The 72,089-nt window shown below is 38.7% G+C and overlaps 1 long non-coding RNA gene across 1 annotated transcript; it reads right to left on the bottom strand.

The window, feature by feature from the left end:
* Positions 1 to 36,948: 36,948 nt before the first annotated feature.
* Positions 36,949 to 47,964, bottom strand: LOC115432501 (uncharacterized). Its single transcript, XR_003937217.1, has 3 exons — positions 47,833 to 47,964; positions 42,780 to 42,791; positions 36,949 to 36,959 (listed from the first exon to the last, which is right to left on the bottom strand). It is a non-coding gene; the product is annotated as an uncharacterized LOC115432501 (long non-coding RNA).
* Positions 47,965 to 72,089: the final 24,125 nt, after the last annotated feature.

The raw sequence follows: 72,089 nt of genomic DNA, 5'->3' as shown, positions 1-72,089 counted from the left end.
ATAATGATGGATATGTTAGTCATGAGAATAACATTGCAGAATGCATTTAATTCTTGTATTGTCTTTAGGTATTCAGGCATGCATTATAAACATGTCAATTACTGAATTTTTTTCTGACTATGATTGTTTCCTTGTTTGATCAGCTCTACATGATGTGAAATTATGATTGCAAATGCAAAAAAACATCAACTTTCAGGAGTGTCATCTAGGAGCATTTTTGTGTCCGCACCAGTGTCAAAATCAAATCTACTCCCTTGGTTTGTCATGAAAATAGGATATGAGTACCCAGATTTCTCTGTATGTCATGTAAACAGTATATCCCAAACATGATCAAACCCAGATAAGCCACATATCAAGGATACCAGAAAACATTGTAAACACAGTCAATGATTTTTTAATGACACAACAAATATTCAGTTATTTTAAAATTATAGCCCGTGCTGAATAACTAACAACACAGCCTATATAGAAGGAAATGGGCAGATTAAAATAACAGGCTCGGAGGGAAAAAAATGACAAATCACTTAAACTCACTGAGATGTTGAGAACTAATATTATGCTAATATTATCACAAGACCTCTGTGCCTGCTGAAACAGGCTAAGTAATTTGTGGTGAACTTTTTACTTTGCAAATTACAGAAAACAGATTTGTAAGGGATTAAGATCATAGACCTCAGTAGGCCTCAGCAATTAGTCCAAATTACCAGAGGTCCACAGGTGACACAAGCCCAGTGAGAATAAGGCTTTAGAAAACAATGGCTACACCTTTCTCCAGGACAGAAATTGAATATTAAATAGCCTACAGTGCTGCGCAGTACTGTACAGTTTTGCCCTTCACTCCTTAGTCTTACATTGAATATGAAAAGTTACCAGTTAACTTATTCCTTTTGATTTTTTTGATGTAGTTTTCTAAAAGATGCTACATACACCACTGCACCTCTGAATAAATCAATGCTTGTATTTCAGTCAATGCAAAAAAAAAAAAAAAACAAACTAAGGGCTGGATCTACTAAGGTCCCAATTTACATGTACTAATTTGCGTGTGCAATCTAGAATTTTGTGTGTGGGGTTGAACCGTGGTTTGTGGGTGATTTACTAAGATTGCTTGCACAAATTACAACAGGTGCAAAGTCTTGGACATCACCCTATTTAAATGAGGGTCTTGCATTTGCTACTGGAGAGAATACACTGGAAAAACTGCTCTGGGATACCCCAGCATTAATGAATGCTGTAATGATCCAGACACATGGAAATGTCATGTTGGAGGAGTTTTGTCATAGAAGGTATTGCATTCATTCATTAAATTATTTTTCATTTTAGAGGTGGGGGGCTGTGGGGGTTGTTAGATTGACTGTCAGGTGCACATATATATTTTTTTTTTTTTTGGGTGGGGGGGTATATGTCTCAATTATTTTTTCTTCCGTTATTATAAAAATGTTCACACAAGGGTGAAAAATGCATTCTCGTTTCATCATTTCAAGCCCACCCATGTGTGCGCAATTACACATCCAACCCGTTTGCACCTCTCTTTGAGACGTGTTAAATATAGACGCAGTTTCTATGAGCAAAATTGCTTTCAGATTTGATAAATCACTTTGCGTGTGCTAAATTAATATATTTACATTTTCTCCTCCCAGCACACGCTGGGATTTGTAAAAGCCCCATATTGCATACTCATTATGCCAAATGTACTAACTGGATACAGAAGCACTATTTTGCACCTTTGAAAGATGCAACCCTTAGTGTGCACTGTTAGTAATCAGTTTGTACATTTTTTTTGTGTACACACGTTTCTATACACGCAAACCTTTTATAGATCCAGGCCTAAATGTATTAATGTATAAAATTAAAGAAACATACATGTCTGTACATTCATTCATTCTTTATCTGAACCCACTTTATCCTAGGGTCACAGGGGTCGCTGGAGCCTATCCCAGCTACTTATGGGTAAGGGTGGGGCACACCCTGGACAAGTCACCAGTACATCGCAGGGCTGACATATAGAGACAAACAATCACTCTCACACCTATGGGCAATTTAGATTATGTACCCAGACAGAACCCATGCAGAGAACATGCAAACTCCACACAGAAAGGTCCCACCCGCATCGACTGGTGTTGGAATTGAACCCAAGACCTTCTTGCTGTGAGGCATGTATACTATCCACTGCACCATCGTGCAGCATGTATGAAGAAAAAACAAAAAAAACCCTAATTTATTATTTTTTGGTGCTAAACACCCAGCTAGGTTTCCTGTTCTTTAAATATTCACAGATATACATACTGTTAATACTGTTAATATTGTTAATATTGTCAATATTGCGTCAAATCATATTTTATGTATAGTTTTATTTTATTCTACTTTTGTTCTCCTCTTATTTTACTTTTGTTAAATTTTACATTCTATTTTCTTATTTTATTTTTTAGTTTTCTTTTGTGACTTTATTTTCTAGTGTATTGTTTTCTTTATTCATATTGTAGTACTGACTGGAGTAGCGCTTCTAATTTAATTGAACACACAACAATAAAGGCTCATTCATTCATTTTCTGAACCCGCTTTATCCTCACTAGGGTCACGGGGGTCGCTTGGAGCCTATCCCAGCTACATAGGGGCGAAGGCAGGGTACACCCTGGACAAGTCGCCAGTTCATCGCAGGGCTGAACATATAGAGACAAACAATCACTCTCACATTCACACAATAAAGGCTATTCTATTCTATTCTATGTTTCCTGCTCTTTTAGCCTTATTATAAGTGTGCACAGTGGGTATTTCCAGTTGATCATGACTAAGTTCTTATTGAAGTTAGCAAGTCCTTCATAGTTTCAGAGTCTGAATAAATACCACAGCACATTCAGAAAAAGAAATAGAATGATGTACCTAAAATGTTGGCATATTCCTGGTGCAGGACAGTGTAGGAAATGAGATGAGGCTGCATGGGGAAAAACAAAGCTACTGGTGGAAGAAATTTGGCAAAGTATGACTCTGGGCTCCATGCTGCTGCCTCTGCTCTGGAGCTAAGTTGGCTGGTGTGAAAGGAAGGACAGCCAAATCCCCTAACCCAGAACAAATACATCCAGCTAACTACATCACACTACAAAAAGTATCAATTTGATACTAGTAATTTAATATTGAATTCAAGCTAAGAGATGACAGAAATGTTGTGGTTTTACAATATGCATCGAAAGCCTGACTCTAAATGTGTGGAAATCATGTTTATTTCTTAGTTACTTTCACTTTTGGTACTTTTTTGTACACTTTCAGGAATGGAGCCATTGTATAAACACCTTGTGGCAGCTGTGGCATTTTTTTTTTTTTTACTTAACACCATGGTTAAATTACATAGTTGGCATCACATTTCCTTAACCAAACATGACGTCTTTGCTGGTGCATAAAGCATCCAGATGAATTCTTCCAGGTAAATTCAGTGATGCTGTAAGAAGAAAATAACAGATAAACATATCTAAGGATTAGACTCTGAAATATGTCTGTTTTATGCATGTTGTGTCACATTTTAGAAGCGTGATTCTTCTGTTTATTAACTGGAATTTATTCTTCGGTATTTCCTCTGTAATTTTGGTATGGTGTGGGTAAATAATTATAGTTTTGTTTGGTTGCTGGCATGATTAAAGCTGAGGTAATAATCTTATTATTTAATCCTCTTATTACATAATCAGTATTTCTAAAGCATTTGGACAAGACAGTTGTTTAATTACAGATTTCATTAAAGGAGCAATTTGAAACGCTTCTGCTTTAATAATTATTTTAGGTCTTTCTGGAATATTTTAGAGTGATTATATTGTATTGAAGAGATACCTGCCAAATGTTCAGCCAAGCTTTGCCAGTCTGTTAAAAAGTTACTTTTTACGACTGACATTTGCATCAAAATGCTAATTGGAAGACTAAAACAGTATGTAAGGATCTTTTTAAGTATGTGTTAAACAGTAATTTTGAAAAATAGGATGTGGATTGAATATAATTTCTGGGCAAATATTGCAACATTCAAGTTATGGACACCTCCACAGCAGAAGTATCCCATAATGTAATGCAGCTGGCAACAACAAACTCTGACACAAGGTAATAACAGCTATGTAGCTGGTAGTAATATTACATAGATGCTACTAAAGTTTATAGTATTACACATATTTTCACACAGTCCATAGAATCACATAAGTTACACTACAGTTCAGTTACACAGAATTAGGCAGCTGTAATACTTGTTACACAGGTCACATACCTTGAATGTCACACCTTAATTAGAGATGTGTAAAGATACATTCTACTATGTATTTATGTGAAAACAAAAACCCAATCCTGCACATTAATATGGATTTTGTCTATGTAGTCCATAATACAGGCCTTTGTCCCTGATATTTATGTGCAATGAGCTGTAAATGCAGCAGTGAACAAAAAACTGTTAATGGTGTTCATATTTTATGCCTATTTTAATTTTATTCTACTTTCAGTTCTATTCTTGTTTTACTTTTTGTAAAATTTTACATTCTATTTTCCTATTTTACTTTTTGCAATTTTATATTTGCTCTATTCTTATTCCTGACATATTAATTTTGTTATTCATATTGTAGCACTGGCTGGAGTTGCACTCCTAATTTCATGGCACACACAATAACAATAAAGGCTATTCTGATTTTGATTATGAAGTGCAAATATGGATGAAGATTTTCTAAAGTAACTAAAAGAAGAAGAAAAGTCAAAGAACATAAGTAATAAAAATTAGAAATAAAAAGGAGAGGCAGCAACATCACTGCTTTCCGATGCAAGTAATAGAATGAGGTTTAATGCTGAACTCCCATTTCTTTAAAATTGATGTCATGTATATTCAGTAGCGATGCTTATCTATGATGCTACTTTTCTGATTATTATTATTATTATTATTATTATTATTATTATTATTATTATTATTATTATTATTATTATTATTATTACTGTATTTGCAAAGTTTATCATTCATGGCAGTTCTGACCTTGGACATATATATATACATATGTTTAGTGCAGGTACTGATAACACAACCCATACAGAAGAAAACTTTATTTATGGTTTATGATTTAAGGTTTTACTGTCTGTTTTGTAAATAAAGACTGAACAAAGAGAGCTATACTGTAAATTATAGACCTATTTTATAGGTTCTTCTTGAACGATAAAACTTCACTCTATTCAAGAAATTGCAGGTCTAGCGTTGATGCAATGGAAACTGGGGGATTTTCTGCTGTTGATGGTTGAAGTACATGATGGAATTTCAAAACTTCAAATCATCCAATTTAAGCTAAGTTACAGTGTTTACAAATTACATTTGTACTTATTTCCATGCTGTGGTGATACGCCACTGTTAAATGAATACAGAGGAAACCCTGTTGTGTAACTTAAACTAATGAGTTTATGGTGTTGAAAACTGTACAGTTATACTACTTGATCATCAAAACATTGACACCATTTATTCTTAGTTAACATGTTTAGTTCAGGAGAAAATTATACAAAATGCATCATTAGGTTATGTCGGAATGCAAACAGCAAACAAGTGTGAATATATAATTCTATCATTTTTACATATCAAGTGTAAATCAGTGTTGTAAATCATGGTCTATTATACAGAAGACTGAAAAGACAATAGAGTATCTAAATAGTTTGCATCATCTCCATTCTTTATACTAATAGTTCTGCTGCTATTTTTAAAGGCTCTATTTATTTCTCCCATTACAGCAGTTAAAATCACTGTAGCGTGCAACACATTTTTATCAAACAGATGGAGAAGTTGATTGACGGAGAGATGCCGTTAAATTTGTAGCTTGCCATTAAACTTCATATCACCTTATTTTGCAGCATTTTCGGCTCATCAGCACCTCTTTAAGGGAAGCAACACATTTGCCATTTTTCATATGTGATTAATTAATTTAAAACAAACGTGCAAAAAGTGGCTAAATTGAGTCTGCTGTAGTTTTACTCATAGTTTCCCAAAGTGTATTCACCTCCAGGGCTTTCACCAAACAGTTTTTTGACAAAATACACAAATTGAGGCCACTATGGGAAGGTTAGATCAGCCCTAAAACTGTAATTTAAGAAAGTTTATTGGCTTATAATTTATCAACATTATAGGTGTTAACTGCAGAGCCACTGGCAAGTGTCCTATTTTCGTTATAGCCCAAAGTGCCCAGTGTGACATTTTTATGAAAGCATGTTGACAGTGCCAAAGACTCAAAGATCAAATTAGAAAATCTGTGAGAAATAGCTTAAATCTGAAACACCACGTTTCATGTTGGGGTTGAAGACATCCTGCAGACCAAAACCATTATCAGTGTAAAAACTCAGACTGTGGTAAATTAATATAACACTTGCTCAAACAATTGTGGTAGAAAATTCATTGAGGATATAATACTGAGCCTTAAAGTGTCAGGAAGTAGATTTAACTTCCTCATTTAAAAGTTAGACATGTCCCTGATTTTGTTGGTTTTATTAAATAAAATTCAAATAGAAGAGGGAATTTAATGAAATTACAATTAAAAAGTTGGTTTTCCTCTGTATTTCCATTCATTTTTGATGAGATATTTATATTGTTCCCGAAGATCAAATGAGACAGATGTTGATAAGTAAACTGTAAACAATAACAAATAACACATCTTGAAAATTGTAAAAAAAAAAAAAAAAAAAAAAAAAAAAAATTACCAAGACTTCAGAAAATCTGAGACATTTTAAATCTAAATTATTTTTATGAAATATTTAATTAATCTAATTACGTTGTGGACGAATATGGTAATGAGGCTGAATGTACAGTATTTGTGATCTTGCAACTGTACAGTCACTGCATTTAGGGTCTGTTCACACGGAGATGAGTGTAGGAGTATACACAAAATTCTTTTATTATATGGGTTTTTCATCCATGCAGAACTGGTGTTTTGAGAGCCTGAATATGCTAACTTTTGAAATTAGGTCCCAGAGTGAACTAATCTCAAAACACCACCCCTGAATTTCTGTGTTTACAACCCATTCGCATCTTTTCTGAAACAACTGCACCTCTCCCTTAACCCTCACGCACTAACAACTATGCTCACATACCTTTTATGCACATGTTCCATGCTCCTCTCTGTGTGGAGTTTGCATGTTCTCCCCATGTCTGCATGGTTTCTCTCCAGGTACTCCAGCTTCCTCCCACCAGCCAAAGACATGCACTGATAGGTTAATCAGTTTAATCTAAATTGCCCATAGGTATGAATGTGAGAGTGATTGTTTGTCTCTATATGTCAGCCCTGTGATGAACTGGTGACATGCCCAGGGTGTACCTCGCCTTCGCCCATAAGTAGCTTGGATAGGCTCCGGTGACCCCTGTGACCCTGGTGAAGATAAAGCAGGTTCAGAAAATGAATGAATGAATAAATGTTTCTCAATATCAAGAGAGACTTGCGTTCTAGGAAGTCCATTTGTGCTTGTGAACTTTCTTCCCTGGCTCTGCTGTATTTACACCATTGGCTTCCTGATGTATTTCCACAATCAGTACATTTGTACAACTATTGACTTGTAATTTTAATCTTATACATTTTGCATATTCTTCAAAACTGGATAAAAAATTTTGTTGAATCCCATCATGATAAAAAAAAAAAAAAAAAAAGTATTTTCTCACTATTCTGCCTCTCATGCGTGTTCCAACATTGCATCACATCATTTACTCAGTAAAACATTTCTGAGGTAAGTTGTCACTCAAGCCTCCGTTGCCCTGTTGAGTAGCATGAAATATATCTTAGGATATTTTCCAGCCAAGTCCACATGAGCCACCAACCAGTGTATCCTTGGTTTAAGTTAGAAGACAAGAACATCATCCAGGAATTCCAGCTGATCTTGGTGTGTGCGAACTTTTAGATGGCACAGTATTTGGGGCCCAACTGATGACATTTCATAAGATCACAAGAACAGAAGAACAGACAAGAATGCGTTTTGAGATGCCTTTGTGAATTCTTCAGGGCCTGTTGGACCCACTGAAACCATCCTCGCACCTTTGCAGGGTGTATATAGATGAAGAAGTTTTCCAGCACATATATAAATCGATGATACAACCCCATGTAGAGTACTCTGTACCTGTATGGTCACCTCACTTGTGGAAGCTCGCAGGTGCTATCGAAGGGGTACAGAGAAGGGCTACCAAGCAAGTACCTGGCTTTGTCATATGAAGAGTGCCTGAGGAAACTCAAGATCCCTACATTTGTGTATAGGAGACTGCAAAGAGATTTAATCAACACTTTCAAGTTCATCCACAAGAAGTACAATACAGATGCCCATCTCCCACACTTACAATAGATATAAGGATTTGAGGAATAATAAGAATAATGTCAGATTGAATCACAGGCAGTTTTTCTTAAGCGACAGAGTGGCTTCCTGGTGGAATGACCTACCCAAAGATGTGGTGAATGCCCCAAGTGTGAATGTTTTCAAAGTCTGATTCAACAACCATATGGAGGATCACCCAGTTCTCTATGATTACAGAGCACAGACAACCCACTTCTGCACAAAATGGCTATAAAAGAGTGACATTGAAGCAGCGGCTCAAATTGGAATGCATATACCTACCTCCTCTATTCTATTCTATTCTATTCTATTCTATTCTACATGATGGCATGAACAGAGAAGGGGTGTCAGTAGCAAAACAAAGAAACAGACTGTCAAAAAATCTGAAACACAGCTGAAAACTAGGAGTATAACGATGGAATTAATGGTAGCTAATGTATTTTGAGCTTTAAAATCTATATTCTAGGAACGTGTGAAACTGGGATTAAATTGTTAATATACATCCAAGTAGCCAATGGCCCTACTTTTTACAGTGGACATTACACAGAGTGATATAGACAGACAATGACAGTCTGTCTCCACAGCAGTTTCAGACACACATAAATGCTTTGTAACGATCCTCAGAGGAAACAGACACGCAAAGATACACAAGCAGAGAAACAGAAACATTGACTTTTTCACAGCTACACCTCCCCTGCCTCACACACACCTGTGCACTTGTACACAACCAGTTGCAATGTGTGTTTTTCTCCCCGGCGTTCTTCAGGTCTAATTAAAGAGCAAGCTGCTCACCAGAGGAGTTGATGACACATAAGGGTGTTTAATTAATATTGGAAAGAAGCTACACACCGTGGAAGCATTAGGGGATGGGACAGGCTGCCGAAGACACAGGAGAGGGAGCAAAGAGAAAGTTAAGTCTAAGATATTAAACAGGCGAATAAGAAGGAAGGGAAATCAGATTCAATTCATCTCCAAAAACTAAATGTAGATAGTGTGGTACACTATAGATTCCAATTAGCTTTACAGGGATCAGACTGAGCATAAAGCAGATTTTAGGACTTGTATAACAACATGCAGATGATGGTGATTTGTGAAGTTGTTATTTTAGACTAAAACATATTTTGGATTTATGTAGAAAACAAAGATAATACTACTTTTCAATTTTTTTTTTATTTTTATTAGTTTAGTTTATTTCGAATATGCAACAAAACAAAATAATCTTACTTAGCCCTTAGGAATAAAAGAGATAGTACGAAATCATCAAGAAAAAAAAAACTTATACATATACATGAAAGCAAAGCATGACTTCATTTGCACATTCGTAAAGGAGTGGGAGGAAGTATAACATATTTAAACCCTCCATGTTACAAGTGAAACAGCACAGAAACACCTGTATGGAGTGGTGGTAGTCTCATATCTCCACACCTGAGGCTATATTATTGTTGGAGACACATCTAGCACCATCACTATCATTTTGTAATAGAGGAAAAAAAACCTCTCTAGCTTGTTTAGCTAAAATGCATTTCTTAGGACAAATTAGGGTAGCAAAATTGTGTTGGGGAGAAGCTGTGTTATAAGAACAGAATTTGCACATGTAGGTGAGTGAGTGTTAAAATGAAAAAAGACGCCTTGGCCAGAACTTACCATTTACAATAACACATACCTTGCTGAAGAAAATGCAAATACTGTGAGTCAGACTTAAGTAAGCAAAGTCTGGCACAACACTATGTGAGGAAGAGGCGGCACATTTTTACCAGCCCTTCTTAAAGCAAAGGTGTTGTTACAAAATGGTCGCAATTCTGGGTCGATCAACAGCTCATGTCATTCCTTATATGAAATACAGGTTGTCCATAAAGTCTTTTAAACAAATTTATCACAAAAGCAAATGAATAGACAAATCTGTGGAAATTATTCCAAAATTAAACGTAAAAATTTAAGGGTTTTTTTTGCCTCATTAAATAGACCTCTTGCCTTTCTTGCCATGTTGGCTGTAACATGGCCTCATCAGTGGTGGCAGTGACATCAGTGATCTTTTGCTGCAAGTCGTTGATGTCCCGTATCTTTCTTTGATACATGATATCTTTAACATAACCCCATAGAAAGAAATCTAGGGGAATGATATCTGGTGAACGAATTGGCCAGAGAATTGGGCCATCCCCTCCAACACAGTCCTTGTCTCCATAAATTTCTTGTGCCATGCATGAATTGACGATCATGGATGTTTTCCATACTAAATCCTGTAGTTTCGCTGAGTCTAAATGTCCAATTTTGTTTCAATAAACAATAATAGACATTGTGCCTTTTCTTGAGGAGTAGCCATTTTTAGGGGTTTATTTAACAGAACCTACTTCATCTTGGAAACTGTTACAACCGCTGAGTACATAGAACAAATCTGATTAACATATCTCATCAGTTGCTTTTGTTGTAAGTTTTTTTAAATTGTAAAGAGACTTTGTGGACACCCTGTACTACACTGAGCTGAAAAAGACTGTGAATGCACTGTAACAGTAATTTAAATTTATTATATTTCCTATTAAGGTCACAATGGATCAAATACTGAAGAACTTGATGCTTATTACTTAAATGTTGTTTCAGTCTTAGACTTGGAATTTTTTGCTCAAATAATCTAATCATCACTAACATCCAAAAGATCATTTCTATGTGTTTGTCTTGGTTGCAGTGTATATTGCTCATGTATGAAGAGGTCTACCACAAAGCCAACCATATAACAGACAAAGCATGGCTCCATTAACATATGCACAAAATATGAAGTTGATTTGTTTAATTAAGATATATTTATTTAGGTATTTATTATGCTATGTATTGAAACATAAGGATATCTGATCCTGATGGTCTGGTCATTATGATTTTCAAGGCAACACATAGTTGATATAAGTCATTGACAAAAAAGAATAACTTTTCTTTACACTTCTGTCAGTTGAACATAGTTGTGAGCAGTGGTTAAATTGTTTTTTTGAGGGGGGGAACCCTTGTGTAGCCTACAGTCAATGGCCGTCTTATTTCATGAGCATCTACATTATATTGCTCTCACATTCCCCATAACTTATGTAATACGTTTTTGGGGTTTTTTTGGGTGGTGGTGGTGGGGTTAATCTGTAGGCTGTGTGATTGAATAATTATCTAAGCAATGAGGATGTTAATACTTTTCAGTTTATTATTTCTTTCATTTTATCATGCAACAATAACAAGTTATTTATTTGCGCATTACAAAGCTGCATGAAGAGGATAAAATGCAGTAAAGCAGATACATTAAACAGTAATCTATGCCTCATACAGTTCAAGATTATCAAAATACAGTGTATGGTCAATGCAACATGCAAAATTGAACTAAAATTAGCATGGGTAAAATAGTTTGCAATTCACTCCTATTTGGATTCAAACCCCAGTCTCCTGCACTGCAGTTCAAAGGATTACCTACTGAGCTACTCAACCATTAACATAAATAGTAGTAATTGTACCGAATGAGTTATCCGCTGATATATGTATCAATATAATGTGGTGGTAGGTTATTTTGTCATGGTCATTTTAAAAGGAGCTGACAAATTGAAAAAGTGTGGGGAACCCTGCTGTAGGTTCTAGAATTCTAGGATCCATTTAGAAAACATCATGGTTTAGATGAGCGGCGCATTGATGTTGACATATTGAGATACTAAAATCACAGAATGTGTTTCGACGTCTGACAATCCCATGTAGTTGATTTTGGTGTGTCTTTGGGTCGTCTTGCACTTATTCAACTTCATAGTTTATTTTGTTTATCAGGAGAGGAAATTGAATAACAGAAAAGGTAGAGGGTTGTTTTACATTCAGGGAGAGGGTGCTGAGCTCCGGTGCAGTTCTTTGTGGACGTAAGGAGGCAGAGCTGAGCTCTGTTGCACTCCGGCCCAATTTAACCTATGTGAAGGGAGGCGCTACGCGCCGTATATATACGCAGGTGCAACTACTCTCTTTTTTTCGCTCTTCCTCATCAGCAGCAGCGTTGGCTGTGTGGTGTTTCTTTTTAAAATCCAGTGTAACACTGGTGGCTGGTCGGCGAAGCTGAGAAGGTAAGCCGCTTTCAATCCGCCATTGGTCGGTTGCGCGAAAGCGCTTAAGTACCTCCTCATTTATTATTTTACCATTCATTGTAATGCGACTGACATCTTGAGCAGCGTGTGGAAGCGTGTTTCCCTGTTGGCGTTTAATCGGGTGTATGTACACCAGTAGGTCGCCGTTGTCAGTCTGTCGGTGTAGTTTTGTCCTTTGTTGCCTGGCTCCCGGAGCTAATTATGTTCTTTTTATGCTGCAGTGTGGTGAAGCCGGGTTTTAAAAAAAATTCCATTCTACACATAACGTGACTGTGGAGCCGGCGGACATCCCCAGAGTCCACCACCGCATTTTCCCTCACCCTCCGAAGCACTGCTGTTCTGGCCGTTTGGATTGACTTTTATAATTTTATTTTAATCCCACATCCGTGGCCTCCGTGCAGAGCAACACGGATGCGTCATTCCCCTCTTTCGGCGTTCCTTTCTTTTCATTTAGTTCAATTGCTTCCGTTGTGTTAAGTTTGTTTGTTTGTTTGTTTGTTTGTGTTATACTGAATTGGTTCCGTTGAATCTTGAGTTACATTGTCTTTGTTTTGTTTTGTGCTAGTGTATTATTGGGTTGTGTTTATTATAATTGTATGTATTCCATTTGTTATATTGTGTTTCATTGAATTTTGGTTTATTGTGTTTCTCTTTCTTTGTATGGTTAATTTGTTTATTATACTGCATTTTTCTGTTTAGTAACTTTTGTTAAGTTTTGGGTTAGTTGAATTTCTAGTATATATTTTTTTTCCTTTTTGTTTAGTGTTTTTTTATTCTTAGTTTGCCATTGTGTTTTGTTTAATTTTGTGTATTATAGTTTGATTAATTGTTTTTTTTTTTGTCTCTACTTTAGTTGAGGGGTTGGGGGCAGCACGTGGCCTTTTTTAAATTGTTTTCTCTTTTCTTTTGAACAGGTGCCGTGGGCCTAGGGCGGCAGTGTGATCCCTGGTGGTGGATTTTTCTTCACAAGCTTCCAGTTTTTGTTGGTGTGCAGTTCACGGGTGTTGGTTTGCAGTCCCCTTTTTATATTTTGTTGGATCCCTGCCATAGTGGTAAGCCCCGGCCCTGTTCACCTGTATGGGCCACGTGCTAAGCTTTTTAAGTACTAGTTTTTTTTAGTAGCAGTCTTTTAATAATATTTTGTTCAATAATTGTTTTAAATCGAAACCGTCTATGCCCCTGTCGTATTTTTGAAACTTGAACCTGTGAGCCCTCTTACTAATTTCCTGGGGTGCAATTCCCCAGGTGGCGTTGTCACCTGACTTCCTTGCACTCTCTCTCTCGCCACATATGGTTGTGAGTTATTTTAGTGAACAATAGTTTTTATATTTTAGAAGATGACTCCACTTTTGTGGAAGTGGAGGTTGTATTAAGCAGTAGCATTTTTACACTTAACATCCATCCATCCATCCATCCATCCATTGTCTGCCGCTTATCTTGGGCCGGGTCGTGGGGGCAACAGTCTAAGCAGGGATGCCCAGACTTCCCTCTCCCCGGACACCTCCTCCAGCTCTTCCGGGGGGACCCCGAGGCGTTCCCAGGCCATCCGAGAGCCATAGTCTCTCCAACGTGTCCTAGGCCTCCTCCCAGCAGAACATGCCCGGAACACCTCCCCAGCGAGGCATCCAGGAGGCTTCCAAAACATATGCCCGAGCCACCCCAGCTGGCCTCTCGATGTGAAGGAGCAGTGGCTCTACTCCAAGCTCCTCCCTGGTGATTGAGCTCCTCACCCTATCCCTAAGGGTGTACCCAGCCACCCTTGATCTTGTCCTTTTGGTCATGACCCAAAGCTCATGACCATAGGTGAGGGTAGGAACATAGATTGACCGGTAAATCAAGAGCTTCGCCTTTTGGCTCAGCTCCTTCTTCACCACAACCGACCGATACAGCGACCACATCACTGCAGATGCTGCGCCGATCCGTCTGTCAATCTAACGCTCCATCCTTCCCTCATTCATGAACAAGACCCCAAGATACTTGAACTCCTCCACTTGGGGCAAAGAATCTCCACTGATACTTAACATCAAACAACTAAAACTCAGATACAATGTTGAATTTGACCTGAATGTCTGTTTCGTTTACTCCAAGAGGGAATTTCCAGCATAACTGACTGCAGCACAAGTAGAAAATATACAGTAAGTGAGAAAAATGAAGAAAGCAAGTCCAGAGAGTGAGCGATGGAAGCAACAAGAGGGGAGGCGGAAGAGAGATTGAATTAAAGGAAAAAGAAGAGTAAAAAGAAAGGATGCAGCTAAAAGAATGAAAGCAAGAAAGGGAGAAAGAGAGGGAGTGTAAAATCACTCATGACCAGCAGAGCAGCAGAGGAAAGTATGTGGTGTGGCAAATGAATTGTTCTGCAGGAAGCATTTTCATTTGTGTGCACACACAGCACAAAGTGACTGGAGGGGAGCTGGATGTGTCCGCGGTGCTGCTGGGTGTGTACACTATGTGTGTAAATATGTGTGTGATGGACCCATCTGCTGTGGTTGCATTAAGCTCTGGATGAAGGGGGTGACCTAACATTTCTAAAAACCACTGAAAAGCTGCTCTAATCGCAAAGAACAACAGAGTTATTTATTCATTGTTTCTCCAGAAAAGCAGCATTGAGAATTAGTCACTCACTGGATATTTACCTTATAAGTCAACTTTTAAAAAGCCTGTGATACAAGAAAATGAAAATGTAGAAATGCGGGACCACAAGGAAAATGAGATAGTGTCTGCTGTTGTAGAAAAAAATCACTTTCAAATGTTTCCACACTTGGTGCATATATTTTGGGCACATTTCATTGCAGTGTTTTCTAACTTGTGTCAGTGATAAATACATATACATATACTCAGATGGTAAGTAACAATTTTAAAGGTAAGAGTTTGGCTGTTGGCTTTTCTCCTAAAAAAAACTAGGGGAAATTGATGTCACTTTTATATCAATACAGTAAATACAAAGCAGCTGGCAAAGAAATAGCCTCAAATAGCCTTTCCCAACGTGATGTTTTAATGCTTTGGTTCTTGTACAAAGCAAATAGTTGCTTTCCCATTTCTAGTCTATAAGGAAATTAACTGGCTGCTGGCAACAGCCATATTTAAATACAATGCACTACTATTGATTCTTTAAATGCAAGCCTTTGCAAAAGCTGAATACAAGCCAAGCTGCTGAAATTTGCCTTTAAGTAGGTGTAAAGGGCACTAAACCTTTCACACTGCTGACCTACACAATAGCTTTTTATTTTACATTGGAATCATGTGAGAGGAGGAGGGGCAGGTGTGTGTGCCAGGAGCAAATGTTATTTTCCCGTTTGCCTTTCCAGCGTCTTACAGAAAAACAAAGCCATATACTCTCTCATCTTCAACATGTTCTCATATCTAAACAACAGATAACCGACAACAAAAAATTTATCAATAAAATCTTCTGACGGTACAAAAATTTGCAAGAAAATAAGAACTATTTTTGCTACATAAACTATTCACTTTGTTCTTAAAATAACAATCAATCTATCATTAATTAGAGACTTTTTAGTGACCTTGACCTTTGAAATTTTTTGCAAAAGCTACTCAATTCATCCCTGAGTCCAAATGAATGTTTGCAAAAGTTTCTTCAAAGTCTTCATGACATTTTTTAAAGTGTGCCATCATGTTTGACCACCAAGATCCTTTCAGTTCATACTTGAAGAAAGCACATATTAAAAGAATTATGCTGCCTTCAAGTGCTATCAGGAAGATGATCATTTCCACTACTGAATTCGAAATCAAAAGTGTGCTGTGTTCAAGTGCTTTTGTTGTCAAAGCGAAATGAAGAATGGCTGACACACAATTTATTGTGACCTGCTACTTGGGTAAAAGAGTTTTAGATGGATTAATTCATCTGCTAGAGCATTTTTATTTTATTTGTGCATATTGTGTATGCTATAAATGTGCAAAATCATCAGCTAACAGCAGTAGAATGTTAATAAAAGCATTGTTTATCATTCCCAATGAAGTTTTTCACTTTTCATCTTGGCAGTTTATGGATCAAACATTTTTCCCGGTCCTCCAGTGGAAAATATGACATGAGGGGGCATTCATGTGCAATTTTCAAGTTTGTAACTAGAATTTACCATAATTCCCATTGCACATGAAGGCAGCATAATATGCAAAGCTGCTGCTGTGGCCATTCCCCAGTGGACACTTGCAGCACTGCAGTAAATAAGAGAGCCCCTGTGACCCAAAAACCACGATAATAAAAATTATATATTTAGAAATAACACATCCATAACTTGATGCTGAGTGAACATTTGTGACAAATTTTGCACTATTCTGTCAAGCCATTCCTGTTTCCAATATAATGGGAATCAACCATCTGATGGACAGACACACCTCTGTGTAGAGATGTTCCTTGAAATGAGAGATGGAATGGAAAAAATTAAATGAAACAATGATACTAAGTTGGGTATATAGTTTGTACATACAAGGGATGCTTTTAATTTGTAAATCAGGGGTCTCAGAACACAGAGAAATGTTGTTTCAGCAGGTCAGTGGAGGAAAAAAACTAAACAAAATCATCAAAAAAATCTACAATAGACAACACTTAACCTATTAGATGTTAAAACCAAACTTTGACAAACAAATGCCTTTAATAGTATAATCATTGAAAACAGTCAATCCAAATCTACAGGACGAGGCATGTAGTAACAGTTATTTAGTGCTAGCTTCTACCTGTTGTTTACCTTCCGTCTTTGGATTGGTTCCAAAACCACAGAGAGCAAATAAGTAAAAAATCTTAACTAACCAATGAGTTCTATCAATCTCCCCTGGTCCATTTCTATATAACAGTATCACATTTACGGAACACAACAAACAGTGCTGTCCATGGCTCTTCAGGAATCAAAAGAATGGACCCCACGGAAAAAACAAGTAATTTTGCCACTTACATTCAAGTGGAAAAGAAAAGAACTAATCAGGTAAAATCAGATAAAATTCCTTCCCTGATCTAATTAGACCGTGGTTTGGTGATTCCTCTTTAACCCCAATGATGACATTGCCCCTGAATGAACGCACTAAGAAACATACCTTTTGCATATGCATTAAACAAAAGGTCATGTGTGTGGAGATGGCCACCTAATGGTCAGGCTGGTAAAAGGGTTCAGTTTCAATGGAGAAGCTGTGGTCAAAAATCATAAGAAAAATAATTCTTGGGGCTTTTCTTTCATGGTTAACACCAGTAGTCTAGGATCCAATGGAATCTGAGAGTTTATGTTTCATTTGCTCCTCCTCCTGTTCAACCATATTTGCACCCAGTCAACCACAACTATTTATCTAGGATGGTGGTTTACAAAGGAACACCTCAGAGACACTTTTGTAAAAATGGCTAACATCAATGTGGGACTGTCGTATTTTGTCAGTATAAAAACTGGACAGTATATTTTCTGTAAAACGAGAACAGACAACTGCAAGTCTTCTTGTTAAAAAATGTCATAAAGTTCATTGCTGAACAGTTGCAAGTCTGTCATTAGCATTATGTTCATGATGCTAATGGATATCCAAAAGGAAAGTGTTGAGAGTCAAACGGAAGTCTGATTTGAAAAGTTTTCTGGTCATGCAAGTCTGTAACTCCCCAAAAATTGCCACCAATCTACAACTACATCTTAAGAAGTGGAGTGGTGTAGTGGTGGTGTTCTGGGTTCAATTCTCAGAGCCACTCAGTGGTCTGCACCACATGAGGTTTCTATAGTTTCCCCCGCCATTAAAAACTGGTACATATAGCTTAATTTTCAGTACCCCTGACCACAGTACTGATGAAGATCTGGAGTTGGTCCCCAAGTACTTTCAATGGCAGCTCAATGCTCCCAATGTGTACGCTACATGCTAATGTGAAGTCCTCATGCTAATGCCCCATACTGTGTGTGTATTAGGAAAGGTAAAATGCAGAGACCACATTTTTCTACAGGAACAATAAAGCAAGTCAACCTCAATCTTATGTTGTTCCATAACTGGTTTTGTATGTGTCAGAACAAACATGGAAAGAATCTCATTAGATCAAAATGCTGTGGTTTCTCTGTTGGAACTGCAGGATCATAATGCGTGATGAGAAATGGAGAAACTGCCTGTCACACAGCTGACTGGCTCAGAGATTTTCCAAAAAATCAATATTTTCTGTTTATTTCTACATTATGTATTAAGATGTACCAAGTGCGATTGTTGCTGTCAGCGTGTATTCCAATAATCTTACATACAACACAATAATAACCTCACAGAGGTTGAAAACTTCACAGGTGGAAGACTGAATGACAATCACTTCATTCATGTACTTTACAAACATAGAGTTTCAGGGTGTTGAATAAAATGTCACATTATTCTGGTCTCAGATTTAAAAGAAAAAAAAAACATGATCTCTCCAGCAGTAAACTATGTGACTTGTAGGCTCTGTAAGGTAAGCTGTAGGACTTAAGTGACAACTATTCACATCTTGGGACCAAAATGCAGGAAAATCACACATCCTCTCAATCTCAACTCTTTACTTACTGACTCAACCCATGCATTGAGCTCATCCTAGTATTCAAGGAGGAGTGGACTATGGGAGAATGAACCTAGCATACACTTTTTCATAGTGATGGAAACCAAAGGACCCAAGGGGAACCCACACAGCACATGGAGAACATGGAAAATCAACACAGGAAGAACATAGTTCAAATGGGAATCAGACTTGAATCTCTCTGGTTTTGAGTCAAATAAAAAGGCAAAATCTCAGCCGCTGGAGGGTAGGGATGCATGTGGCACAGCACCAATATTTGTTGAACAGAATTTGTGATGATCTATATTATAAAATCCAAGTGGCCTCTGTGTGTGTGCATGTGTGTGTGTGTCCAGGGTTTCACACAAACTCCAGAAAGAGCTGACTGCTGCAGTTTGGCACACTTATGTATTTTTGGTCGAGGAACAGACTAGCGAAAAGGACGAGTTGATAGGACCAACATTTTGGGAGGTATTAGTAATTTTGGAATACAGTAGCCTACAATAATGTTGCTATGGCCAGAACACTTTGGCGGTGACTGCTGGACAAACACAGTACAGCATGCATGCATACACACAGCATAAAAACTCCCACATCTTATATCTGTGGATCCCCATGGTCAACGCACTAGTTTGTGTTAAAAGTGAAGTGTTTATGTTTACATTTTATCTCCATCCTCCTTATTTTAGTACTTACTCAAACCCTTTTTGTATCCCTAATCCAGTCATCTTTGTTATGTCCCCATATGATGCAAATGACACTATAAGGGTGCCTTGTTTGGCAAAAACTTACACCCTAACGAAGCATCAGTATGTGACGAGTTGATAGAGTGAATGTGTCAGAGTGTAACATCACAAAATAACACAGATTTCTCATTATAGCGTTGCTTAATTTTACTATCATTCAGTGTTTTTGTAACAACACAATGCAGTTAATCACCTTTTTGCAATAGCAGTGTCAGATGATGTAGATGGGTCTAATGGGAACACACAAGCAGAGAACAAGTGTTTACATCAGCAGCATGTTGTACCTGTCTGCCCTCAGGCCTGATGGGTTCAGAATCTACTGCTGATGATTAAATACTGAGACAGTTGGAAATCACTGAAGCATTTCTCATCGATATAAAACATAAACAGGTGAGTGCTGTCTGTATGTCTCTCAGGTTTCAATGCATTTAATGTGCAGCTACAGGAACGGCCTGTTTGTAGTGGTAATTTTGTTTATACCTTTAAGCACTTTCTTTGCCATGTTGCTGGAGCAAATCTCAGTGGAATATTAGTGACAGAAATCATGTTAAACTTTTTGTCTTTGGATTAACTGTGTGCCAGGCCCTGAACTATATTCAATACACATTTGTTGTTTCCTCCCAGAGGGCTTTTACGGAAGACAAAAAAAAAAAAAAAAAAAATCAATGCTATTCTTGGTAATGGGTGCAAATAAAACACCCTTGCATTCTGTTTAAGGTGCTTACATTGCACATACAATACTCATACTTCACACACTAGCAGAACACACACATCCCGGTACTTCAAAGTTTCTCATGCGACAACTGTCTTCTCAGAAACACACAAAAATACACAGACACTCACACACTGTTGGCGGCAGTGCCAGGAGGCTTCGAGTCGCTCCATCCTCCTGTATAGCTTTATTTGTTTTGTCATGAAAGCAAATTTTTGAAAATTGACACTTGCCGTAACGAGCATCTGTTTTCACCATCTGTGGGCTATGCAAATTAAGCCAATGAATATTCAGACAGGACTCGGTTTAGAACCACAAGTCCGCAGGCTCGTTTACAGTTGGTGGAAGAGAATCATGTGGACCAGCGAGACAACAAAGGGGGAAAAAAGAATGAGTAAATCTTCCTCTCCTTGCATTCCACCTCCCCATCTTTCTTCTCCCAGTTTAAGCGAGCATATGCTGAATGAAAGCTCTGCTAATTTGGAACAATTTATGAGCCAACAGAACGTGTCTGCTTTCTTCATCCACTCCCTGGGACATTTGATCACCCGTCCCGTATGTGCCGTGGTCTGCTTCTTCCCCATCATCTTCCATTTATGTCTTCACTCTGACTTTCTTCCTCCTCCACTTTACACCTTCGTTTTCTCATTTTCCCAGTGCTCTCTAATGTTTCACTTCTTTTTTAACTCTTCTCCATTTCCACCATTTTCTTCACCTCTTCGTTTCCCTTTCCCTCCCACTTCATTTCCATTCCTCCACCACTTTTCTCCCCCCTCTCTTCGCTTTCTCCCCACAGCGAGGACATTCCATGAATAATTCAAAAGCATTGCTGGATGATAATGGGAAATTAGAGGTGAGACCGTGCGTGGCTTGGGTGTGTGTGTGAGATTAGTTGATTCATTCCAGCCAGGAGGCAACTGTAAGGAGCTCTTTATCCATATAAATTATGTCAATAAAGTGACACTTCTGCTTAAAGTTGCAAAGTGAAGACGAGTGACAGCCGATTTAGTCATCTCAGGATGATGGAGTAATGATTACCATTCGGTTGTTATGTCAACATTATCGCTGCCTGCCATTACAGCTATCAGTCAATGAGGTTTCTGGGAAAATTCAGACAGAAAAGCAAAAAAGCTTTAGCTTTAGATTTACAGGAAAGGCCAACTTGAGGCTGCAGTTATACTTCTAAAACTAAATAATTTATACAGTGTCATGAGGGACATCAATAATTATGTTTCTGTACTTTGCAAACACAGTTTCAAGTACTAGAAATTAATTCAAATATAGAGATAGATCTTCTATTAGATACTGAGGTAAGACTTTATTTGGATTGTCAACCTACACAGAGTATGAAGAGTATTTCAACAGTTAATGAGTTGATATTCATCAAGCTAACTGATGAATAAATGAAACTTGCGCTAATACTGTAGGATGTTTTTGTTTATAAATATGAACATCATACAGAATGTAAAGTTTCAATCTGTTAGACTTAGAAAAACCTAAACTGTTTGTGAAGTCATAAGATAAGATAAGATAAGATAAGACTTTACTGATCCTACCATAGGGAAATTTCACAGTTGACAGCAGCAACATACAACAAATCAGTGCAAAAGACAGGTAGAAAAAAACCTACAAGTGAGAGTGAAAATATAAAGAAAAATGACAAATTTGGTATTTATATTAATAAATATTTAAAGAAATAGAGAATTTAGAATTAAACATTCTTAAAATTTAAATGGTATTTACATATTTACATTATTTACACTGTGGTTACACATGTACATGGTGTGATATGGGGGTGGGGGGGTTACTGTGAACTGTAGTAAATTCTGATGGCTGTGGGGAGGAATGACCTGCGGAAGCGCTCCTTGCACAGGGGATGTAAAAGTCTGGTGCTGAAGGAGCTGCTCAGGGCCTCTACAGTGTGGTGCATGACATCACTTCTTACTTCCAGGTCCACCTCAGTCTGTAAAACACATCCAGTTATCATCCTACCATATTGCATGTGATAAAGAACTGCGAAGGTGGATGAAGGTGGTAGGGGAAGTTACAAGTCTTTAAGGGGACAAAAACTGAAGTTAGCTGCTAGCTAACATTAGCAGGTTAGCCGATGACCCTGATATAGAATAAGGGTTTTATGGTGTTGCACATCTTCACAATACATATTTTGTTGTTCATCCCTTTTATCTGTACTGTCCAGTTCAGGGGAAGGTAAACACGACAATTTATGTCAGTACACACAGCTGAGAAGAGTGATGCACTGCAGTAAACAGATCAGGAGCTGAGGCAGTATTTAAGACACCCATGATCTACTGCAAGTAAAACACTGATTATGGAAAACTGCACTAAGCACAGTGTCTGATTTAAATAAACGCAACACCTTCCGAACCCTGAATGGTGGCTCATTTCAGAAAGAAGTTATAGTAAAGAAGCATGCATACAGGCTCTATCGGTAATGAATCTGAAAAAAAGTTATGTGGCACCATGATGTCAGACCTAACAACAGCATTATGTAAATTAAATAGAATACTCATTATTATCTTTTCATTGGCGTATAATCACCTAAATATAAGAGCACCTGTGTTTTCATTAGTTTCAAATAAGCTGTTAATATCTACTGAGGGAAAAGGTTCCATCCACCAAAGGGCAAAAAAACTGTAGCTCATAAGTGACGCCTATAGATTAGTATCTTAGTGTAATACCACTGATGGCCACTAGATGCTGCTCCAAAAAGCCATAGCTCCCATTGACTCACATCAAAATTCTCCTTAAAAAATCTACATTTATTTCAAGTTCTTTAAGCCTATTATTTTTCTAGGAGTCATTCTGATCTCATTGGGACTGGTTTTCCCTTTTATAAAGTCATCAATAAGATTTTAGAGCAAATAGAAGGCTTTGGTGTCTGCTATGTCTGGTTTTGATGGACAGTTCAATTGCCTGCCAGTGTTTGGAGTTTTTGCTTTCTTCAGACTCCTCAACACTAGCTGTACTGAGGAAGTTACATACTAAAATAGTCACAACATTTTTCACATTAATGTTTTATAAGATTACTGTTTTACTGTGTCACTAAGCTACAGTATGCTTTAGTTTACCTCTCACACTCCACCCTTTTGTCCAAATACATGTCTGGCCTCAAGAACACAACAGTGTTAATGGTGCCAATGCCCAAAGTGCAAGCTCTGGGTTTTAATAGAATTTCAGAAACTACTGGGTGAAATCATGGTGGCTTCATCCACTTCTTATACTGTAAACTGTCATTGTCCTCTATACACTTCCTGTTCTCTTCTTCAGTTTATGCCAGCTGGCATCCAGTGTTAAGGTGTGTTACTGTTACCTACTATGTCTGAGTGGGGACCAGAGGCATTTATCCCGATCACTCAAAAGCCATTTTCTGCAACTATTGGAGGGATACTCGGTTGCATTCTGCAATTTTGCCACTATATATCACTGAATATTACACACCTAACCAAAGGATACAATTGGAATCTTACAGGTGCTCTGTAAAATCTCAGTACATGGTTTATTCAAATAAAGTGATATCATTAATCTTTCAATTTTTCAAGGAAACACATTTTCCCATAAGAACAGATGTCAAAGTAAATACATAACATTATTTAAACACTGTTGTTTTTAGACAGCTGAAACTAAACACCACTTATCATGGACTTGACTTTCTGTGCTTTATGTTGTTGCCTCAGTATCCAGAACATGTTGAATGAATAGAGGCAATTGAGCATTTTGTTTAATTGTGCATACCACCACCCTGCAGTTCTGACCCAAAAATGACAAGAGAGATCTATTTCTGTTAGATTCTGAACTGAAGGCTTTTTTCAGTGATTGCTGTGAAGAGTGGCTGCTGAGCTGTTTTGTTTAATTGTGCATACAGGTCCTGTCTCTTTACTCCCCTGCTCCTGCATTATCCCTGTCCCCAGAGGTGACAAGAGAAAGTATCTCTATCTCTCTTTGCTCTCTGAATGGAATATAAGTTTGCTTCTATTGGCTGCTTTTGAGTGCTGCTGCTGCAGGCAAGCTCATTGTCGCTCCTTCAGGGCTTCATTTAACTAACTTACAGTCTAAGCTGCACAAATCCCTCCAGCTGGAGGTGAACAGCAACGCAAGCAGCTGTCAACTGCAAACTGGCCTTGGTCTGGCTGAATCCCAGGGCAGCACAGTGCTGACAGAGAGGGACTGTCACAGGAGAACTGACCAGAGGGGCATTGTTGCAATGAAAGGTATCTGCTCCGCTATTCTCTGCTTCTGTGACTGAAGATAGAAGAGTAGTGGGCATACAGAGGAAAATTGTGTTTTTAATCACATTTGCATGCTGATATCAACACCTTTTCATTTATTAACTTCTAATGATTATAGTAACCTTGGGAGGATGATCTTTTTCAATAGAATATTTTTCTATAATTATAGATCATTAAAACTGTAAAAGCCAGAAATCAGAGGAAAAAGTACCAGAAACTGAAAAAACACCTCTTCGCTATGATGTTTCGCTACCTTATAGTTATTGTATTTACAGCTGTCAATCAAATATTTCACCCCCTACCTCTGTGAAAACAATCCAATAATCCACTTAATCCAATAAAATCCAACAGACTCTCTATGAATACAAAATTGTGTTATCTCAAGCACTTCTATTAACTTGACACAGGGCATTTGTCACCTGAAAGTCTAAGCCAAGGTTTCCGGGGGTTTTTTTTGTTTTTTGTTTTTTGTTTTTTACATTTGATCAAGGGGTCAAAATCGTTTGCGAGTAGAAAAGTTTTGCTTCTCCAAAACTTTTGCTTGCAAGTTCAAGTGAACATGATTGGCGGGATCTACAGGAGCAGAAAGGGTGGATTTCTATTGGTAGCTTGATTTTGACACGCAAAACTTCTCTACTCACAAACGATTTTACCCAGAAGTAAGTACCATTTGAACTTGCAACCAAAATTTTTTGATTTGCAAAAGATTTAGAGGTGTAAAACCTTTGGACTTGCAAACAAAACCTTTAAAATGACAAAATATTTTAGCCTGCAAGCTGAAGTTTCAGATTTGAAATGAAAGAAAGTGATAACACAATCGATTTTGTTAAGCTTGAAAATTTTGAAACCTTCATTTTTATTTTCAAATCTTGATATTTTGTTTGCTTTTTTTCCCCTTTGCTTGCATAATAAAGATACAAAATTATCTTCATAACAGTACCATGTGATGTGCCACCTCCCATACGCTTTTAAGTACTCGGTATTGTATTAAATGGACATCTGCAGCTGTCAACAGATTAACAGGAAGTTGTGCACATAAAAAATGTACGCATATGCTGTCAACACATGAGGAAAGCATTTCTGACACATTGCTAAAGTCTATCGTGTATCTCTTTCCTGCTCCATATATTTTCTTTCAGCTGTCTGCTGTTTTGACACTAACCCCACAGAGGTCAAACACAGATTCAGCTGCTGTCTTCATATGACGACATCACACTGAAGCAGGTTAGACAGAGACATCTGTCAGGATACAAGGCATTAGCTTCAGGGTAGGATCACACACAAGCGCACATATACACACAGAGAGACACACACTGATACACACTTGTCCTCAGAGGTTCATCTTCAGGTAATGGAATGAGAACATTACTTCCTGCTCCACAGTTTCAGTCAGAGCCTCATCCATTCTGGCATACAGACACTCACACACTGTTTCTCACTGTCCCTCTCTCACATCCACTTTGTGTCCTCAGGGGAATAGAGTTCCTGTGTACAACACCCATAACAACCTCCTAGACGAGCCCCGCAGGCTTCCATATCTAATTTTGGCCCGTAAAGCTGCAGACTGGGAGCCCGGACTCACCACAGGCCCGTTTGCTGCACTCATAAAGAAACATGGCAGAACTACCTCATCACCAGTCGACACAGACTGGCCCATCTCTTACTGAACCTGCAGTACTGCCATAAACACAGCCTCATTCAGCATCACAGGTGAGGGGATTTATCATCCACTCTTACTATCCACTCCGTATTAAAGTGTAAGACATTAGAGTATTTAGGAGGATTTAATTGCAGATTTGGGTTGTAATATTCATACTTATGTTAATAGTTATCATATAATCACACAAAAATGTATTTTCCTTAACTTTGAGTGAACTGTCTATCTACAGAGGGAGTGGGCTCACTGAGTCAGCCATGTTTCTTCAGTAGCTCCAAACCAACTTCCTTTAGTAGTTGGCATGTAGTTTTAAAGTATATAGCTATCACATGATACTACCTGAGTGTGAACCAGACATAATATCCCTTGAACTAAAAAGCCCAGAACAGACAAACCAAACAAATATGTAATATAGCTGCACTGCAGTCTGTAAATGTACTAAAATGTCATTAAACATGACACACTCAAACTTTAACATTATTAAGATATTTAGTATTGAGAAAAACGGTTGTTACCAGAATGGTGTACTGCAGGGGTGGCCTACCCTGGTCCTGAAGAGCCACTATCCTGTATGTTTTAGATGTTTCTGTCTTCCAGCTCACCTGACGGTTGTTATCAGGCTTCTGCAGAGCATGATGATAGGCTTATCATTTGAATCAGGTGTGTTGGAAGAGGGATACATCTAAAACATGCAGGATAGTGGCTCTCCAGGACCAGGGTTAGCCACCCCTGGTGTAGTGGATAGTACTAGCGCCTCACTGCAAGAAGGTCCATGGGTTCAACTCCAACACCAGTTGACAGGGGTGGGACCTTTCTGTGTGGAATTTGCATGGTTTCTCTCTCCAGTACTCCGACTTCATCCCACCATCTAAAGACATGCACTGATAGGTTAATTTGTTAATCTAAATTGCCCATAGGTGTGAATATGAGAGTGAGCAGTTGTTTGTCTCTATATGTCAGCCCTGTGATGAACTGGCTTCGCCCATAGCTGGGATAGGCTCCAGCATCCCTGCCACCCTCTCATGGACAAAGCAGTTCAGAAGATGATTGAAGGAATGGTTGTTACCATTAACTGGATATAAGTGGATTTGGAAGCAGACACAGCCAGCCTTTGGTTTGTGAACTATCATTCTGAAGCCTCTTATTTGGCATTTTGGTCAGTGCCTACCTGTTTGAATATTTTTCAAATAAAGTACAGCTATCTGTCACAATAAAATATGTCTTACTAAAGGAATGAAAGTTGAAGTGAGGTGTTGGTTAAAATTAGCTTACCAACACAGTCAAATGGTAAACAGAAAAAAAAAAAAAAAAAAGGCATTGTACATTTTAAAGCAGGAGGAACTGAAATCAGGGAGAATCAGTTGCTTGTCTAGACCATTGAAATTCCCTGTTTTGGGATCAATAAAGTCTAATCTAAAAAAGTAGATCCATACAAAACAAATGACAGTGTGTAAAAAAAAAAAAATTTAATGACTTTAATGTTAAAAAAGTTCAACTTAAATCTATGTGAGCGAAGGCTTTTTGGAGCGAGACCCTGGTGGCCAATAGTGGCATTACACTTAATACCAGTAGTAATACTAGTGTAACCTCAGCTTCACTTTCAAGCTATTGTTGTTGGTCCATTGCATGTGGTCTTTGGAACAGCACCCATCTGTAAGTTTACAAAACTGTATGCCTTAAAAAATAAATATGTGTTGTGGAAATTAACTAGAGACTAAAACCATTACCAAACTGTAAGCATGTTCATTTTTGCTGTATGGTTGGCTGGTCCAACATAGGGTTCTACAGGGACTGATTCAATTTTGAGGAACTACATGTTTTGTCACTTTGTTTTTCATCACCCAGACATGGCTACTGAGTTGTTACATATGTAAGGTGGCATTATATTAGCAGTTTAACCATCACTACTATCGTGTTGTATTTCTTATCTGCTTATTTCCCATTTTCTCATTTTTTTATAGCTGCAGTGACCCAGTTTAGAGCTTCATCTGATCTGTTTTTATCAATAATCGATGAAAAAGAAAGACAAATTACTCCTATCATGTTGAGATTCTCATTTTTTTTATGCCAGTTTTTGTAAGCTGGGAAAAAGTGTCTTTTTCGGCCCCATGTCTTATTAAATATCTGACTGAATGACACAGAAATACAAACGATATAAAACGATAAGCTCTCAAAGTGTCACTCAGACTGACTGCATACATAAAAAACTGACTTGTGAGGGAGAGGAGCCCGCACACCAAGATAACATTTATTCCCTGGTTCTACAATCATTACAATTCAGATTACCCTGTGCTGACAGCCGTTCAGAACTCATGTAGCACAGCGTTCAAAGTGCTCCATCACTGACCTCTGAGCTCACTGTGGGGACGAGTGACAGAGACCGGCAAATACTGAATACAGTCATTTTTCATCTCTTTCACAGTCATAAGTAAAACATAAAACGTCACATGAGAATATTTCTCCCACCCAAAAAAAGGCTTGAATATTTATACATCACCCATCAAAGAGGAACTTCTTAAAATGTGCCTGTAATTAATCTAATAAACTAAACATGATTAGAGTGGACAGTAGAGTAAGGCTTTTTTCCAGAGAAAAGTATTGGCATGGGCCCAGGTTATTATTATTAATCATGTTAAATCTTTAAAGCTTTTAAATTAATATAGATGAGAAGAACATCGTGAAACTGCAGCCGGTTGCTGCCAGCCCTGACAGGATGAAATGGAATGACAAAAAGAAAAAGAAAAAAAGAACAGAAAGGAAAGGAAAGGAAAGGAAAAAAGTCTCCATCTTGACATCTAAGACTACGTTCAGACTGCAGGCAAATGTGGCCCAAATCAAATTTTTTTTGCCCACATGTGACCTTTATCTGATCTGTTAAAGTCAAATCAGATTTTTTTTAAATCCCACCCAGGCCACATTCATATGTAGTCCTAAATTCGATACGTATCTGATATTTTGTAATGCAACTTCAGTCTGAATGGCCAGGTCGTGTTCATCCGACCTTTACATCATTGAAATGCAACAAACGTCACAGTTTTGCATCCCAGGAGGAGGAGCAGTGGGAAAACTATATTTACTTCTGTATACACAGGGCCAGATCTACTACTAAGATCCCAATTTTTCTGTATGTGGCAAGAGAGAGTGCAGGGAAAGTCGGGTGACAACGCCACCTGGGGAATTGCACCCCAGGAAATTAGTAAGAGAGGCTCACAGGTTCAAATTTGAAAAATACCACAGGGGCATAGACAGTTTCAATTTAAAACAGTTTATTAAACAAGATATTATATTATTAAAAAGACTACTACTATTAAAAAGCTAGCACGTGGCCCATAAAGGTGAACAGGGCCGGGGCTTACCACTACGGCAGGGATCCAACAAAATATAAAAAGGGTACCGCAAACCAACACCCGTGAAACTGCACACCAAAGAAAACTGGAAGCTGTGAAGAAAAATCCACCACCAGGAATCACGCTGCCGCCCTAGGCCCACGGCACCTGTTCAAAAGAAAAAGAGAAAACAAAACAAAAAAAGGCCTCGTGCTGCCCCCAACCCCTCAACTAAAATAAAGAACACAATTAATCAAACTATAATACACAGAACTAAACAAAACACAATGACGAACTAAGAATAAACAAAACACTAAACACAAAGAAAAAAATATATACTAAAAATTCAATTAAACAGAGACTTAACTATAAGCAAAAGTTACTATACAGAAAAATACAGAATGATAAGCAAATTAACCATACAAAAAGAAAGAGAAACACAATAAACCAAAATTCAATGAAACACAATATAACAAATGGAGTACATACAATTATAATAAACACAACCCAATAATACGCTAACACAGAGCAAAAAGAACACAATATAACAAGATTCAACAAAGCCAATTCAATATGATACAAACAAACAAACAAGCACACTTAACACAACGGAAGCAAATCAACTAAATGAAAAGAAGGAAACGCCTGGAGAAGGGAATGGCGCATCCGTTTTGCTCCACAGGTGCCCGCCACAAGCTTCTGCAGGGCGAGAGGTGAACCTAGGCTGTCTACAGAGGGCACGGATGTAAGATTAAAATAAAACCATAAAAGTCAAAAACAGCCAGAACAGCAGCGCTTCAGGAGGGTGAGGGAAATGCTGTGGTGGAAGCTGGGGATGTGCGTCGGCTCCACAGTCTCACTATGTGTAGGATGAAACTTTTAACCTGGCTCCACCACACTGCAGCATAATAAAAAAAAAGCATAATTAGCTCCGGGAGCCAGGCAACAAAGAACAGACCTGCACTGAGAGACTGACAACGGCGACCTACCAGTGCGCATACACCCGATTGGACACCAACAGGGAAACGCGCTTCCACACGCTGCTCCAGGAGTTAGCCGCACTACAATGAATGGTAAGGTAGTAAATGCGGAGATACTAAAGCGCTTTCACGCAACCGGCCAAAGGCAGATCTAAAACGTCTTACCTATTCAGCTTCGCCAACCAGCCACCAGCGTTATACTGGATTTAAAAAAGAAATGCCACATGGCTAATACTGCTGCCGACGAGGAAGAGAGAAAGTGGTAGCACCTGCGTATATATAGGGCGCGTAGCGCCTCCCTTCAATCAGTGCCGATTTGACACACAGGGGGATGGGAGGAGCAAATCCTCCTGCCACATGTACTAATTTGCATGCACAATCTAGAATTTTGCATGTAGGGTTGAACCACGGTTTGTGGGTGATTTACTAAGATTGCTTGCGCAAATGTCAGCAGGAACAAAGTCTTGCCGACCGCCCTATTTAAATGAGGATTTTGCGTGTGTTAAACTGCTCTGGGATACGGCAGCACTAATGGTAACAGTGCGCTGAATGATCCAGATGCACAGAAATGTAATGATGGAGGAGTTTTGTCATAGAAGCTATTGCATGACTCACTCATTCATTTATTTTTCATTTTAAAGGTGTGTGTGTGTGTGTGTGTGTGTGTGTGTGTGTGTGTGTTTGTGTGTTTGTAGTTGGGGGGTGGTTGGGGGGCTGTTGGATTGAATGACTGTCTGTAAATGACTGTGTGATGCGTCTAGTGTGTAGGCGTAGCATTAGTGTGCTTGCCGCCTCTCTTTTTCAGCCCCCACCGCTGGCTAGCGGAGCTGCTCGCAGCACTGCGAAAAGAGAGCTGAGTGCGTACGCCTCTCCTGCCAGTACATAGCCTCTCCACAGCAAGTCCTCTGCAGTGCCTCCTCGTGGCTACAGATGGTAACTGGGTATCGCAAGGCCCTGGGCTAAACTGCAGGGAGCTCGGAGGAGGTCTGGCCCCCAGACATGCAGCATGCGTGGCCCACCAGCATGTGGACATGCCCTGATGCCTCTGAACCAGACCCCCAGTTAGGGCAAATAGCATGGGTAGCCGATGCTCGCCAGCCTCGGAGGGCAGTCCGTCTAGGGGAAGGAAAACCCTGATTTCAAACCTTTCTACTGTGCAAGTCTCCAACGGCAGTTGCACCTCAACTGGCGGATGAGAGCAGTGCCAGGTGGGCTGGCGCGGTTTAAGGCGGACCTTGACTATAACCAAGTCTCCGGCAGCTCGCTGCAAGCACCCCAACCAGAACCAGCATATCTCCATCCTCCATCCTCTATGGTGCCGCTGGAGAAGGCAGGTGCCCAAAGTGTGTGGGTCCCAGGCACACAATTTGCTATCCACCTTAAACAAATTCACGCGAAGGCATTTCGTGTCAGTAATACACCCTCAACTTTCTCATCCAGACACCAGTAACATACGACTCCATGGTGAAGTCCTTGAGACCGTGGAAGCCTTCTCCTACCTAGGAAGTTACCTCTCTAGTGACTGCACTATGCAGAAAGACATCGATAACAGGATTCGTGCCACACATGCAGCATTCAGGAGGATTTCCAAACGTGTATTCTTAAATCACGACCTCAGTCTCCAGACCAAAATCATGGTGTTTCGACCCATTGTCCTCTCCACCCTCCTTTATGGCTCTGAGGTGTGGATCCTGTATAGCAGTGATATAAAAAGGCTGGAGCGCTTCCAACAGCAGAAACTCCGTGCAATTCTGAAGATCAAATGGCAAGACCGTGTCACCAATGAATCTGTCCTCCGAGCCAACCTCCCCAGCATCGAGACCACTGTGGCTTGCCATCGCCTTCATTGGGCAGGACACATCAGAAGAATGCCGACAACCCAACTCCCCCACCAGATCCTATTCTCACAACTCGAAACTGGCACAAGACCCAGGGGTGCTCCCAAACGTCGATTTCATGACCAAATGAAGGCCACACTCCTTCGCTGCGATATTGACCATGCCAACTGGGACACCCTTGCCAAGGACCGAACTGTGTGGTTGCGCACCATCACTCAGGGAACAGCCCGCATGGAGATTCAACGACGGTCTGAAGCAGAGGCCAAGAGACAGCAACGTAAAGAGCGGCTCCTCCTTCCTCGATCACCACCCACCCTGCCCTGCACAAAGTGTCCCCGGCTTTTCCACTCTGCTCTGGGCCTGTGCAGCCACATCAAACATCGTCACCCCCCGAACAGCTGAGGTTGATTCTGACACGGACCCAATGCTCGAACACAAGCTACTGCTGATGATGATGGATTGAATAACTGTCAGGCGCACATAATTTTGTCACAGTGTAGCCTAATGTCAGCGCATATTTTTAATCACAATCATCAGGAGTGTAAAAGAGTCCTGTAAAGTGTGTGTGTGTGTGTGTGCGTGTGTGTGTGTGTGTGTGTGTGTGGGTGTGTGGGTGGGTGTGAGTGTGTGTGTGTGTGCGGGGGGGGGCACATACATCTCAATTATATTTTCTTCTGTCACTCCAAAAATGTTCACACCAGGGTGAAAAATGCATTCACTGCATCTCGTTTTATCATTTTGATGTCTCCTAACCACAGCCATGTGTGCAATTACGCATCCAATCCGTTTGCACCTCCTTTTGAGACGTGGTAAATATAGATGCAGTTTCTATGAGAAAAATTGCTTTCGGGTTTGATAAATCACTTTGCGTGTGCTAAATTAATATATTTACATTTTCTCCTCCCACCACACTCACAACTATGTGTAAACGCCCCATATTGCATATTCACTGTGGCAAATGTACTAACTGGATGCGGACGCTCTATTTTGCACCTTTGAAAGATGCAACCTGTATTGTATGTGTAATGAGCTTGCACACGTTTTAATGTACACAAACCTTTAGTAGATCCAGCCCACAGTGCGTACCTGCGTGGTCACATATTACATCAGGACCTCTTTTGCGCATACGGGTCACTTCAGGGTCACATTCAGTTCATACTCAAAACTGATAGAAGTCACATTTAATGTGTAATATGAACGAGCACACAAAAAAATTGAATTTCACCAAAAAATCCAAGTTGTGCATTAAGACCTGCTGTCTGAACATACTCTAATTTACTAGCACTAGATGTGCTTCAATTAGGTTTCAGAATTACAAGTCTTGTAATATTAACAAAAACACCATACTTGAGTTGATATTTGTCGATAATAGGGACACAAACAAATAAAGGCCAGTGCTAAAAATAGACTGGGGAAAAAACAAGGCCGGATAAACTACTGGTTTGTGCTTTCCATTTAACCACAATATAGTTCAGTTATACTTTTGAGAATGCTGGTCTTGATCACTGTTTGTACTTTGCTGGAATAAAGATTTCCATCACACAGTGGCAGGACTGTCATTCTCCTTCCTTCTGCTATCTCTGTGTTATTGCTTTAAAAGTCCTCCTCACTACATAAAAGAACACCCATCTCCCAGCTGCAAATACATCCTGAAAATAGCAAATTTTGACAAAGACACATGTCATGTTTTTGTCATGTGCAAGGATTATTTTAGAATTGACATTTTAAATATTACAAATCCTACTTTAACTGAGAGAATCACAAAAGCCTAAGAAAAGGTTGCCTCAAATAAAGGCCTGGTACCCTCTGTACCTGTCTTGTGGTAAATAAAGGCCCCTGACGCAATGTGAGGAAATAATATTGTGCCAGGAGCCTTTAGCTAGCTCCATTTCTAAGCTAGTGGTAGTTGCTGTTACATACTGTCCCCACTGTAGAAGTGCAGAAGAGAAGCCCTGAAGAACTATATGTATGTATAAGAATATCTTATACAAAAGATCGAGTGAAATAGCTGTTATCACGGATGTAAGCCACAACTATCCCCTACCACAAAGCTGACTTCACACTTCCCGTAACTTCTTGTGAACAATTGTGTGCGCATGAGTCTTTCACATTGGAAACTTGCAAAAATTAAAAAAAAAAAAAATGTTACAGTCCTACAGAAATAATGATTTTATGTGTTCTTTGCTGATGTGTTAACCCTTCTTCCTCTGGGTGCATGAAAAAGGGAAAGACTGTATGTGTCATAGGTTTCACCTCATAATTATTCAATGATGTAAACATAATTACCACTTAGAGGTGTTTAAATAGAAAGCTTTCCCTCTGGCTTCTACTGAAATTAGACAAATACCCTCAGCCTCCTCCTGAAGGGGTTTCATCGCTTGTTCTTTAATAATTATGTCCCCACCCCCAGCTTTCTCTCTCTTTCCACTGCTTTCACAACTGAAATGATCAAATCGAACAAACTGTGATGGTTAACAGCGAACCTGCGTTCCAAAATCAAAGGGGCAGTGACGTAGCGTATAGTGTGACGTATAACTTGTGGAAATACCCTTAGCATAGTGGTGTTGCTAACCTCTCCAGAGTCTTTCATCATTCCAACAATGTTTGCATGGACAGAGTCCTCTCCAGTTCGGCATCTTTCTGGTTGTGTTGATATGTTTGTTTACTGTACACAGCCTGCACTCATTTTTAAATACCCCCGGCGCAGGGGTCACACACGCAATAGGTCATCAAGATGTCACACCTTGGTTGCAGAACATGACAGAGGGAACAAATGATCCCACCATTTTGTTTACACAGACGTCATTCCAGAATAAAGGTGAAATATTCCTGTAACAGAAGTGCTGTGTAAAAGAGACTAGTAGTTGTCATCCTTTTTTGCAGTTGGAGGTGTCATGTCAACAGTTTTACAGAGGCCTCTTCTACTCTATGAAGAAAAAGGTTTTGGACTGCAGAGGATATTTTCACTCCAATATCATGAGCGGCCAATGGGGGAACTGGCGTAAGTTCTGAGTGATGGCGCTGAGTCCATTTCTTTTAAAATATCCCAGAATGAATGAATGAATGAATGAAAACATTATTGACTTTGTTTTTCTGGTGAGGTTGCCATACTAAAAGACTGAAAGATACCCACTTAAACCTTATATAATTTAAGCTTTAAGTTGTTGTCATTGTGAAGACACATGAGCCACATATGGTTTCATTGTTGCAAAAAATGTTCAATAATTCTGTTTTCAAACCATTCATCTTTCAACACAGTTGCTGACCCATTTTCAAATTCTTTCTTTTCTTAAGTTGAGTCATGGTTGTTTTCTCCAAACAGACTGAAAACAAAGTAAACCATGATTAAGGTCAATAACCACTTCAGTACCGGCCAACGCACACTTTAGATGTAACTGCCTTTCTTTGAGTGTAATGGGCTTATTACTGTATTCTCGCTGAAATGAAAAAGGCTCCTACCTTTATAGCCTTACATAAGCAGTACAGATTGTGTGGAAAATGAAGAGCTGACCATTAAAAGTCCTCTCAAACTAATACAATTTGACTGCAAGGCAAAATAAGACTTGATTATTTATCACTGTTGTTACCTAATAATGAAATTAATCTCTGCAACAAGGAAACATGCGCTAAATTAAAACTGTGTTTTATGGTCCTGCATATCTCTCCTCCTCCTCTTCCTCTACTTCCTCCTTCTATTTATATTTACCGTGGGACTCCAGCAGCTTACTATAGGTCAAGGTACTATGTCGGGAGAGAGAGATTAACTCTGGGCAATTAGAGAAGTGAAATTCCCCAGCAATGTTTATTATTCTGCCCTCAGTCTTGTTCTGGGGGCTAGTGGGTGAAATATGGATGTACATTCAATATTTAACATAAGAACATCAAAGCAGCCAATAGCCTCAGTGCTAGGAAAAGGGAAGAAAAGGCAACTTTAGTCTTATTTAGTTGTCCTTATGTGAGTGCTAAAATACTGCAGTTTTCCTCACACACTGATTGCTGTTGTTTCTCTCATTTCAGATTTGGCCCAGAACACGAATCATGCACTGAACCCTGCACTGTAGAAAAAAAAACATGTAATATCTCATGACCAACAGCTTTCTGAAGGAGAAACTGACTGCAAATACGCTAAAATCTATGACAATTAATCTGATTAAAAAGCTATCTCTAGTGCTTCATGGTGCATTTTTTGACTATTTGCACTAATGTTTTTGATGCTGGGTAATTACCTAGTTGTTAAACGGAATCTGACGTAGGATGGCATTTCCTCACAGGTATCAAAAACACATCTAGGCTTGCATGTCCTCACTTTGTAACCTTGCTTGTTTTTTTGTCAGGAAAAAGTAGTCATAAATAATTATTTTAGCTTTTTCTTCAAAGTGCAATTTCATAGCCAGAAGGTGAAATGAAAAGACTCCCTACTATTCTTTTTCACAGCAGGCATTTCACGCCATGGCAGTAAAAAAAACAGATGCATTACTAATAATATTAATGATTATTCCGTTTCATTTAGGCATGTCAGTGAGTCATGTCAGTGAGCCTGCATGCCATCACTAACATGATTAGAAACACCTGAGTCTAACACATCAAAATGTTCCCTGTGTGGAAAAAGGTCTATGGCACACATAAAGATTTTTTTTCATAAAATGCTTTAAACTTTATTTAATCATGTAAAATTCAGAAATTAGCCTCTTGGAGACTTCTGGTTAACAGGTACAGGTAGTAGGTGCAGAAGTGAAAGCTCCATAAACTTTTGTTTTCTTTTTTTAACGAAGCCCTCCTAACCTCTATGCAAATGCAGCCCTTTTATTAACTGCTAAAATACATATGCAAGGCACTACTCACCAAATTCAAAGCCTCGTTAATCAAGCTGGATTCCAAACTAGACCAAGTAGAGGAACACAGCCAACATATATCATCTCTAGAGCTTGCCTCAGAGGAAGCGTGACTTACATGTTACCTACATGACATATGCATTGAAATGTGTTGATGCAGTTCTCTCAGTACTAGTAGTTATGAACAAAAACAGGACCAGTGTCCATGTATCTCACCTACATGTTCTATTAAGAATCAATAACAACTTGAATTTGTGAGGTTGTCAGGTTCTGCCGCTATGTTAGAGTCTTGTGGTCATGATGCAGGAGGTCAATCTCCCAACAGAAGTGGGTGGTACTTTCACTGGAGGATAACTCAACAAATTAAGTAAAAGCCCATTTATGACTTCCTATCAGTGCTCAATAGTAAATTTATTGATATCTCTAACCATTTCCATGTTATAAGCCATTAAAATATGGCCCATTTTAAGTAAAGGCAAATTTGTACTATTTATTTATATATTCTGAATACTATGAACAAACTTTGTAGACATTGTCCCAAGGAAGCTGCATATAAAATTTGAAATGAATCCAAGCAGTAGATTTGTCTGAGAAGATATCTGAAGAACTTGCTAACAAAGACAACGACAAAGACAGTGATGAAGACGATGACTAAGATGATGACAAAGACGAAGACGACGATGAAAATGAAGACTGAATGAATGGCCATCAATGGTGATTTCAGCCCTTCCTTCCATCCAAGTAAACATCTGGGCCTAGTTTTGTGAATTCTGTCTAACCTTTACCAAAATAAAAATGAATGCTATGATTCACACACCAGTGAAATACACTTTTACATGTCAAGGGTCAGCGATCAAACCACCAACCTTCGGGTTTGTGAATGACCCACTCTACCAACTGAACCATAGTCATCCCATGCATATTATACTGTAATTATTTGTTGTGCTGCCAAATTCGTGTGCTCAGTCTCTGTGTTGTCTTGGGTTTTCCATTTGAATGGTCAGCTAGTGTTTGTATTTGGGATTGTCAAACCAGCACTCAGAAAAACTGTATTAACACATTGAGGTTGTTCAATTTGCCTTTTACTCATTGCCATCTTGGCTGTTTTTGAAGACAGATGATATTTAAAATAAATACTCTCTGCTTCTGTGTTTATGTGAATTTAAAGTGTGTGGACAGCTGCAGCAGTCAGATTTCCAAGAAGGATGTTGCAAATTTCAGTTCAATACATAAGTAAGAGCTACTTAACATCAACAGTATGTAAACAGCAAGTGGCTATTTGAGCTGTAAAATGCCCACTTCTTTGCTAAAAATCTAAGACACTTTTGCACTTTGGATGCACCTTAGATGTGACAGCAGACAGAAGAGTGGAGTGTCTTGAGATTCTTGAAGTCCATTTGCTATCTACCAAGCACGTTGGACGTACCTGGATAATGGCCTGAATAATCTCTCAGTATTTCAACAGCTTTGCCTTGATCTTCTTGCAGCTGTTGTACCTAATTTGTATGGCGCTTCAGACAAAAGCAGCTGCTAAATGAATAATTGGAAAATGGAAATGTACAGTAACAGATGCCTGCTGCTGCTGGAAAAGATACTCATGAGAGTAATGAAACTGAAACATTGAGTAAATTATCTGCAAAGCACGAAAGAGCTTTTGTTTTTGTCCTTTTGACTGATAGTTGATATAAAAATGGTACAGCACACTCCAAAGTATAGGTAATTGAATTATTGTTGGAATTTATTTTTAAAATTAGTAAAGAAGCAGAGAACAGCTGTAGTTACAATCAATCACATTAAATCAATCAAATTTTATTTATATAGAGCCAAGCATGGGCGTTTTTAGCCCGTTTTTGGGGGTGCTGATTCCCAGCAACCCTAAAATATTTTAAGGTTGTTGAAATTTTTCTTTTTTCTTGTTTACTTTATGTCCATTCTTAACATGCTAGAAAAATGTCAATGGTCTACAATTTTTTTTAGAAATTATCTGCCTCAGAGATTAAATATTCTGAATGTTATGTATTTTGATCAGATTAACTGGAAAACAAATGACAAAAGTGCCGGTTTGCTGATGTTTTGACGGTATATGATAAAGTGTTATTCCACATATATACTGGTTTATCAGACTTTATCAAGATTGGATGGTTTAGTCACAGAGTTTCTCATACCTTAAAAATGTTATGCTTTTCTTTCACAAATGTGGGAAATTGCGTTAAAATGTACAAAAAAGTGAAATTTCTCTTGCCTGGCCAGCCTACACTCTGGGTGCTCAGCACCCCTAAACCTCTGATCCTAGAATGGCCCCTGGTGCCAAATCATAACACACGTCATCTTATGACACTTTACATACTGAGTCGGTCAAAACTGGACAAGTATTTTTAACACCATGATCTAAAATTAATAAAGCTGGTTTTCCTGAGATAACTGATAAGTTAATGTCGATATTTGTTGAAGTGCATGATCCTTGTTATCTCCAGGTAATGAATAATCAAACCATTTAATAACATAAAAACTCTCATTAGTCATATGTTTATCAACTGTCAGTATTCACAGATGACATCAAGTGTAGCCACTGACTTAAGTTGAAAATGTTGGAAAGAGAAGTTATCACTGATTACTGCAACAGACTGTACTTCAAACAAGGTCTAATAAAGGCAGAAATGGTCTTCTTGTGCTAAAAATGATGGAAATAGCATCATGCTCAGTGTCACATTCGGAGCGGACTCAATGTCGTAACCATGTCAGACAATGCATCATTCACTCCTCAAAAGTTGTTGTTTTTCACACAATATGTGTGACATAGTTAACAGGGAAATGTTTCCAACTGATTGTGGGGATAAATAAATGTGAATGTACATCCTCCAGTCTAATGCACAGAGTGACTTTAAGTTCAGTCTGTCAGATGTCTACAGCTGTTACTGTGATTGCTAAGAATGCAAGTGAATGGAAAAAGTGGATTTTAGAAAGCTGCAGGCTTTTAAAAAGTGTTTAACCACGCTGCCTTGGTTCAGACACAAGCCTTCAGGTCTAACCATTCATTCCTAAAGAACTTACTCTGATGCTGGTGTATTAAGTGATGCCATTGGAGAGGTGTTAGAGAAAGTCTGAAGAACTATAAACTGTGGATCTGTTCTGAGGTCGCATGAAGAGTACACTCTGGGCCATTAATCTTTCGCTGATAACTGGAGCTAAAACATTCTGATCTGTTCTTCATGTTCACAGCTGTGACAGCAGAGAGCTCTGAGCTTCTATTCCGTGTCATAGCCTGGACTAGTCTGAACCTCTGTGTGAAATTCAAATATACTAGACAAACTAGATACTAGACTTTTGATATTGGTTGACGTCTGTTGTGTCACAGTTCATGAGGATAAAACCATCAACTGTCTCTACTGATACCCCTTTTTCATTTCTAACATGAAATTGTGATCTACATCAGATGGATCAGGCTGATTTCATATAATCTGACTGCAGCCTGAGCAGAAAACTATTACAACTTACTTAACACATGATGTTGAGAAATCAGCCTCTACTGTCCTCATGGTAATGACATAAATTAATGAATTACTGACACATGTTGTTTTGTCTTGAGATAACCAAAAAAATTCAACAATTACCATTAAAAACTGAGGTTTGTTTGCTTGAGAAAACAAAAGATATTAATTCATCATCGCATGAAATTAAGCTTTTGTTACCATAAGACAAATTAATCCTTTTATCATGAGAAAACAAGCTTTCTATCTCAACATAACTAGATAATTAACCTCTTATCAAAAGGAAATTAGATTAATCACTAGATTCATTACTAGATTAATATCAGTATAACCAAATAAAATATTCATTATCATGACAAAATAAGTTCCTTTATTTTGAGGTAACAAAATAATGGGCATGTTAGCTCAAAAAATTGAGTTCTGTTCCCTCAAGATAGCAAAATAGTGTGCCACAAATGTTCAGACTGATAGTTTCTCTCTTAAGTATTTCAGAAATCAAAAATGTATAAACTCCAAATGTTAAATATACATTATTTACATGAATATTGCAGCTTAGGGTGACATTATCATGGAGTCACACACTGCGTTCTGCCACTGTCCACCTGTGTAGTACATGTTTCTTCTTTCCCTCCCTGCTAGATAATCCCTTTAGCTCTTTGAACTCCTTACCCGCTGAAACAGATCATTTCTTGCCCCCGACATGTGGGCTACATGCAGCGGCACACTATCTGCCTTCAGTGGTGTCAGCGTACGTCACCATCCGTGGCAGGTACCCCACGCTGTTCTCCACCAGAAGATGGAATTACCCAGACAGCCATGGAGTGCTCCCAATGCAGCAAGAGGCGAGTCGTAATGCTGTTTACACCAACAGCACGCCACCACCGCCTCACCAAGATTAACTTAATCTCATGTCACAACTGCAGTGGAAGCGTTGCTTTGAAAAAGCTTAAACTGTCTGTGGATTTTTTTAAGACGAGACTAAAGTGAATTTCCTCCTAAAAATAATAAGAAAAAAAGTATATAGATAGGGCCTCTCTGAGGGGGGCATGCTGGGTAAATATGCATGATGTGCTTTGTGTGAGCCCGTCTTTGTTCCTCTCGGTGCCTCTTTGTTCAGGGCAGATACAGACTCCTGTTTCCTACATTTGCATTTAGATTCCTACAAGCCAGAGTCCCAAATCTGAGTCAGTGACCATTGACTCCTTGAGGGCACCATTTCCACAAAGTGAATTATTTAATCATGACAGGGTAATGATACAGTATTTGTTCACTGTTCTATGTTCTTTACATCACAATAGTGTTATTTCCTAAAGTTTGTCTCTTCTTCTTCTACCAACTTTTCTTTTTTCTTCTTTTCTTTAAAAGTAAGTCACTGGTTACCACAATATTGTTAGCCTCAAAGCATAATTGCCTAAGTCACATTTTTTCAGATCGAAGCCAATGGTGCAAAATGAAGCAGCTGTGTCACCAGAATAAAGTTAACTTTGGCCAAAAATATAACTTAGGCAATTATGCTATGAGGCTAATAATATTGTGGCAACCAGTGACTTACTTTTAAACGGAAACAAAATTATTTGCACAAGATTACTATTCCCTGTGGACTTCAGGTAAATCATAATAATCATGAACATTGGCTGTGATCTTAATCCTTCACAAATCTGCCACAGCTGCCATTTATAATGTAAAATGACCCGACCTATTTCAGAAAACACACATCCAGTCTCATGATAATATTAGTCTTGTGTGAATCAACACCTCTATGATTTGGAACATTTTCTGTTTCCTCCATACCTTGTTTCTGCCTGTTTCCTGGTTGGGGATTGACCAAGCTGAACAGGGATGATAAATGAAAGTTTTAGAAGTGTTTTGAGTGCGATATCAAGAGGCTCCAAGTAATGATGATTATGGATATTTAGTGAAAGAACACAAAGACCTAGAACTATTTTTGTGGTAACTTCCAAATGAATTTTCTCCAACATTTATCCTTTCCTAAGCCTTTTATTGCCTCATTGCATATACCGATAAAACAGTGTGACAGATTTATAAATATTGATATGAAACATATTTTTGGTTCACAAACTTTAATTTAACACACACACACACACATCTGTGGCTTGCAGAAACATACTGTATACTGGCAACTTTTGTTTTTCTTATCTTCCTCCTCTTCATTTCCCTTTTTCATTGGGTCATCTCATTTTCTTTCTCATCTTTTCTGACGTCTCATCCTCCACCTCCATATTCCTCTTTGCCTACAACACTTGTCCCACATGTCCTTTCCCACCATTGATTTCTGCATGCCTTTTACCAAACTCCAGGACATCAAAAGGCAGCCATTTATCATGACCATGGAGCTGAAACACAGAGCTCATAAGCATCAAGGCAGTCATAAATCTGAAACACATGGGGGGGCATGTTTCAGTCTGCACAGGAAAGGGTCAGGAAACATTCAGCAGCATGTTCACCATGACAAGGCTGCAGATGGCCTACAGAGTTTGGCTCCAATCCAGAGCTAATTAGAGAGCTGTGATTTTACCAAAACATAAGCAGAATGTGATCTTCATTTGCTGCTCAGTGTTCAATATGCTGGCCATGGTCATACATATTGCATTTCAGCATTTCATTTGTATTGAACCTCCTCATCTTTCCCATGTTGTTTCACTCACAATGGCCTTCAGTAGTCTAACTTTAATCAATTATAAGTGTGTTTCCAGAGTTATTCTCACAATGAACTGTATGTTACCCGTCCTCAGCAATATAAGTCATTGAACATCAAGGCTGTAAAGCAGCACAGTGCTGAAATGCTTCAACTTAATTTACAGTAGTTCAGTAGTTGTAATGCTTCTGTAGGAGTAGTTTTTCCTAGAAGGGGATACAGAGACCAGCACATGTGTTTATCCAGTCTGTCTGTCAGAAATGTGTTGATGGACCATAGCTGGAAAACCATTCAGACATGCAAAAATGTATTGGAATTTCTTTGAGTGGAACCTTTTGCAGCTTTGCAACGTTTATTTATTTAAGCTTTTCCAGGTAGGTCAGTTGAGAACCACTTCACATTTAGCAGCATAGTAGGCATATAAAACAGAAAAAAACTAAATTAAACAAAGAATAAGTCACAAAGTCACATAACAAGCCATAAAAGTAGAGAGCATTACTTACAGTATTTACAGTGATATATTTTTAAAATGAGTAGTTATTAGCAGTAAGAACATGTGGAACATTGGGCACTCGAATAAACAGAAACAGGTTTTGAGCCTCCAACTGCACTGGGGCAAGTGGCCTGTTGTCACCTCAGACAGTTCAGCTCAGTGTACAGCTCCCTGACATTAGAGATATACACCAATCAGCAGCATTATGACCACTGACAGGCAAAGTAGTATTAATTTTGATTATCTCATTACAGTGGGACCTGTCAGTTGATGGGATGTATTAGGTGGCAAGTGAACATTTACCCTACAAGTTGAAGTGTTAGAAACAGCAACATTTTCAAGAGTAGGGATATGAGCAACTCTGACAAGGGAGAAATTGTGATGGCCAAATTACTGGGTCAGAGCATCTCCAGATCTTGTTATAACCATTTTACACTGGGAATGCATAAATGCATTCTCAATGTAAAATGGTTAGTACAAACCAAAGGGAGTCTGAAGAACAACAACCAGACATCAACTAATCAAGCATCTTTAAGAGCATTATTACCACCTAAAAGGTAAATGTTCACTTGCTGCCTAATATATCCAACCGAGTGAACAGAGTCATTGTAATGAAATAAATATTTGTATGTCTTTATGTTGGTTATTACCTTGATCATAAAACAGACCTGAAACAGAATTTAAGAATAACAATGAATCAATTATTTAATGAACATTAATCAAACTTACACAGATCTGTGGTCTCCCAAGGTTACAGAGAATCAGGGGCTCGTTTCTGCACTAGCTCGTTAAATCGTAAAGCTCAGCGCAACACAAAATGCGTCCATTTAACGCATTTTGTGGTATCCCGTTTCTGGGCTCGCTCTTTGTTCGTTAACAACTAAAACAACGCAAAATGCATTCATGTGTTAGTTTGTTAACCCCAACGCAACGCAAAATGCACTATCCCGTTTCTGGGCTAATTGGTTAAAAGTGTGCACTCGCCCAGTTCTTTGTTCCAGGGCTTCGTTCCAGGACCTCGGAGGTCTGAGTTAGAAGGAGGATGTATTCTTGTAGCTTCATTTCGCTTCACTTCTTTCATGTATTTCCTTTGAAATATTATTTACATTTGAAAAAGAAGATTTTTAACACAAGTTTGATAATATCTTTAATGATATCAAATTTTTCCCATGGACATTTTGCACTGATAAAAATGAATTTACCGAGTGAGGACTGATCTGCTCACTGAATTTTATTCTCGATCGATTTATGGATAAATATAGATTAGTTCAGGGCAAAGTGTGTGTGGCTTTGAGAGATGACTGAATGAATGAATGAATGAATGAGAACCATATGGGGCCAGAGCCAGTGAACTGGTGCCACACACACAAGCGGATGTGTGTGTGTGTCTGTGCATGCACATAATGAGATATGAGCGCGTGGATAAGAGGAACGGAACAGCATTCAGTTTTTCTATACAATCTGCTTGTTGTGTTGTTCGGCATGGTTATGACCAACAGTGACCATTTAGAGTTCTGTTAATAAAGTCACCAGTGCGGAATAACTGGGGTCATCCTTAGATGTCCAGCCGGATGCACGATATATATGTGTAAATAATTCAGTTCAGTTCAGTGTGTGTGTGTGTGTGTGTGTGTGGGGGGGGGGGGGGTTACATCATGCAGACAGCTGAGGGGGTCCATCTATAGTCAGATGAGGGTGAGGAGGTCCATCCAGACAGGTGAGGGTCTGGGTGGAGGTCACAGATCCAAGGTCACAGATATCCTATAATAATTCTTCATTCTAACCATAATGCTGTCAGATGACTGGAAACAGTGCCAGCGGAGGCGTTGTTCTGGGTTAAATAATGAATGCACCTGTTTAGCACACGCTTGAACGCAAATAGCGAGCGAATGATGGCTTAGCGAATGCAACGAGCGCAGAAACGGATTTTGTGTTCATTAAGCCTCTGCGTTCGCTGACCCATCGTTCGCTCACTATTTGCGCTGAAGGACACGCAAACAGCTGCGTTCACTATTTAACCCAGAAATGAGCCCCAGATTCCCTAGCCAACACACTTAACGTCTTAAAGCAAAAGACCCACCTCTCTGACCTCCTGTCCTCAAGAGCCCCAAATTATCTTTTCCCTACTTCTTTGTACTCTTTACTTGGGGTGTTGCCTTCTTCCTCCTAACTTCAGCCAATCCCTTCACGTATCTTACCATCTTCTCTTTATGACTAATAATACAATTAAACAATAAATATTACATACTCTTAAAAACCAAGCTAACCCATTCATGACCCTCTGTATTTTTTCAGCTTGTAACTCTCTAATGTCAATAAGTCACACAACTTAGAGCAAATCAGCAAAATACAGAAATCCTTGCTATAACATATTACATTCCAAATACAAAACATAGTTATCATGATTATAACATATTGCATTCTAATTATATAATGCTTAGGTTTTTTATATGTTCTGTAACTGTATAATTCACCTGACAAACTATGGTGTCAGTGGTACTTACATGGGGATTTAATTGTTGCATGCTCAATTAGTATTTAAGCTTTTGTTTAGTTGTGTTGCTTTCCCTATGTGTGCTGTGTAAGGAAAGAAAAAGGAATGAGAGACACAATAATGCAGTAATTGTTGAGGTAAATCTAAAAAAAAAAATCTAAAAAGGTTTAAGTTTGTACATTGTTTTAAAGGGTAAAGTACATAACATTTCTGATTTGTGTTTGTCCCTCGCAGAACAAATATACAATGAAGTGCACAATAACTAATTTCTGCTGTGTTGCTAAAAAGTCTGTTAGATGTGATATGCTGAGGGGCATTTGTGTGCTTTGCCCAGACCTTTGTCTCTCAGACAGAGCTGTATGATTACTAAGAAGAGCAGAAAGAGGAGAGAGCCATATAACTGGATGCTGACACTTTGTTGTTGACCGGAGGTACAAATATTGTGCCCAAAGGTGGATGCCAAGAAATATCCCAAACACAGCAAAACAAGAAAACAGAATATGTAGGGGGCAATGTTTCAACAGGTAAATACCACACACTGACAGAGCGTAAGAAGAGATGATTGACAAAGATTATTATTGTAAAAGTAGATGAAGTTTTGAAAGAAAATATGATGATAAATACATGATAAATGATACTCACAGCTGAATTTAGCTGATCTTTGCCAGGGGTTTTCATCTCCATTATTGTTTGTGGTCTTGTTGACACACAGATCCTAATCACACTTTCTCCAGTGTTAAAGACAATTAATCTTTATCAAGAGATTGAAATAAAATATAATGGATGTACTGAAGCATCCATGGATCCAGCCTGGTGTTGCTTTTTCAAGCACAGTAATGATGTTAACACTGAAAATCAGAGTTAATTCAAACACAGAGATGTCATTCCAATTAACAGTGTTACTAAGTCTTCACAAGTATATTTATTTTGTTGTTTGTTTCTAAGTTTTTCTAAGATTTTTCTTGTTTGTTTTTTTTTAATCTTGATGGGGGTTTAAACACAAATGTATTGCACATTTTAACCACATTTTTACAAAAACACCAAATTTATGCACATTTCCATCCACTGCAGTCAGGTAATTGTAACAGGTGGTGTCAGACTCTGCGTTGTGTTTTTTGAAGGACGAGACCCACACGTATTACTTTGGAGGCAGTCTTCGTTTATTGTTTTTTCGGCTCCTGACAAAAGTGACATAAAACACAAAAACCTCCGGTCAGCGACCCCCGTAAAACATGCCCCTGCACAAACCAAATGATACAAAAATGTGTTTCAGCACGTCATAAGCACACTGTAGTACAGTTTGAACTAGCCAGTTCATTTAAAAATTAAATTAGCAGAGGCTAAACCAAAAATTTTCTCAGACTGTACGGCTGCTTACCTCTCCCATAGAGATCCAGAACAAAAGGGAAGAGGTAAAGGTGCGAAACTCTAGTTATAGCAGGCAGTGTCACATTATAAATTACTCACTGGGGAACAGACTCACATTAAAACTTCCACATGCTGACTCAGAGGCCCACAATGTCAAATATTAACCAAAAGAAATGAAAATAAAATGAACAGATTTTGTGTAATTATAACAAACAATGCACAATATCATTTACATACCCACATTGCTGCGAAATAATTGACCCTGTTACATAAATACTAAGAGCTAGTTCTTCTTCACCATGGTTTCATATAATACATTGATGGAGCTGACTTTGCCCCCTGAACCAAACCAAAGGTCTGGATCATGGAACATTATGTCAAACTCTTCCAGTTTGTCTACTGTTTCAGTCTAATATTTTTTTCGGCAGCTCTTCGTTGTTCTGTTTCATTACCTTCAAAAACATCATTTGTGTTTGTTTCTTCTCCTCACTGGTTCACACATGGAGGCATATATATTATTATCTAATACACTACATCTGTTTACATTTGGTTTATCTTTTAATGATATGGCAATTTTTGCACCTCTATCAACCATAAAAGCATTTTTGCAATATTGTGAGTTTTTTCAAGCAATTCCATTTTACAATGAGCAGACTGAAAATGACATAAAAACAGCTGGATGGAAATGCATCCTGAGATAAATAAAGCTGAAATCTAACTTTGGATAACAGCAGCCATCCTTTTTCAGGTGACAGGTACAGCAAATGGTATGATTTTTGCCTAAGCGCCATTGAGTAAAACCTCTGCAGCTCAGCTAGCTCCAGAGTTGCTGCTCTGTTTCTGCAAAGGGAACGCTTCGGAAAGAGGCGGCTCTGAACATCATCCACAGAATGAACATAATTTAGTAGCAAGTACTGATGTTGTTCAATGCTTCTAACTTACAGAAGGAAATTAAACAGTGGCTACAGAAGACAGGGTTATTTCTGTTCAGGAGTTTCCAGATGCTTTGGAAAATGGCTCAGCAGGTTGGCAATGTCAGCAGGAGCTCTATTTGCATAAATGGAGTGATGCCTACAGCCAATTTAACCAGACAAGCTGAGCTGTACTGCTAGACTGACGTACAACATGCTCCACTTACTGCCACATTTACCCAAGACAACTTTTGCAACAGCTTAGCCTATTTAAAGTTAACGTTATCCTGCATCCACACATATACTCTCACTCCCTGGTTCTGTCTGTGCTAGCATCTAGTATAGGTGACACAACATCCCAGCACTTTAAGAGTCCCCCATCCCAAGCTCCTCCAGTCCACATGTCAAATTGCTCCCAAAGCACCCCCTTGTATGGCAAATCTGCCACCATCAGTGTGCAAGTGTGCATGGTAATAGGTGAATGAGAAGCAATTTGTAAAGTGCTATGTTCCACTAAGATTGAAAAACACTACTGTTCCAAAGCAGCACTTTAGGGCAAAGGCAGGATAAAGCCAGATTAAATGAAAGTTATTTATGGTAAGAGTGGGTTGTTCAGACAAAAAAGAAACAAAAAAAGCTTGAGATTTTTTTAACAAACTACCGTCTCTGTGCAATAGTGTTAAAAGATTATGTCTTTTGATTTAGAAATTACTCCCAAAATCTGTTTCGTGCAAGCAAATCATTTCCACCAATTTACTGACAATATCCCCCCAGGACATGATGCCAAATCTCCTCTCAACCAGTTGAAAACTACTGAACCTGCTAAAAGATGGACAAAATACTTCTTACCACACACTACTATGCATCTGATCCATCTCATCATCCTTCCAATCATCTCTCTTCTGATGGATTCAGTCGCGACTCATGAATGCTGCATTAGCAAATATGAATGAATCTTTTGACAGCATTTTGGGTGCAAATTCAGGAGGCTCATACCACTACACAGCATGGAAGGAGGAACTCAAATTCATCAGAAGGAGATCTCAAAAGATGAGTTGTAAGACATGCATACATATCTTCAACAAAGAACGGAGATGTCATATCTAGTAGATGTCTGAAGACTCAAGTAAAACTTATGTGAATATGCCACATAAAACAGAAACACTGGGTAATTTGGAAATCACATGAAGTCCTCTGGTTACAACAGTCCTTTACTAAGAGGGCTTGAGCTCTTCAGATTTTAGCTTCCAGTGAAACATTAATGTGTAAAACTCACATTCCCAGTGGCGGCTGGTGAAATGATTTTTTGGTGGGCCACAGTATGCAAGTTAGTTTTCAGATGCACTATAACCACATATCACCACTAGAATACACCAAAGCACATGCACCACTATTTTAAAATATTAATTTAAAGTAAAAATACACAGGACGTGTTTTCAGTCTTTTATTTTTTATATGAAAATTTCATGCATCTATCCTTCAAACATGCAGATTTTTCCATGACTCTATTATTAGTCAGGCATGTCCCTGAAAAGTGTCTTTGGACAATGCGTTTAGACCAGGAGTGAAGATAGTACGGGTAGATCACATGGTATGAAAACAATAGAAAATCAGTGTAAGGGTTAAAGGATGTCAAAGTTCCCACCTGCGCTGAGATTCAAACCCCGGTCTCCTGCACTGACACCAGTAGTGTTTCCTACTAAGCTACCTAGCCACTTGTTTATGGTTTAGTAGAATTACCTACAAACCTATTCATTGATTGCATTTCTGAGAAAGATCTTGATTCTGTTCGAGATCTTTACTCCTGTGGGTGGTGCTTGGGCACAAATTTTTGTACCCCAAGGCTCTCCTATCTCTTGTATTGGAAGGGGGTCTACTGCGCATGCACCATTAATAATGAGTCTATTACGGTAAATGGAGAGCCTTGGGTGCAGATTTTTGCACCCTAAACAGGACACACATTACTTGACTGCTCACTTAACCAAAAACATTTTTAAACTACAATTGAATTCAGATTATACGCAGTACTCATGGGTTGTATCATGAATAGCTTGTTTATCTAAATATTAATGTTTTTGTAAAATTATTTTAGGTGATTCCTGTTGTCTTCTTGTTCATTTCAGACAGGTGGGGCTGCACCCTAGTGAGTCACCACTTCATATTCCTCCGTGTGACAAAGCAGGATTTTTTAATGTAAAGTTTCTGGGGGTTCAGGGCCGCTACAGTACAAAATCTAATGTAGAATGATTTAAGATCACACCAAAGGTAATACGCACTGACAGTTTATTGAAAGTAAAACTGGCAATACAGTCATTGGTCCTGCATTTGAAAATCAAAGTGGATAATCCCCCCCAATCACAAGTATCATCATGGAAACTGCAGAGGATGAGGATGAGTGGCATCTCATCAGCAGTTAAATCACTAATGTGGAGCTACAGTATCTTCCAACAATGAGATGAATAGAGGAGAGGAGCAGAAATAAATAAGTGATATAAATTATACACTGCAGCCTTTTAAAGCTGCAGGAGGTGGAAAAGAAATGAATTTGAAAACACATACCATCTTCTTCCAGCCCTCTCTCATCAGTCCAAATCTCTCCCATACAAAGAGTAAACATGAATATATAAATGACCTGCGTTTTTTATGCTACTGTGGAAAAAACAACCAAAATGCTCAGTAACTGATCAGAAATGACAACTGTCAGTCCCATATTTTGAACAGCTACCTGGCTGAAAACACCTAGGAACAACCAAACTCTTATGCCTATGGATAGATATTCTACAAACTGCAAACAGTCAAGTGGACGTGGATTTGGGTGAAGTTTTCCTCTTAGATCCCTTTAATCATAGTATGGCAGAAGGAAATTATGGATTTGTTTTTCTTGCCAAATGATGCCAGAAAGCCATCTTTACTGCAGGCAGTTTGATTTGTCCTAGTTTGAATGCATTAAGAATAAAAATTTATATCATCCAGTTATACCATCCTGTTGTATGTTTTACCTTTAGTTGTAACACATATGCAGTTCTCAGTTTTTGTAGTAAGATACAGCCGGCGTATGCTTGAAATATGTACAGACTTAAAATTTTAGGGAAAAAACAGCTTCTACAGAATAAAGTGGAAAGTATTTAGTGTCACCTATGTCAGTGTTTCCCAACCTTTTTGAGCCACAGCACATATTTTACATCAGAAAAATCACAAGGCACACCACCAAAACAAAAATGTCACAAAAGTATATTTATTGAAATATAATGCAATTTACTTACTCAGTGTGAAACCTGGGCATGTTTAGTTGAACACAAAGAAGATATTCTTGCATGAATTGAAGAAAGAAACACAAGAAGATGCTCCTCAACAGTTCTGAGTCTCTCTTGTCTTTAGCAGTCATGCTTGAAAAGCCCACCTCACATAGGCAGGTTGTGGAGAAAGTAAAAAAGAACTGAAATAGCTTTGTTTGTCAGAATGGGGAACTCCTTGGCAGCAGTCATGGGACAATCTCACGGGGGGGGACCAGCACAATGGGTGCAGGGGCAATATTGTCGCAGGGCGTTTGGAACGAGAAAGCTGAGAGGGGTGCGTCAGCGACCCCTCAGACGGACCCCCGGTTCATGGATTGAGGTCAATTGTGTAATAGTATGACAGAGCATATCCCCCCTGGCCCAACCCAATTCACAGGTCTTGCTGGTGTGTGACCCTTGTACTTCACCCGTCTGTTTTTAACACTTACTGCACAAAACTTCTCCTGCTTTACATCAGGTTTATTTTATTTCATACAGCCAAAGTTTATTATTTGTTTCCTATTGTTCAAGCCACTGTTTGTTACAGGAACTGATAAAACTGACCTGTGATGTGATGTTTCCTTACTACCAAACTGCTACCTTTCTACAACTACACTGTTTGAACAGTTTAATTTGCATTTGTCTTCACCAGAATCAAAAAAATGGCACTTACAGCATTGTTTTAGCCATGTCACTGGTTACTGCATGTAACTTAAGTACTGCCAGCTTATACTTTAACACTAGCGCAGCAGTGTCACTTATGTTTTGTACATGTACGTTTTGTGCATTATTCAAATGATTTGGTTGAAGAGTAAAGAAGTACTAAAAATTGTTAGGGCTTAGAAGTATCAAGGTTTTGTATTTGTACTTTCGCGACATCAAAAACGGGTACATAAAGAGAAAGTAAGCAAGTATGTGTAAAGTAATCTGTAATTTCGTGGTTTGGGATCAATAAAGTATATATATACTGAGAGGCATTAAACACGCAACAATGTAAAATTTTCTTACATTTGGTGGGAAACAAAATGAAATCAACTGCAAAATACCTTAATACATTATTATTTGCTGCCAACAGTGCCTGTATCCTTTGTGGCATTGAGGTCACCAGATTGTCAATCTCTCTCTGGAATTCGCAGCCATAGGATAGTCACACGATGCACTCTAAAGTGTGCAGTGACTCTTGGAGCATTCATTCCAGCGATCAACGTGCCCATCTCTTGATCCCTACTTGCTTGGGGCAGTTGTGGCATTGTGACTTTGGACAAATCTTCAGTTTTGAAGCCAGGCTTTTTATAGACAGTGAAGTAACAGGACATTGCACAAAACATTTTTATGACTCACGTTTCTTTTTGTGGATTAATCTGTGAGTGGGTAATGTATCGGACTAATGGTCATGCCGCATGAACACAGGGACCAGGGCTCACAATACTACTCACATGGAATGAGGAAATAATGAGGAATAGCAATATTCCATAAAAGTGCTTTCTAAGATTAAATGATAGACCACATAAAAGGGAATTAATTCACAACACAGTCAGGTTCATAACTTTGGAATGAGAGACAAATTTTGAAATGCTGCCTCTGTACACCTCCACAGTGACGCACAATACATCCTGAACATGGAAGGACTTGGTTTAAAATTGTTTGAACTTCCTAAATGGTTTAAAGCAATATTTCTTGTTAAACCCTTGAGTTAATGCTCACAGTCCACATTTCAATCAGATCTTCATTGTTTCCTTTCAAATCAGAGGCAAAATTATAACATTTGTGTTACTGCCCATGTGGATCTGGTTGTAAATACAGTATGAAACCTCCATCAAAGCAGATCAGTTGTGTCCCCCCCTGATCACCACTAAAATTTAATCATTTGTTCCTTGTGCCAGTATAAACATTTCCTGAAATTTTCATCCAAATCCGTCCACAACTTTTTGAGTTATCTTGCTAACAAACAAACAAACAAACACACAAAGCAAAGTGATCATAAAGGAGGTAATAAATAAAAAGACTTAGACTGTTAGGCTATAAAATTCAAAACATATAAATAGAGCATAATTTCCAGAAATAAAATCCAATGGATACATTGGATACGTAAAACATAGACAAATTCCTACAGAACACCTATTTAAAATGCAATTAAAATGCTAAAGTATAAAAATGGGTTTTAAGAGGCTTTGGGGCATGAATTGAAAATTCACAGTTTTTTAAAGGTTTAGATTTGACCTTGGAATACACAGGAAATCTGATTCCATGGCACAGGTCAGTGTCAATCACTGGTTCTTTGGAAAGATGTAAAGATCATTCTGGAGTTCATCTGCCTTTCACCGAAGTACATAATAGTCATTTTACTCCTGGTTTCATAGATGGGCAAGGCAGATGTCTGTCTACCAGGAGCCTGCTTCTGTCAGTGGGTTTTTATTCCAGAAAGGAAAGTTATCCTTCCCGCTGTTGCTCTGGGCTGTGTAGTATTTTAACAACTTGACCTGAATTTGTAAAGTACCTTGAGATAATCATGTATACGTATGTCTGCTCTATACTAATAAAACTGAATTGAACTGATTGAATACAGCCATGTTTCTACAAGTTTTACCATTCCTTGCCTCCTCCTCCTCCTTTTCCTCCTCTTGAAGGATTGCATTACAGCAGGAAAGTGATGTCAATGTGTGTCCTCTATATGGAGGTGTGAAATTACAGAACAATAAACATACTGTATGTAAAAGGTTACTGGCTGTTTCTGTTCATGTTCATTAATGCTCTGTACTGTATTATATTCTTAATGTTGGGTCATTTACGCAGCTCCAATACAAAGATTTTTTCCCCTGAATACTTTTTTCTTTGGCAATCATGTGTCCTCTTCATTATGCTTCTCCGTTAACTACTCCATCCTGAGTACTTAAGCAGAAGTGAGAGCTCTCACGTTACACTCAGAGAACAGACGTGAGAGCCAGCCGCTGAATGCCAACCAGTGGATTAAAAATTATAATCACGGTAGAGCTGGGACCAACATTGGAAGTGAGCGCTGATGATCATGAAACCATGTGGTGAGTTAGGATCGTGGAGCTCCATTCATCTCTCTCTGAAACCACACACAAAAGTAAACACCCACAACATTTTGCAAGTTCTCACTCTGTGAATTGTCAACAACAGGCTTGAATCAGTTTACAGATTTCAGACAGGTTGTGTGTGTGTGCATGTGTTGCCTTTTCTTTCCCTTCTACTCATACAGTATGTTTCAGTACTCTTTGGATTCTCACAAAAACTGCACACATTTAGCATAATCATACTTAATGGATTGTGTGTTTTTGTGTGACTGTCATTCTTTCTGAGCAGTTGCACTGTTAACAACTGGCTTCCACCTCAGCAGGGCAACAACTACCAACTATTGTTTGTGTACTTGAGCGTCTTGGCCACGTGCATGGTGCAGTGGTGAAGGGCCCTCACATGATGAGTTTGCAGGGCAAGCGAGCCAATCAGTTGTCAGATACCACTCTGTGTCACTCATTATTGGCAGCTGGAAGTATGGAAGAGGCAAAGTTTACCTGACTGTTTGTGCTCATAGGTTGCAGAGGAAGAGAATGTGATTGGAAATACAAACAGAACTTCTGGTCTGAGAGGAAAAGAGAAAGATTTTTGCTGGCTTGTCAACCTACCTATTATATGATATATGCACAGATACCGTTCCTAAAGCTTATGGCTGCAATTCACAATTTAATGATACAAGTTTTGTACCATTAATGATGAGTGGAAAAAAATCTGGTTTTATAAGAACAATAAATGAATCTTTAATCATCATCCCCAATAATCACAATCATTCCATGGAGAGAACACAATTTAAAGACACTCATCGTACATTTTATTTTGCATTTTCTAAGTCCAAAAGGACCTCAGTTAGTCTGTGCAAAAAATCATTTAATACACAAAACTGTACAAAAGTTTTAGGCTACCTTTAGCTTTATTGTTTTTGCAGGGTTGAATGAGCACTTTTTTTGTTCATTCTCTTTTCTTCAGATACAGTTATACAGGAAATATATCTACAGCCTTAAAAGACGCATGGCAGACTGAACTAAATGAGTTGTAAAGGTTAAAGTCATTATTTAGTGTGACCCGCATCCCCATGACAAGATGCAGCACAAACAGAAACATCTGACGTGTTGAATGAAACCTGCTATAAAACATCACAAAATAAATGCGATAAATCTCATATTGTCTGAACAAAAGGGTTAAAGACATGTTAAGTGTAAAGGAATTTAACCCTAAATACAACCTCTTCAATTTATAAAAGCCATTCTATTTTCCCAGTAACTTGTTTTTACTACTGTGCATACTTACCATATGTCCAGATTGTGTCCCGCCCATTCATTACCTGTCTCATCACTTCTCACTCACCTCACCTGTCGCTCTTCATCACATGTTACACCACACATTCTATTATTTGTGGGCTTACCTGTAGCTCAATAAAGAGCCTTTCCTGTTACACCACAAGTCTGCTTGTGGGTCCTAACTACACCATGACAGATTGCATTTTAACACAGAAATCAACAAATGCATATGAGTGGTCATTGGAACTTTACTAAACCAACCAACATAATGTTATGCTAGGACTGATGCACAGTACTATAGACATTTTTAGAAAATTGTCTATTGTCTCTTGTGCCCTAGACCCCTGTAATTGCACACTTTTGCATTTTCCTATTGTGTGTGTGTGTGTGTGCGTGTGTGTGTGTGTGTGTGTGTGTGAGATTGTGTGTAGTTCTCACTTTTTGTGTTATTATATCTTTACAGATATATATATAAATATATTTATATATATATATATATATATATATATATATATATATATATATATATATATATATATACACACACACACACACACACATATATATATATATATATATATATATATATATATATATATATATATATATATATATATATACAGTACAGGCCAAAAGTTTGGACACACCTTCTCATTCTTTGCATTTTCTTTATTTTCATGACTATTTACATTGTAGATTCTCACTGAAGGTATCAAAACTATGAATGAACACATGTGGAATTATGTACTTAAAAAAGTGTGAAATAACTGAAACCATTTTTATATTCTAGTTTCTTCAAAGTAGCCACCCTTAGCTCTGATGACTGCCTTGCACACTCTTGGCATTCTCTTGATGAGCTTCAAGAGGTAGTCACCTGAAATGGTTTCCTAACAGTCTTGAAGAAGTTCCCAGAGATGCTTAGCACTTGTTGGCCCTTTTGCCTTCACTCTGCGGTCCAGCTCACCCAAAACCATCTCGACTGGGTTCAGGTCCGGTGACTGTGGAGGCCAGGTCATCTGGCGCAGCACTCCATCACTCTCCTTCTTGGTCAAATATCCCTCACACAGCCTGGAGGTGTGTTTGGGGTCATTGTCCTGTTGAAACATAAATGATGGTCCAACTAAACGCAGACCGGATGGAATGGCATGTCACTTCAGGATGCTGTGGTAGCCATGCTGATTCAGGTTGCCTTCAATCTTGAATAAATCCCCAACAGCGTCACCAGCAAAGCACCCCCACACCATCACACCTCCCCCTCCATGCTTCACGGTGGGAACCAGGCATGTAGCATCCATCCGTTCACCTTTTCTGCGTCGCACAAAGACACGGCGGTTGGATCCAAAGATCTCAAATTTGGACTCATCAGACCAAAGTACAGATTTCCACTGGTCTAATGTCCATTCCTTGGGTTTCTTGGCCCAAATAAATCTCTTCTGTTTGTTGCCTCTCCTGAGCAGTGGTTTCCTAGCAGCTGTTTGACCATGAAGGCCTGATTCACGCAGTCTCCTCTTAACAGTTGTTGTAGAGATGTGTCTGCTGCTAGAGCTCTGTGTGGTATTCATCTGGTCTCTAATCTGAGCTGCTGTTAATTTGCGATTTCTGAGGCTGGTGACTCAGATGAACTTATCTTCAGCATCAGAGGTGACTCTTGGTCTTCCTTTCCTGGGGCGGTCCTCATGTGAGCCAGTTTCGTTGGAGCGCTTGATGGTTTTTGCGACTGCACTTGGGGACACATTCAAAGTTTTTGAAATTTTCTAGACTGACTGACCTTCATTTCTTAAAGTAATGATGGCCACTCGTTTGTCTTTACTTAGCTGATTGGTTCTCGCCATAATATGCATTCTAACAGTTGTCCAATAGGGCTGTCAGCTGTGCATCAACCTGACTTCTGCACAACAAAACTGATGGTCCCAACCCCATCAATAAGGCAAGAAATTCCACTAAGTAACCCTGACAAGGCACAGCTATGAAGTGAAAACCATTTCAGGTGACTACCTCTTGATGCTCATCAAGAGAATGCCAAGGGTGTGCAAGGCAGTCATCAGAGCAAAGGGTGGCTACTTTGAAGAAACTAGAATATAAGATATGTTTTCAGTTATTTCACACTTTTTTGTTAAGTACATAATTCCACATGTGTTCATTCATAGTTTTGATGCCTTCAGTGAGAATCTACAATGTAAATAGTCATGAAAATAAAGAAAATGCGAAGAATGAGAAGGTGTGTCCAAACTTTTGGCCTGTAGTGTGTATACATATATATATATATATATATATATATATATATATATATATATATATATATATATATATATATATATATATATATGTGGTTTTTTTTGTTGTTTTTTTTTTTTTTTTAAATAAAGTAAAATAAAAATCTGTCCCAAGTTAAAAATGGGAATTAGGGGGATTTTTCCTAACTTCCACCTTTGACTCAGTAATATATAAAGTATTAAATAATAGGCTGAAACTCAAAGTAACAACTAATGAAAAACATGATATGATCGAATTTAATTATTGGTAAAGTACGAATGTAAGTGACACATTTATCTTTGTAGAGACTGAAAAGTTGTGATAGGAAATTAAGGAGGATGTCAAATAAAAATCTTGCAACCAAAGCTCAGGATTGGGTTTATCTGGACAGCTAAAAAAAAATGTGTATTTGTAGCAATATGTATAATAAATGTATAATTTCTGATTTTTAGATTTTAGGAGGAAATTGAGCTATTCATTGTCTAGAGCAGAAATCTCTTGTCTCTTTTAATATGTCTTGTGTGTGTTTTTTGAAGACACTAGGTTCACAGGTAGGGGATTTTGGGATTCCTTCCACAGGAAAAATTATATTGCACATCACTTTAGACCATTAATATTTTGATATCTCTGTGCAAACACTGTAAAAACTAGATGATAAACAAACAACATCCAAGGGGCTTACAACAAAACTAAAGAAATCCACCCGGGACCAACTGGCATCACTAGATCCGACAAAAATCATTTATTTATTTAACTGTAATGCCCTTCATACTGTTTAATTTGATTTGGCCTCGATAGGGACTACAGTGGTTTGTGTGGTGCATTTAAGCCTGAACTCTGCAGTCTATGCGAATACACTGTATGAATTTCTCATGCCTGATTCAAGTCCAGGGTTTGTGACTCAAATCCACATTCATCCCGTTAATTAAGTAAATCATAAACATTGTTTAGTTTCAGGGAAAATACCTGTGAAGAAGAAAATAGCCTAAACAATACTGAGCTTTCTCAAAGTGAATCCCTAAACCAGGGAACTTTCATCATATACTCAGACATAAAAGAAGATAAATAAATTGGAACATTTTATTTCAATAGGTTAGCAGAATATTTGTGAACAAAAAGTGGGTTTTTTTTGTTTGTTTGTTTGTTTGTTTGTTTGTTTCAGCAGTTATTTTCCTCCCTGTTTCATCTGGCCAATTACTATACATGTAGATACCCCGCACAGTGAGCACATTGATATGCACAAAACACACATGCAGACTTTTCATCATAAGCATCAGGCTGCTGTCATAACAGCAGTGAAGAGCTGAATAATGGATAAGAACAAATAGAGACAGTTACTTAACAGCTTGTCAGTACAATTAGCCTACTGTTTTAATGGCTTAATCACAGCCACCACCCCCATCCCCACCCTCTTTCTTTTTTTTTCCTACGGCTCATTTTGCACATTTTCCCTCCTCTGCCTCTTCTATGTTTTAGATAAGCTAAAGGGAGGGGCTCAAAATTGAGTGAGTAAAGAGTACCCCGGAGAAGCAGTAAATGAAGGAGGCAGGATAGGAGTGAAATAAAGAGAGAGGCAAACAAAAAGTAATAAGGGGAGGAAAGAAAGAAATAAAGGTGGAGATGAGGACAAGAGAAGTTTTTACTGTTATTATTATTATTATTATTATTAATAATAATAATAATAATAATAATAATAATAATAATAATAATAATAATAAAGTAATAGAAGATAAATTTGTTGTTATCACTTCCTCCCACTCCTTTTTTAATATTTGAATGAAGTCATTATATTTTGTTTTCATGTTTTCTTGAAATCTGTTTTATTTGTGAGCATTAAGGTTATCTTTGTTTTTTGCATATTTGAAATAAACTGAACTGAACTGAACTAAAAAGAGAGAGAAAAAGTATCTCTTCGATTACTGTAAAGCAAGTGGACACCAGATTTTCACAATTTTTCACTCATTCTACCTTTTCAGTTTATTATTAAAAAAACAAAAACAAAAAAACATCACAACATAACTATCTAGCCTGATGAAAAATTTATATCTCTCAGACCCAAAATTTTTTTAAAAATTACTATTATCATTACACTTTACTATGATATTTTGTTACTTTCTGTAGCTCCACCACCAACATCGAATGAAAGTTATTTTTGGGCTGACTTGCATTTGAGACAGGCCCTCCGTTGCACATGGAATATCAGTAAATCATGCTTGATAAGATAACCCCACTTCTAATACTGATATGTAGTTGTAGCAGGCCATGAATACACACATCACAGACAAAAACAATAATTTAAATACTAATATGTGCTAACACGTGATTCCGTTATTTTTTGGAGGCCTCAAATCTCTTGAAAGTCCAGAGTTTTGTCAGTAAATTGTGTTTTATCCCCCACACTGACAGTTATTTGGTTGAAAATGTCTGACTATTAAAATTGCTATCTTTATTTTGGAGCAATTCCTCATACATACTGTACATTTCAAAAATATTCCATGTGCTTTTGTTTTGGCATCATTGCACGAGAGAGCCCTCTGGTGTCAAGGGAAGAAAAAGAAGAGAGGGTTAGGAGAAAAAGAAAAGGGCATAGGTAATAATAAGCCAGTGAAACACAGGCGTACTAAAAATTAGACTGTTCCTTAACCTCCTAAGAACCAGATGGATTTTCTGTCTACAACCATGTTTCACAGGTTATACAAAATAAATATATGTATTTTTAAAAAACTGTCCACTGCAAAGGACATTCCATAAAATTTTTTAAAAATGCATCTGAAAAAAACAGATGCATCATGATGTTTCCAATATAGGCAATTATTTAATTAAAAAAAGCCAAAACTTGTACATCCCTGGGTCTCAGGAGGTTAATAAATAACCTGAGTTAACATCGCTCTCACCTTAAAGGTTCAATGTGCTCATTTGTAATCTTGTGCTCATGTTAAGTTTGTGTTGAGTGTTTTTTTTTGGTTGGGAATCAGAGGCTTCTATGTCAAGACAAGACAATGCGTACAGCAGTAGAATCTGATCCAAGTCTACAGAGTGATGATTACTGCTATGAGACATGTATTTAACCCTCCTACCTGTCTGAAAACCCCAGCGATTAGATAAAACCAAGGTGTCCGAGTAGATTTTCTACAGCCTGAAAACATAGGCAAATATGTGGAAGTATCATGTCCTCTCGGACCTTCATTGAAATTTTATCTATCTATCTATCTATCTATCTATCTATCTATCTATCTATCTATCTATCTATCTATCTATCTATCTATCTATCTATCTATCTATCTATCTATCTATTTTAATTTATATAGCACCACATCAGAACAAAAGTTGTCTCATGACACTTCACATTTAGACTTGGTGTAAACCAGACTCTTAATAACCAAACTGAAACACACCCAACAGAATCCTAGAATAGAGTAGAATATATCTTTATTGTCATTATCACAAGTACAACAAGATTTAAAAGTGCCGTCCAATCTGTACATCAAATACAACATCAATATAAAACATACAAATAAAGCCAGCTAAAAAAAAAAAAAAAGCAGGTATAAAACAAGAAGAAACCCACCACTCACACACAAGCATACATTCTGTTATTGCACTGATCCCTTATAAAACATATTACACATTAGATATGTTTTTCAGTGTTGAGTGTTGTGACGACAGTTGTTTTTGACACTGTTGTATTAAACAGCTAAACAAACAATTGCACCTTTAAGTGTACTACAAGTGATTGGTTCCATAGTCTTCCATCAAACTACTCTGTAAAAATGCTCACATCCATAAATACTCTGATGACACTGCTAATGTGGCGGATATCGGGAATGGACAGGAAGGGGAGTACAGGGATGTAACCAAAGCCTTCAGTGACTGGAGTCACAAAAACTGCCTCCTGATGAACACCTCCAAGAACCAAAGACATGGTGATGGATTCCAGAGAGTCTAAAACCCCATTCAGCCAATTAACATATATGTGGGGACCACATACAAATATCTTTGGGTGCATCCTGACAAGAAGATGGACTGGTCCCTGAAGACACATGCACTCCTTTGACGTCTGCACTAAGTTAATGTCTTCATCAGTCGTTGGTGAACTGCTGTTCTCTGCTGCAGTCTGCTAGAGAGGAAGAATCAACCAAAGGGATGCAAGGCAACTGGATAAACTGGTCAAGAAAGCTGGTTCAGTGTTCAGAGTGAAGCTGGACATACTGGGGACTGTGGTGGAAAGATGCACTTGAGACTACAATCCCTATCATCTTCCTCACCATATTCTAACAAACCGGAGAAGAAGCTGCAGTAGACAATTCACCTCATAAATATGGAAGACTGAACATTAGATCCTTCATCCCCACTGTATCAGATCTACAACACCTGAATCTGTTATGTTAAATATCACCTGGATTTCGGTGTGAAGACCTCGGGTCATTTTTAGCTCACCAGTTGACAGGCCATGAACTATTGTGAAGGCATCGTCTTCATCATCCTTGTCACCATTGTTGTTGTATTCATCATTCATCTTCTGTTGTCATCTTCGTTATCATCTTCGAAGGCAATTTCTTCAAATACCTCTGCTACTGGTTGGATTAATTTCAAATTTTTTTATGTAGCTTCCTTGAGACAATGTGTACAAAGTTTGTTCATGGTTTTGAGAAATTATTATTTTTTAATTTTTGATGGATTGAAATATTAAAAATTTGCCTTTACTTATAACGGGCCATATTTTGATGGCTTATAATATGGAAATTGTTACAGATATCAATGTAGTTACTATTGCGCACTGATAGGAAGTCATATGTGGACTTTCTTTTAATTAGTTAAGTTATCCTCCAGTGAAAGTACCACCCACTTCCACTGGGAGATTGATCTCCTGCATCAAGACCACAGGACTCTAACATAGCAGCAGAACCTCATAAATCAATCAACAACCTCATAAAATCAGGTTGTTATTGATTCTTGATAGAACATGCTGGTGAGATACAGGGACACTGGTACTATAACACTAAAATCCTTAGGCTTGTAGTCAGTAGCAAGAGACAAGTTATTTTTTCATATCCTTTGAATCATGCATCATTTACACATATGATGGTCGCCTGTTTAAAGGATAATTATAAGTTCAGAAAGTTACAGTCTGAGATAAAACAACTGAAGTATCTGTGAAAATGCCTAAATATACAGACTACACACCAGAAAGTTGTGAAGGTGACATCACTGTAACTGTCCTATAGATCTGAGATAAACACTTCTTTTCAACTGACTGCACAAACCACTGATGTGACATCTTAGCCCAGATAGCCAGTGTTATCCATGTGTCCATTAAAACACTTCTCCTCTTCTAAATAATAGTTATGAAAACTTGCATCTTCATTATTGATGGGTCTCATATGTGTAGTTAACAGCATACATCATTAAAGACAGGTGTTCATTGAATATGTGTTTTATGCAGGAAAGTTTGATGTAATTATTACTCTTGCTGTTTGTGTAATTTTATAACGATTGGAGGTGGAATTAGCTGTGATGTAAGGGGAAAGACAGACAGCAAGGGAAGGCTGTGAGGAAGACTATCAATACTCAGCTAGTTGTGTCTGCCTGTATGAACCACTGCAGAAACCAACCCCGCTCCTGCTGTCTTTCAGTCCAACACACAGGAATACACTGAGAGGAACTTTCAGCTGGAGAGCCCTGAAAACATTTGTAATAATAGTAATGCAGGTGGCTGTGACTCAGGAGGTAGAGGGGGGCATCCAATAGCTGGAGGGTTGGTGGTTCGAATCCCACTCTGTCCTAGTCATGTGCCATTGTGTCCTTGGATAAGACACTTCACCCACCTTGGAGGAGTGTTTTGGGCAGCTGTGGCAACACATGTAGTTTACCACCACCACTGTGTGAGTGAATGAATAATGGATCAAAAATGTAAAGTGCTTTGGGTGCCTTGAAAAGCACTATAGAAATCCAATCCATTATAATATAATAATGAATTTCATTTATAAAGCACTTCATTTAAATGAATCTCAAAGTACAGCACAGAAGAAAAAAAACCCCACAAGAATTAAGGAACTGATTATAAGTACAGAAAAACAGATACAGGGACATCCAGAGTCCAGTGGGGGGGGGGGGGGGGGGGGGGGCTTGGAGATGTTTCTGAGATGAAAAAAGCACATTCTAAACAGATGGTTGGTGTGATTTTCAAATGTCAGGTTGTTCTCACAGGTTGAGAGGGGGCTGTCTGTACAGACACTTCCATCATGGATGGAATGCAAAGTTGTAGCCGGCGTTGATAATGGAAAGTAGAAAATACATGGCACTTCCGCATAAACAGGCAGAAACAGTCCAAGAACTTAGGTGCATAAAAGGGAGAGTCAAAAAGTTCTCAGACAAATGTCAAAGTCAAAGATTGTGTCAAAGACAACTCCAACATTTTCTACAAAGATGGAAACATTTAGACTCTAGAGCTTATGTAGAAAAATAACTGTTATTTTGATAAATAAACTTTTTATTACATTTGTCTGAGAACTTTTTGTCTCTCCCTTGTAGTTGAAAAGTCTTGCTTGGCCTCTAAGAAGTACTACAGAGTAAATAATTTTACAGGGCATAAAGAAATCACTCAGTAATCAAAGGTCTGGTTAGCCAGCGTCCTCTCTCACCACACATGCCATTGACCACATCAGGGTAAAGACGATACACTTTCTTCTGCAGAGCATTAGTCCCTGGTTGATTTGATTGTTGGTGCCTTTGGCATAAAGTGGATTGTAGCTTTCCATTTTTTGTTGCTGTAAACTTCCAAAGTGTGTGCTGTCTGTCGCCTTTTATATGAGTCTTTTTATGCAAAATGTGTCTTATAAATGTTGAATGTTTTTATGCCTTATGTGAACCACTATTAATTGCCTGCTGTCCAAAGATGCCTCGAAGATTAATCACACTTCAGTTGCTATTTTGGATCTTGTTAGTACTGTCTTGGCATGAGATTTATAGATACACTCAATGTGAACCTAAGAACCTCTTGCAAATAAATTATACAAAAAAGATTTCTTTATTTATAAAGCACTGGCAGCATTAACGTTTCTCTCTAAAGATACTTTTGATGTATAAAATTAGACATAGTATAGAACAAACAGGATTGTCACATGGCAACAAGCAACAATATGCAAACGCATAGAGACACACTGAGGATGCAGATGCTACCCCATGCTTCTCACCCAGCAGCCACAGCAGGGTTTGACAACAGCCCACTGGAGCACGGAAACACGCCGTCACCTAGTGCTTCAGATACCACACACACACTTCATCTTCATCACACTCCAACTTTTCTTTTTCTACCATCCTTATATCTCTACAGTTCTATCTACATATTGTACCTTCTTGACACCCTCTTGTATCTCCTTCTTCCACTTTGGTGTCCCTGCCATAAACTACCTCATCAACACTCTCATTTACAATTCCCTTTGTTGCACTACATATATATGCATGTTGGGAAGTTAATGGCGACCTAGAATACTGAAACCCATGCACCTTCACCAAAGAATAAGAGCAGTAACAGCCAATGTGACTTTTTGACTGTTATAAAATCAAATGCTTGCACAACATTTTCTCACTTTTTGAAGATATTATTCCCATACCTTATACTGTTGGGCTGAAACCTTTAACAAATGATACCAAATTACAAAACCAATTTCAGCTTTGCACTCAGTTTGTCCACAAGTACACGTGTTCATTTGGACACTAATAGGCCTTTTCCATTAACACATATTCAGCTCTATTCAGTTTTTAGAGTTTTCCATTAGGCCATAGTACCTGGTACCAGGTACTTTTTTACCTACTTGGTACCCAGGTACTTTTTACCTACAATGGCGGATTGTTTGTGCTGCAGGCGCTGCTAAGTTTAGTAGCACTACTACAACAAAACCTGCCATCTTCTTCTTGTGTTTATGTTTGTACTCAGCATGCTGAAGAAGGATTTCATGCGCATGCTCACTGCTTTCGTCTGTGATTTTAGTGTATCCTGTGGCTCTGTCTGTATTTGTGTACAGTGCCACATATAAGTGTGGCATTTGAATTACACCGTTTTAACCCAGTTGTCTGTCTTTGTATTGTCCAATCCCTTGACATGCATGGATGCGAAACTCATAGAATCTGCTAAAGATCTGGTAACTGGTACCCTAGCCTTTTCCTGTCACTGGATAGGCACATAGCATGTGCAATGCTTATTGCCACAGTACAGTGGCAGCAGGGTGACAGACTACCAGTCTACACATGATATAACAAGGGCGCTGACTGGCTCTTTGGTAATAGACAAATGAGAAAGTTAGTCCCACAGTACTGTGGCAACAGCCACTTCAAATTAAATAACTACCACAACTTGCAAAATAAATCAAACAAAAGAGACCATATTACATCCTTTTCAGCCAGGCAGGAAAATGCCTTAGTTCCACACTGTCCCTTTACTCAGTTGCTTCTGCATCTGTAGCTAAACTTCTCCTCTGCTAGAGGGGTGTCAAAGTCGCAATAGACTTAGAAATCTTTTTAACATATGTATTACTCTTGAGCTCACTTACAGAGGCTGTGCACTCAGGTCACACTAACATCTTAAGGCTCAGTCACAAATGCTGTTATGAACAGCTACAAACACCGTGCAAACAAATTATGGACAATTTTGTATGACCTCAAGGTGGCCTTATAAGAATGGAGAGTTCGTAGTCTGTTCCTAAGTTTGTTGCCAGGTAGATGATTTTGTGCAAGATTTCCTACGAATACACTACGAAATCCCCTTTCATAGGGCACCCTAACGAATGCCTTAGGAACAACCTAAGAACAACGCATGATGTTTGTGATCTGCCTTGGCAGAGGTCTGCGCTCTATGAGTGCTTTTCTAGAAAAGACAGCGCAGACCTTCGCCAAGGCAGATCAGTGGCCCCACCCCCCACCCCTGATCACCACCAAAATGTAATCATTTGTTCCTTGTGCCAGTATAAACATTTCCTGAAATTTTCATCCAAATCCGGGGCACTGATCTGCCTTGGTGGAGGTCTGCGCTCTACAAGTGCTTCTAGTTTTTATTATATTTAACAGCGCAGGTCAGTTTTTTCCCCCACATATTCTCTGCAGGAGTCTGTGAGCACCATGGACAGTGCATGATCCATAAACATAAAACATATGCTGCGCAAATTTTAATAATTTCACTTACGTTACTTAATATATCAGTGTTCCTCTAACTTCTACCTTATTACTTCATTCTGTTACCTATGGAATAATAGCAGGAGGGTAGTAATGAGTCAGGTCTTAGGCTCACAGAGTGTCATACTGTTTGTAGAGGTGGCTGTACTCACCAACGTCTCTGTCTTCTCTGCATATTCTTTGGGCATTCTAAATGTAATTCTTAATGTAAAAAAGCTTAACATAGCTTAACATCTGAAAAGAGCAATCAATCATCACCAAATTATGCGTGGACATTTCAAATGCTTAGATGCTCCAGCACCCTCTCCAGGATAAAGCGGCTCAAAAGATGAATGAATGAATGACAAAAAAAAAAACAGGATTAAAGATTAAATTATGTTAAGTTTCCTCCCATCAGCACTGTGCAGTTGAGTCCCATCATTCACACCATCATGACAGAAAAATCCAGCCATACTTGGACTCAGCCGGTGCTGAAGGGACCTGTTTTATGTTTGTCCGTTCGCTGAGTTTTTCTCCTGTCTGTTCGTTTTTTCTCGTGTCGGCTTCCTGGTTTTCTTCAGTGCCAGTAGTTCGGCTTTTTCAAGCCAAGTGACCATGCATTCCCGAGCCGTTGGTCAGCACTTCCTGGTGCTTCTTCACGTTTTCTCCTTTGTCGCTCATCTTGTTGTTTTCAGCACCGGCGAGGTTGGTCTGCGAGGTCCCTGAGCCGCCAGCCAGCACTTTCCCAGTGCGTTTCTGTGTTTCCTGTTGTCTCCATTCCCAGCATCCCATTTCTTGTGGGGACCTGGGCCTGTGTCTTCCCCCTTATTGTGTCTCTGTTCCCCTCATATGTCTGTTAGTTTCCTTGAGTCTATATTTCTGTTCCAGTTGGTCCCCCTGTCAGTCTTTGTTGCAGGGAGTTTTAGTTTGCTTATTGAGTTATTATCTCTAGTCTTCTTGTCTGTCTTTTAGTCTGCCTGTCTGTTTTAAAATTTGCTAGTTCTGTTTGTCTTTCTCATTTCTTCATGTATGTGTTCCTCAGTCCGTGTTAATCTTCCTCTGTTCAAGTCTTCCTCTGTTCTAGACTTTCTCTGTTCATGTCTGTCTCGGTCTCTGTATGTCCTTCTCAGTTCCTTGGGTCTTCTCAGTACCCATGTTTCTCTGCCTTCATGTATTTTTGGCCCAATATTCCTCTGTTCTTTTGTCCATTTGGTCCCTTTGTTCTTCTTTTCTTTGATCTCACCCTTAAGCCTTTTGTCCTCTGGTCTTTTGTGTTGTGGTCTTGTCATTCGTCTTTTCCGTCCCTTTGGTTTCCTGTTTTCTGTCTTCTGGCCTATTGTGATCTCATCATTTCAGTCTTTGGTTCTTATTTCCCTTCATCTCTCATTCCTCTCATCCTTTTGTCCTTTGTCCTCGGCCTTGTAACCTTAGTCCTTAGCCCTGTAGTTCTTAGTCTTTCAGCTCCTTTGTCCCTCCGTCTCTCTAGTCTGTTGTTTCTTTCTTTGCCCTCTCATTCTGTTTGTGTTCTCATTCTGTTTGGCCTTTCATTCTGTTTGTCCTCCCAGCCTGTTTGTCCAGTTCGCTTCAGTTCAGTCCTTCAGTTCAGTCCTGTCCTTGTGTCACTCTATCCACTTGTCCCTCTGTCCTCATGTCCTTCAGTCCTCTCGTCCAGCAGTCCCAAACCCCTTTCTCTTCTCCGGTCACATCCAGCTCAATCCTCATCCTCAAAACTCTTTAGTCCAGTCACGTCCAGCCCCAAACACGTTCCCTTGTCCGGTCTTATCTGGCCCCAAGGGGATTCCCTTGTCCGGTCTAGTTCAGCCCCAAGTGCATTCCCTTCTTGGTCTCGCGCCCTGAATTCTATCTCTTTGTCCCACACTATCTGTTTCAGTCAGAGTCCGTGGTTCTGTCACAGTCCTGTCTCAGTTAGAATCCGTAATCCCGTCACAGTCCCGTCCTAATCAGTGTCTGTACCATAGTCCTGTCTTTGTCTTAGCCTGGGAAATTTGACATCTATCCATAGGCTTCCACATCCGGGAGATTTGTCAGGCTGTCCGCCCGGAGGTTTCTCAGGCCATCCGCCCGGAGGTTTCTAAGGCCGTCCGCCCGGAGGTTTCTCAGGCCATCCGCCCGGAGGTTTCTAAGGCCGTCCAAAGAGTTCCATTCTATCTGGAGGGTTCCACGTCCCAGCGTGTCCCAAGGCCAGTGTCTTGGGTGCTCCATTGCTGGATGCCCCGTTGCTGTATGCCTGTGGGTACACTGGTCCTCACAGGGGACCTGGTTCACCCCCTCCTGCCCATGGTTTGGCACCCAGGTGGGGGGTCCTTTTTTTGGGATGCCGGGAGCCGTCCCTTGAGGAGGGGATTCTACCATGGTCCACTTTGGCATGGCCGCTGACCCCTCCCACTCCAACACTTCCACTTGCTCTGTGCTGCATGGCCGCAACTCCTCAATCATTAGGAGAATATTTAGGGCTCTCCTATGCGGTTGGGCAGCACTGGATTATTGTCGTCACTACTTCTCATCTCCTCGCAATATCCCACACATTCTACTTCCTGTTCTATGGACTGCCGCCTTCTCCCTACAGGTTTTTCTGTTTGTTCCCTTCAGCACTGTGCAGCTGAGCGCTATCATTCACACCATCATGACAAGTACTTGCTCATGTACTGGAACTTGGTCAAAAAAATCTAGTTTGTCCTAACATTCCTGTAGGTCCATTGACTTTACAACCAGAAACAACATGCAATTTCAGCCAACTAATGCCATGTTATAATCACCATTAAAATATGGCCAGTTATGCTAATGCGGCTAGCCATTAAGCTAAACAATCCATTAATTAGTAAATACTGAAATGCAGCATATCCCAACATCACATATGTGTTGTTGTTAAAGTAATCTCTGCATATTAAAGCACTATTGCAGAATGTAGAAATTGTTTTAGCTTCATTTAACGTGCATATTTATGCATCAAGGTGTGGAAGTCTAATGGGCTTATGTAGTGGAGGTTTAAAGCTCCAAGCAGATGTTGTTGTTGTTGTTGTTGTAGGGTTTCTGGCCTGCATACTATACACACTGACTGACAGATTGATAATACAATGATGGCATATGTCCTGTACAATCTGCTATAGTGGTCGAATTCATACTCACAGTACATAAATAAATGCAGCAACATGCATCTAATGAAACCACTTGGGAAATGTGAGCCTGGAGCCACATGACAAAAATGCTGAAGAAGAATGACAGAGATTTTTTTTCTATTAAAATATACAATTACTGTCATTGCTGTGTGGATGTATTTGTATTGTGTATTGTAGAAGTAATGTCTCTGTAAATGCTTTGGACTCTTACAGATCTCTATGAAGTCATTATCACTTTGTGAACTTTGTGATTTTCAGTGAATCCCACAGGTGAGTATCTCCCGCTGTGGTCACCTTTACATAAAGTGTAAACCTGAACACATTACTGCCTTCACACATCAGGCAATTACACAATGGTGAGGACAAATTAAGTGAAGTGTAAATGAATTACACTGTACTTTCGACTATATAAACTTCAAGTATGACCCTTAGTGATGCTCGTGCACACAAAAAAGCACACCTACTACTATAAGACTCCTTGGAGGTGGAGATGAAATTACTTCTTGTGGGATTATTTTGAAGTTTTCTTGAGTTAATTAGCTTGTACCGGTGTCTTGGTGTACCAGTTTCCTATTAACAAACAACTTTAAATTCTTGTTAGCAGTTGTTCCTCTGCAGGCAACTTTGCTCAGTATAGAGTTCACAAGCAAAAATGAAGCTACCCGAGTCATGTGTGGCCCAATATAAACAGCAAGATCCACACAGCCTGGTGGACAAGTACTAATGAGTTTAGCACATATATACTTATAGACATGACGCTCACTGGTACTGGTGTTAAAAAACTAATTAATGCCTGTCAGCCAGTGCTTATGATGGTGTTTTTCAACCTTGGGGTCGGGATGCACATGGGTTCACCTCGGATTCAAATGGAGTCACCTGAAATTTCTAGTAATTGATAAAAATAAAAACTTACTAATATAAAATACAAATTAAAATACATGGTGAGTTGAGAGAGACAATCACTGTGGTACTGTTTATTTTTCAAATGTTCATTGTGGCCGGTTTAAGATGCTGCAGCTCTTTCATAATTCATAGTTTGAGTTATTGTTTGTTCAATATGAATTTGCAGCCTTGTAAATACAAGCTGGACTGACATATCCTATATCCTGGACTGACAAGTCCTGTACATATCCTGACCAAGGAGAATAAAATTTTCTCTATGTGCAGTAATCTCAACTAAGGTTATAATAGTTTTGGATTTTTCATTATAGTTTAGTTTTATTTAGTTTTGACTTTTTTTCTCTAATTCAGTTAGTTTTAATTAGTTTTTAGAGCAGGTTTGCTAGTTTTTATTAGTTTTCATTTTTTTCTAAATGCTTAGTTTTAGTTTAGTTTTAGTATTAGTATTAATTTTA

The sequence above is a fragment of the Sphaeramia orbicularis genome, chromosome 14, assembly GCF_902148855.1.
Source record: "Sphaeramia orbicularis chromosome 14, fSphaOr1.1, whole genome shotgun sequence".
Lineage (NCBI taxonomy): Eukaryota > Metazoa > Chordata > Actinopteri > Kurtiformes > Apogonidae > Sphaeramia > Sphaeramia orbicularis.
The sequence above is the reverse complement of the archived record's forward strand: the minus strand, read 5'-3'. Positions and strand labels throughout refer to the sequence as shown.